We start from the raw sequence: 58,940 nt of genomic DNA on the forward strand, positions 1-58,940 counted from the left end.
GACTGGATTTCATTGAGTTATACTAATTTGTTTCTTCATGGCGAGACATCAAAGTTCGCCATGCTGCTGGGGTCACACCCTTTCGCGAAAACTCACAGTTTTCACTGTAACCCAAGACCAACTCCTTAAGGCTTTCCTGGAGAAATTTGAGGCTGCAGATGTCACCCATCACTATACTGTACCCCAAAGTGTAAAACATGACATTTCCTGTTTCCACTAGGTGGCGCTGTCCTTCATGTCAAATATGGCAGTTGAAATATGTTCAGGGGTGGAGCCTTATCATATGTGTTCACTTTGGTCAAGGTCAGAAAATGTATGACAAAATGAGAGGCAATACGATTTTCATGGCGAGTCATCGAAATTCGCCATGGCGCCACGGCGTCACCGTATTGTGAAAACTCAAAAGCTCCGCAATTTAACATGGCACAAGGGTGTAGTTGACACTGTCCAAATTTGAAGGTTATGAAATGAAACCCCAAGGAGGAGTTCGCAAAAGTTCGAGGCATGGAAATGGCAAAATTAGAGCCAAAATGTCACCTTCTCTTCCAAATGGCGGACTTCCTGTTGGGTTTGCGTCAATGGGCCCACAGACTGTTTTGTTCGTCTTGGCATGATACACATGTGTGCCAAATTTCATACATGTAGCTCAAACCATGTGGTCGTAGGGCTGCATTTAACAAGGCATAGGTGGCGCTGTAGAGCCATTTCCCAGTGCTCATATGTAAAACCATTAAAATACAAAATTTTTCACCAGACCTGGGATGTGTGCAAAATTTCATGACTTTTTGAGCATGTTTAGGCCCTCAAAAAGGCCCTTGTTTGGGGTGAATAATAATAATAATTAAAGCTGCAAGCAGCGTTATGAGGGCCCTCGCACCCCCGGCGCATCGAGCCACGCCCAACACCTAAAACCAGCACGTCCGATCTGATGTCACATTGATGGAATTCATGCATTTAACCACCAGCTAACATTTCAACTCATTCATTCATGATTAGTTAGTCGTTCCACTAGGTGGCGCTCTAACCATTATGTACAAATGGCATAACAAACACTTCCAAGCTCGAGTCTCATCACACCTGAGACGTTTGGGAGAGATTGGACATTGTGTTTTTGAGTGACAGCAGATTACTGCTTTTTGCGAGTGATTGAAACTCTACGTGCCGCCATGACCACCCCGTTTCCCTGAACGGAAAAAGCTTCGCAATTTAACATCACAAAGGTCTTTAGATTCTACACACTGAAGAATGCTTCAATATGATGAAATCCCTTGGAGGAGTTCGTCAAAGTATGAGGCCTGAAAAGGGGGGAAAATGTCATCAAAATTACACATTAATTTTAAAATGGCTGACTTCCTGTTGGATTTGGGATATTGCTCCAAGAGACTTTTTTGTACATCTTGATATCTTACACAAGCTTACCAAGTGTCAGACTCATAGATGAAACACAGAGCAGGGGCTGATGTTTTGAAATATTGTAGGGGGCGCTGTGGAGCCATTTCGCGCTATTCAATGAAAATGATCACATGCCAACAAAGCGTTCATCCATTTGGAGGTGTGTGCCAAATTTCAAGCCTCTATAAACTTTCCAAGCCCCTCAAAAGCCACTTCATCTTTCATGGTGAACCGCCTTACCACCAGGGTGCGCCGTTCAGTTTAAAGTCACAATTTTTGCACTGAAGCATCACGAGGGACTGATGTTGATATTCACCACTTTTGAGGTGGCCACGATGAACCTGTGAAAATTAGTACAACAAAATTAAAGCCATGACATTTCCTGTTGCCACTAGGTGGCGCTGTCCGTATTTCCGACAATGGGCACATCAATCTGTTCAGGGCGGGTCTGACATCATGCCTGTAAAGTCTGGTACTGATCAGACTGGATTTCATTGAGTTATACTAATTTGTTTCTTCATGGCGTGACATCAAAGTTCGCCATGCTGCTGGGGTCACACCCTTTCGTGAAAAGTCACAGTTTTCACTGTAACCCAAGACCAACTCCTTAAGGCTTTCCTGGAGAAATTTGAGGCTGCAGATGTCACCCATCACAATACTGTACCCCAAAGTGTAAAACATGACATTTCCTGTTCCCACTAGGTGGCGCTGTACCTGGTGTCAAATATGGCAGTTGAAATATGTTCAGGGGTGGAGCCTTATCATATGTGTTCACTTTGGTCAAGGTCAGAAAATGTATGACAAAATGAGAGGCAATAAGATTTTCATGGCGAGTCATCGAAATTCGCCATGGCGCCACGGCCTCATAGTATTGTGAAAACTCAAAAGCTCCGCAATTTAACATGGCACAAGGGTGTAGTTGACACTGACCAAATATGAAGGTTATGAAATCAAACCCCAAGGAGGAGTTCGCAAAAGTTCGAGGCATGGAAATGGCAAAATTAGAGCCAAAATGTCACCTTCTCTTCCAAATGGCGGACTTCCTGTTGGGTTTGCGTCAATGGGCCCACAGACTTTTTTGTTCGTCTTGGCATGATACATATGTATGCCAAATTTCATACATGTAGCTCAAACGATGTGGTCGTAGGGCTGCATTTAACAAGGCATAGGTGGCGCTCTAGAGCCATTTCCCAGTGCTCATATGTAAAACCATTAAAATACAAAATTTTTCACCAGACCTGGCATGTGTGCAAAATTTCATGAGTTTTTGAGCATGTTTAGGCCCTCAAAAAGGCCCTTGTTTCGCCTGAATAATAATAATAATAATAATAATAAGAAACGGAGCAGATACAATAGGGCCTTCGCACTCTCGGTGCTCGGGCCCTAATAATAATAATAATAATAATAATAATAATAATAATTAAAGCTGCAAGCAGCGTTATGAGGGCCCTCGCACCCCCGGCGCGTCGAGCCACGCCCAACACCTAAAACCAGCACGTCCGATCTGATGTCACATTGATGGAATTCATGCATTTAACCACCAGCTAACATTTCAACTCATTCATTCATGATTAGCTAGTCGTTCCACTAGGTGGCACTCTAACCATTATGTACAAATGGCATAACAAACATTTCCGAACTCGAGTCTCATTATGCCTGCGACCTTTGGGTGAGATTGGACATTGTGTTTTTGAGTGACAGCAGATTACTGCGTTTTGGCGAGTGATTGAGAGTCTACGTGCCGCCATAACCACCCCGTTTCCCTGAACGTAAAAAGCTTCGCAATTTAACAACACAAAGGTCTTTGGATTCCACACACTGAAGAATAGTGCAATATGATGAAATCCCTTGGAGGAGTTCGTCAAAGAACGATGCCTGAAAAGAGGGGAAAATGTTGCCAAAATTGCACATTAATTTTAAAATGGCTGACTTCCTGTTGGATTTGGGATATTGCTCCAAGAGACTTTTTTGTACATCTTGATATCTCCTATAAGCTTACCAGGTTTCAGAATCATACATAAAACACAGAGCAGGGGCTGTGATTTTGAAATTTTGTAGGGGGCGCTGAGGAGCCATTTTGGGATATTCAATGAAAATGATCACATAACAACAAAGCCTTAACCACATTGGAGGTGTGCGCCAAATTTCAAGACTTTTTAAACTTTCCAAGCCCCTCAAAAGCCACTTCATCTTTCATGGTGAACTGCGTTGCCACCAGGGTGCGGCGTTCAGTTTAAAGTCACAATTTTTGCACTGAAGCATCACAAGGGACTGATGGTGATATTCACCGCTTTTGAGGTGGCCACGATGAACCTGTGAAAATCAGTACAACAAAATTAAAGCCATGACATTTCCTGTTCCCACTAGGTGGCGCTGTCCGTATTCCCGACAATGGGCACATCAATCTGTTCAGGGCGGGTCTGACTTCATGCCTGTAAAGTCTGGTACTGATCAGACTGGATTTCATGGAGTTATACTAATTTGTTTCTTCATGGCGTGACATCAAAGTTCGCCATGCTGCTGGGGTCACACCCTTTTGCGAAAAGTCACAGTTTTCACTGTAACCCAAGACCAACTCCTTAAGGGTTTTCTGGAGAAATTTGAGGCTGCAGATGTCACCCATCACTATACTGTACCCCAAAGTGTAAAACATGACATTTCCTGTTCCCACTAGGTGGCGCTGTCCTTCATGTCAAATATGGCAGTTGAAATATGTTTAGGGGTGGAGCCTTATCATATGTGTTCACTTTGGTCAAGGTCAGAAAATGTATGACAAAATGAGAGGCAATAAGATTTTCATGGCGAGTCATCGAAATTCGCCATGGCGCCACGGCCTCATAGTATTGTGAAAACTCAAAAGCTCCGCAATTTAACATGGCACAAGGGTGTAGTTGACACTGTCCAAATTTGAAGGTTATGAAATGAAACCCCAAGGAGGAGTTCGCAAAAGTTCGAGGCATGGAAATGGCAAAATTAGAGCCAAAATGTCACCTTCTCTTCCAAATGGCGGACTTCCTGTTGGGTTTGCGTCAATGGGCCCACAGACTTTTTTGTTCGTCTTGGCATGATACACATGTGTGCCAAATTTCATACATGTAGCTCAAACCATGTGGTCGTAGGGCTGCATTTAACAAGGCATAGGTGGCGCTGTAGAGCCATTTCCCAGTGCTCATATGTAAAACCATTAAAATACAAAATTTTTCACCAGACCTGGCATGTGTGCAAAATTTCATGAGTTTTTGAGCATGTTTAGGCCCTCAAAAAGGCCCTTGTTTGGGGTGAATAATAATAATAATAATAATAATAATAATAATAATAATAATAATAATAATAAGAAACGGAGCAGATACAATAGGGCCTTCGCACTCTCGGTGCTCGGGCCCTAATAATAAGAAACGGAGCAGATACAATAGGGCCTTCGCACTCTCGGTGCTCGGGCCCTAATAATAAACAGAGCAATTACAATAGGGCCTTCGCACTATCAGTGCTCGGGCCCTAATAAACAGAGCAATTACAATAGGGCCTTCGCACTATCAGTGCTCGGGCCCTAATAAACAGAGCAATTACAATAGGGCCTTCGCACTATCAGTGCTCGGGCCCTAATAATAATAATAATAATAATAATAATAAACAGAGCAATTACAATAGGGCCTTCGCACTGTCAGTGCTCGGGCCCTAATAATAATAAGAAACGGAGCAGATACAATAGGGCCTTCGCACTCTCGGTGCTCGGGCCCTAATGAAGACGGGACACTAAACAGCAGTGACGTTTGTAGAGTTACTGAAGTTGGACTAGCTGGTATTTAATGATGTGCTACGTGATCGCTAGCTACACAGCTATGTTAGCATAACATAAACAGTGAAGCTGGAGGATGAACGCTAACTTTTTTCCACTCGATAAAAGTTAACGTGAGGGTTCCCGATGGTTAGGGACAAATGCAATCACATGGCAGGATGCTGTAAACCAAACTTCAGTCAGGAGAACAACTGAGATAATCCATCCACAATACGAGGTTAGTCATTAATAGGGCTGGGCGATATGACCCAAAATTCATATCTCGATATTTTTTAGCTGGATGGCGATATAAGATATATATCTCGATATTTTTTTTAAGCCATAAAGTAAGAACAAAAAGAGAGTTCTTAGTCAAAGCTGTGTCCCAGATGTCACACAGGCACTTTTATTAACATACAGCGCAGATGTACATGAAAAATTACTCAAAATTAAATTATGAGCATTCATTGAATAATAATGCTCCATAAATAAAAGAAAACAATGTTGTTTTTGTGCTAAACAAAGAGCTCACAATTGTGCAGTCAAAATGTAAACTAAAAGACGCTGAGCGTAATAACAAAGACAGACAGATTTCACAGCTGCTCTGTTCCCAAGTTTTACTGTGTGACTGACAGCCTGGAGTTTGAAATCCGCTTCATAACCACGTCTCTTAACAGGTGCTATTTATGGTCCTTATACACACACACAATACGGTAATATTACTTTGAAGCACAGTACGTATCACTCCGCGAAGCTCCTCGGTAGCCGTAATGCGCCGACAATCTATCAAGCGGTGCAGCTCCGTAACTTACCAAAGTCGAACTAAAACATTTTTTGACAGATTGCTGAGCGCCGTGTTCCACATAAAATCGGTTCGCGGCCATCAAGCACAACCAGAATTCATACATAAGGCGCGCTATCAACTTTTGAGAGAATGAAAGGATTTTAGGGTTAGCGCGATTAGCTCATTAGCGCGGTTAGCTCGTTAGCATGGTTAGCTCGTTAACACGTTGACGCCGTCCAGCCCCACGCACGGGGTGATGCGCAGTAACTCGTTAACGGAGATTTGCCGTGTCCATCTTGTCGCTGCCTGCACGTGAAGTGATGGGGGAGGAGGCGGAGTTGTGTTCAGTGAAGGAGAGAGGCGAGGCCGAGTAACGTTGCGTAGAGACAAAAGTGGACGAAAGAGAGGCAAACTTGCGGCTCCACAACTATAATTATAACGTAACATAGACTAAATCGATATAAAGGATATTGTCACATCTTATATCTCGTATAAAAATATATCGATATGTTTTAAAAACTCGATATATCGCCCAGCTCTAGTCATTAATATACTGCAACAACACGGGAATAGAGCAGCTGTGATAGAATTCAGCATTAATGAATCAATGGTACAGAAGTGGAGGAAGCAAGAAGAATGAGTTTAATAAAGTTTGACTTATCTGACTGTTTTGTTTGGCTTAATACACTTTATAATCCGGTGCGCTGACACATGAGTTTGACAGAGGAGTGGAGGAAAGGCAAGCGAGAGGGAGCTAGGGAACGAGGGAGAGAGAGGAGACATGACGGGCTGGGGAAACATGAACTGGAACACAAGAAGGGAAATGATGCGAGGGCTCATACAAGCACACAAACACAGACACACACAGAGAAACAGAGGGCAAAGACATAAGGGGAAACCAAATAATCCAAGAAATAAACAGGGACTATAAGAAACTCAAAATAGAATAACTGAGACTATAAATGAACCTGAATATAACTGAGAACCGTCACACTTATATTGCAAGATTATCTTTTGTTTTTGGACATATTCAGCCTACTTTACTTTTACTTTGTCAAACAGACTCTGTTTGAGTTACATTTTTTTCAACTGGCCTTACTTACAGTAATCAGTAAGTGAAGTGCCAGTCAGCAGATGGTTGCTGGTGTATTTTAAATTCGACTTTTGTATATTCAGCACTTGTATATTAACTGTCAGCATCTGAAACCGATTCAAAATTGTGAAACAACAAAAGTGAGCTTATTTTGTCCAGTGAGGTCCCTCCCTACTGTAATGTTAACTGGAAGAGGTTGTGGAAGTTCAATGAACTCCCAGGTAACTTCCTTTATTTTGTTTATGACTTGCAGTTTGTGTGTGTGTGTGTGTGTGTGTGTGTGTGTGTGTGTGTGTGTGTGTGTGTGTGTGTGTGCATAAGGTCATGACCCCATCACTGAACAGTTTCACTATGAGTTTTTTGTGTCATTCACTAGTTTCGGTTCTTATTCTTATTCTTTGTCCCTGTGTCAGAGTTAAAGAGAGTTTGACCTCAGTCATCCTGCAGTGACACTCTGTAACCCTGCTGCTGAAGCAGAAGTAGTGTTCATTCAGTCAGTGTCCACAATCCAATGAAAACCATTGATCAAGCGATTTCTCCGTTTGCACATATGAATGTACCTGCTTGTATTAGTAGAAACGGTGGTGACAAAAAATTAAACTTGTGTAACTACAAGCCTACTCTGGCCTGTCCACGTTGGAAAAGAAATGCCTTAAACAGGTATAATGCTGTGTAATTCAGTGACATCGTTGCCCTCATGCAAAATATTTTCCTTGCAGGAAGTGGATGGAAGTCAAATAAAAACACGTCATGCATGTTTGACTGATTACTGTTCAACATCTTGAACACAAAATTTGCATCACAGGGGTCACAAGTATGTAAAACTGTGTCCTCAGATTCCCAGAACACAGGGTGAAAGCAACTTTAACACTTTGACTGGAAAAACTGAAGAAATGTGTATAAACACTAAATAGATATCCTTAGAATACATTTATTCTGAGTGTATTTTGACTTTATTTTGTTTAGGTTGAAGTTTTTCTTTTATTGTGTTTTTCTTTTTTGCTAGTTTATATTCTTAGATGTCTCGTCACCTTTTGCAAATAACTGAGATGCTCAAAACTACAAAAGTCAACTGGAACAACTGCATTAGGCCAGATCTTAGGGATATTGACACTGATGCTAAAATCCTCAAAGATCTTTTTGAGGAAGTGAATCTCCCTGAAGTCTCACTACAAGCTAAAAGGCCAGAAGAGACAGCTGCTGCAAGTCGTGCAATACTAGGAATGGAGGAATGCAAAGCTAACACATTTGTTTGATAAGCTTAAAGAGTTTCCTTCCTGTTTTATGACAAAAATGAAAACTGGTATCAAAGGTCATCTATTGTGAAATAGAATAGAAAAGACTACTGTGAATGAGCTGCTCTTCGTCCCAAATTCATTAGTTGATAAATAATAATTTTTTAGTAAACATCATGGAGTATGAGATGGTGGGGATTTATTTTAGCAGATTTATGTTACACAATTCTTAAAACAGCAGTGAATCTAGTGTCAATGACTGCAGACGGAGAGGATGTTACATGTAAAACATAACCACACTGAAACAGAAAGCAGTCAAAATCTAGTGAAATAAAAAAAAAATCAATATAGTTCAGTATGTTTAAAGTTAAATAATTAGTTGGCAAGTTTCCAGAAGAAAAAAAATAGAGTTTACGTAGGCGTTCTCCATGATGCTCATTTTTCTCACGTCCACCATGTCGTTCAGCGTCTGCACATCCTGCATGTCGTCTACAGCAGCCAGGTCTGTGTATTTGTCCCTGCAGTAACTCAGCGCTTCAGTCCAGTTCTTCAGCTCATAAACAAACTGGTAGTGATTTGTTTTGTTTATGACTTGCAGTTTGTGTGTGTGTGTGTGTGTGTGTGTGTGTGTGTGTGTGTGTGTGTGTGTGTGTGTGTGTTTGTGCTTACCCCTGCACTCTTTGTTGGCGATTGTTGAAAACCACAAAAGTTTACATCAACGCAGAAAAACAATAAAAATCTTTTAAATACGCTTCAAACTTGTCGCTTGCTTTTATTCCTCTTGAATAAATTACACACAGATCATATGGATTTACTCATATGAGAGAATTGAAATGATTTTGTGTGTGTGTACCTAAAATGTGCAAATGCACACAGAACAGACAGAAAGAGGAAGTAAATGTTAAATTAAAGCAGCATCAGCTCCTGATTGATCAGACACAGGGACAAGCGACTGACAGGTTGAAGTTGTTCTCCTGAAGTATAACATATTTCCTCCATTTGGATCACTTTGACAATGAAGCTCCTGCATGCTGTGATCTTCTTCTTATCAGGTGAGATCTGATGACCTTTGTATTGCTGTAGCTGTGTGTAGTTTTTCAATTAATCTTTTTATAATATTGATGCTAGCTTCTACACAGGGCGCAGAGGTGCTTGGTTGTGTTCCGGATTTTTTTTGACTTGGCTGATATACTGTGGGATGCAAAAGTTTGGGCAACCTTGTTAATAGTCATTATTTTCCTGTATAAATCGTTGGTTGTTACAATAAAAAAGTCAGTTAAATATGTGATATAAGAGACACACACAGTGATATCTGAGAGGTGAAATGAAGTTTATTGGATTTACAGAAAGTGTGCAATAATTGTTTAAACAAAATCAGGCAGGTGCATAAATTTAGGCAACACAAATGGAATCAATATTTAGTAGATCCACCTTCTGCAGAAATGGCAGCCTCTAAACGCTTCCTGTAGGTTCCAATGAGAGTCTGGATTGTGGTTGAAGGTATTTTGGACCGTTCCTCTTTACAGAACATCTCTAGTTCATTCAGGTTTGATGGCGTCCGAGGATGGACAGCTCTCTTTAACTCACACCACAGATTTTCAATAATATGTCAGTCTGCCCCAGGGCAGCTGTGGCTACAACTGCAGCTTGCCTCCTCCAGTGTGTGAATGTGTGTGTGAATGGGTGGATGACTGGGTGTGTAAAGCGCTTTGGGGTCTCTAGGGGGGACTAGTAAAAGTGCTATACAAATACAGGCCATTTACCATTAAGGTCTGGGGACTGAGATGAGCGCTTTACTAGTCCCTAAGGACCCCAAAGCGCTTTTTACATTCAGTCATCCACCCATTCACACACACATCCACACACTGGTGATGGCAGCTACATTGTAGCCACAGCCACCCTGGGGCGCACTGACAGAGGCGAGGCTGCCGGACACTGGCGCCACCAGGCCCTCTGACCACCACCAGTAGGCAGTAGGTGAAGTGTCTTGCCCAAGGACACAACGACCGAGACTGTCCAAGCCGGGGCTCGAACCGGCAACCTTCCAATTACAAGGCGACTCTTGAGCCACAATCCAGCCCCGGCGCAGCTTCAGCTTTGTCACTGATTCCTGGACATTGGGCTCCAGAATCTGCTAATACTGAGCGAAATCCATGTGTCCCTCAACTTTGACAGGATTCTCAGTCCCTGCACTGGCCACACAGCCCCACAGCGTGATGGAACCACCACCATATTTCACTGTAGACAGCAGGTGTTTTTCTTGGAAGGCTGTGTTCTTTTTCCTCCGTGCATAACGCCCCTTGTTATGTCCAAATAACTCAGTTTTAGTTTCATCAGTCCACAGCAGCTTATTCCAGAATGAAGCTGGTTTGTCCAAATGTGCTTTAGCAAACCTCAAGCAGTTCTGTTTGTGCTGTGGGCGGAGAAAAGGCTTCCTCTGCATCACTCTCACATGCAGCATCTCCTTGTGTAAAGTGCGCCAAATGTTTGAACGATGCACAGCGACTCCATCTGCTGCAAGACGATGTTGTAGGTCTTTAGTGCTGGTCTGTGGGTCGACTCTGACTGTTCTCACCGTCGCTTCTGTCTATCTGAGATTTTTCTTGGTCTGCCACTTCGAGCCTTAACTTGAACTGAGCCTGTGGTCTTTCATTTTCTCAATATGTTCCTAACTGTGGAAACAGACGGCTTAAATCTCTGAGACAGCTTTCTGTATCCTTCCCCTAAACCATGATGGTCAACAATCTTTGTCTTCAGGTCATTTAAACAATGTCTTTTTATTAAGAGGTTTCCTTTTATACACATAAACATCAACATATATATTATACATATAAACAGAAAGAAAAGAGAAGGGTTACAGATGATCTGTACATTAAGGTTAAGTAGTACATTTAGGCTGTGAAATGAGTTCAGAATTGTATCTTCAGCTGTGAAATAAAAGGAAAAAAAAGAAAAATAAAAAAGGGAAAGAAAGAGAAAAAAGAAAGAAAAATATAAACATATGTATAATATATCCCAAATAACATAATCCCTGCCAAATAATCCCATTCATCCCCACCCAGGTCACTGCCCTAGACCTGCACACTGTATTTCCGCACCTGACTTAAGAGAGTTTGCTGAAAAATTCTTATAGATTTTGAAAGGCATCAAGGATGTTTTGAAATTTCCCAGTGGAGTTGTGAAGTGAGTGTCTTATCTTTTCCAGTTTTAGACAGGCCATGAGGTCATATAACCACTGCTTGTGAGTGGGAGGGGCAGCGTCCCACCACCTCAGTAGGATTGCCCTCCCGGCCAACAGGGAGCAGAATGATAGTGCCTGTTTTTTAGAGGCCGGTAGAAGCACCTCATTCCCACTGATGCCAACCACAGCAAGAAGGGGGGCAGGGGCCAGCGTCACACTGAGAATCCTGGACATGGTATGAAAAACCTCTGACCAGAACTGAATGGGCTCTATGCACCACTTTGAACTGGATTAAACAGTGGCGGGCACATAATGATGTTGTGTTGAGTGTTGTGTCTTGAGCTTGGATGAAGTTGTATGTGTCAAATTTAACATTTTATTGTAAAGCAAGGAAATCAGCCCTCTATTGGTTGGATTGAATTGTAGGATAGTTTCTAATAGTGTAGGCTCTGGTGGAGGCTTGAGCTCGAAGTCTGGGAAAAAATAAAGTGCCTGACTTGCAAGTATCTGAAAAAGTGTAATGATGGAAGAATATAACCTTCCAACTTAATCAGGTTTGTCACCGTGCACATAAAATTTGGATTTGTCATGTAAGAGTAAACGTTCAGTCGAGTACGTTGTGAGTAGGTCAAGTCTTGTTTTAAGTTCTACACGCTTTTTAAATATTTCATGACTCTGTTTGAGAGCATACTGTTCATCGGTCTCCTTAATTTGTTGCATGAACTTATTTCTTTCATGGGTGGACTGTTTTGTAATTCTTGCTGAATAAGCAATAATCTGGCCTCTGATATACGCCTTAAAGGCATCCCATACGACAAGGCTGGAAGTCTCTGGGGAAGAGTTGGTGGCAAAGTAAATGCGTATCTCATCCTGGATAAACTTTACAAAATTTTCATCCAACAGGAGGGTCGAATTGAAACGCCATTGTGCAGCTTTAACAGGAGGATGTGGAAGAGACAGAAACAGAGTAAGAGAGGCGTGATCTGAAATAACTATGCTATGGTAGGCACAGGAATGGACCTGCTGCAGACAATAGTGTCAATGATAAAGTAATCAATTCTTGAATATGTATGGTGCACATGTGAAAAATAGGAGTAATCTCTTTTATGAGGATTTAGAGTACGCCAAACATCACACATTCCATATTCTGATAGAAAGGCATGAATGACAGATGCAGATTTGCTTAAATCATTGCTCTTAGTGGATGAGTGATCCAGGGCTGGGTCTAACCAGCAGTTTAAATCACCCCCCAGAAAAAGAGAGTAGATATTTAAGTTGGGTAAAGAGGAGAATAGTTGTTTAAAGAAATTCTCGTCATCTGTATTAGGAGCATACACATTTACTAGAGCAACAAGACTGTTATACAGTTTCCCACTGACTATGACATATCTGCCATATTTGTCTGCTACGACATTGTGGGCCTCAAAGGGAGTGTTTTGCCTGACCAATATAGAGACCCCCCGTGCCCTAGCTTGCCCTCCCGACAACAAAAAATGGCTGCCAAAAAAAAGAACAAGAACAAGCAGCGAGCTCTTCAAACTTAACATACTTAGAGTGTTACTACTCCTGTCTATGATAGCAATAACCTAGGTGTTGAAGCAATCGAACCACTGCTCCAGTGGCCATAGCAAAGTAAGCTGAAACCCCTTATAATACTGTTAAGTTTTGAAACTGTACTGTAAGTCCAAATGTAATTGCTGGAGTGTTTCAAAGCAGAGTCCAAGTATGTAAACAAACAACCAAACACAAAAAAGATGATGTAGTTCAATAAGTACTACTGGTATAACTGAATTATTGAATGAGAACAGACAGAAGGCTACGAATAGATAACAAAACTCCCCGTCTCTGTGCAGCAGGTATTACATCATTAGCCAATGGGTAGAGGTCAATGAGGTTGCCTCCTTATTTATCAAAGAAAAAGAAAATTATTGTCATTTGAGAGTTGTTTTGAGACCCCCATGTTGCTACTCTTCAGAGAAAATTAAAACAGGAGGGAAACTTACAATTGACCCCCTTAAATACTCTTTCTCATTATTGGATTCACCTGTGTATGTAGGTCAGGGGTCACTGAGCTTACCGAGCCAATTTGAGTTCCAATAATTAGTTTTGAAGGTTTTTGAATCAATAAAATGACAACAGTGCCCAAATTTATGCATCTGCCTGATTTTGTTTAATCAATTATTGCACACTGTCTGTAAATCCAATAAATTTCATTTCACTTCTCAAATATCACTGTGTGTGTCTCCTGACATTTTTTTATTGGAACAACCAACGATTTATACAGGAAAATAATGACTATTAACAAGGTTGCCCAAACTTTTGCATCCCACTGTAGGTGCTTCAGACCTGCACTAGTTAGCATGCTGTTAGTTTCCCCTGTCAAACCTACGGTCACAGACAGAGGGAGGCAGAGCTGTCTGTTAGGGCTAATTCACCGTTTAGCTGTCACAAGAAACGCACAGCTCGTGACTAGGGATGGGTACCGGTGTCCGGTGCCATGATGGCACCGGTTCTGACATAAACGGTAGTAACCAGACCGAAAAGCAGCGCACATTTCGGTGCTTTATTTCGGTGCTTTTTTTTCCTGAGCTGTGATACACTTTTAGCCAATCGTTTTACGTTTCCGAGAATAGTAGGCGGGGCCAGGTACATACGTTCTGTTAGCGCAGAGCTACAGATTAAAAATGTCCAAGGCGAAGCGGTCAAAGTCCTGCTGTACTTCACAGCAAAATATGCAAACTCAGCAGCAACAAGTGCTTTAAGCTGATACTGTGATACTGTCAAAGGAGGTAACACCTCGAATCCGATGAAACACCTGGCGACGCATAGCGTTTTTTTTAAAAGCCGAGAAATGCGCCGTATTTGATAGCTTGCTGCCAGACCTCACACCGAGCACATCTACTGCGGGTGTGGTGCCTGTTATCGGACCCGGAATTAGCAACATCCCCCAAGAACCCGAAGAGGAGAGTCCTGGCCCCTAGCCCTGCCAGTGTAGCAGAAATGATGAGGATGATGATGCAGCAGCAGCCGTTCTTCTGTGCGTGAGTAGCTTAATGTTGTTCATGTGTGATTTACGTTGAGTAGGCTAACCACGTTATTACATTAATGCATGTAAGGTGAACTAGCAAACACCATCATAGCTACATGCTGCTGTCTTCTTGTTTGATGGCAGATACTCCCTTCACCCTGGCCAAAAAGGCTAAAATGACCAAAGAAAAAGAGGGAAACAGTTAAACATGAGAGGTTTTTGGACAAAGTTTGTGTTTTTTCCATTGTTTAAGCTTCCAGCCAAGAGTGATACCATATATGCCCCATAGCTGCAGAAAAGGCTAACATTGTTATCTTTTTACAAAAACCCAGCTGAACATGAGAGGTTTTTGGACCAATTTTGTGTTCTCCATTCTTTAAGCACCGGTTTGAGCACCGTTTAAGCACCGGCACCGTTTCAAAAGTACCGATTTGGCACCGGTATCGGATAAAACCTAAACGATACCCATCCCTAATCATGACCATGGCGCAGACAAACAGATCACATTTTGTACCTGTTTAACATCTTGTATTGACACTGAGCTGAATCACCTGTTTTCACTGTTTCTCTGTCCAACAGGTACAACTGGGTTTGTCAAAGCCAGCATTTGGGTTGCACCTGAAGGAGGGAATTTAACACTTCATAGTTACCTCACTGTGTCTGGAAACACAAAGTTCTTTTGTAAGGAAAAATGTGAGCGAGCAGAGAACATTCTCATTAAAACAGATGGAACCACAGCTCAGAGCGGCAGATGGAAGGTTGAATACAAAAATGCATCTTCAGGAAGAGGAATGCTGTCTTTCACCATCACACATATGATCAAGTCTGATTCAGGAATGTACCGGTTTGGTTTGGGTCAATCTTCAGCTCCAGATTCATACTTAGACATTGAGGTCAGAGTTTCCAACGGTGAGTTTCTATCAAACGTCATTGAATTCATAACTGTGGAACGCCAGGACTGCCAAAATGAATTAATTAAATACATCATTAACCTCTGAAGCCCCAAGCCTACCTGATCTCCTGCCTTTTGCCCCCGTATCGGGGGGGGTTGGGGCTTAAGAGGTTAAATAATTAATTAAATGTGTGAATAATTAATTAATTCAATGTGTCGTAAATATTTTTTTAAATTAATTATTTCCAATTTGAATTAATTATTGCCACATTTCATTAATTATTTAATGGTGTATTTAATTAATTCATTATGGGTCTCCTCCATAATCCACCTGCTCTCATACCTGCATAAACTCTCAGGCTAAATACAGACCTATTTTAACTCAGACATTTTAACTAGTTATTATCTAATTCATAGATTACACTGACTTGAATTCACTGAATACACTGTATTAAAATGAGTTCAACTGATTTTAATTACACTCAAAGCAGACTAGATTATAACACACTTTGGGTAATAACACACTGAAGCTCTGCGTAAGACTAGCACAGGAAATGTTGTCACTAGAGTGTAACAGCTGACAGGAAGTACAGACAGTACTTAATGAGTTTTCATCTATTTTATAGAATTTAATAAAAGCTCTGGATTCTTCCGTGCGCAGACTGAGGGAGAAGAAATCTCATTCCCATGTTCCAATGCTGTCCATGGGCAGAGGAAGTTCCTTTGCAAGAATCCGTGTAAAAAAGAAGGAAATATTTTCATTGACACAACTAACGACAAAGCCGAGAATGGCAGGTACAGCATCAAATACACAAAAGGCTCTGCCTTTGGACTGTATGCAGCCATCAGACAGCTGACCAAGTCTGACACGGGACAGTACTGGTGTGGTTACGGCGACCCTTTGTCTCCTGACTCATACGACACTGACGATATTTTTGTCGTGGAGGGTAAGTTTACCAAATCATGAAAAATTTCTTTGTGTATTTATAATTGAATGTGTTTCAAAATCTGTAATTAACCATTTTCACCAAAATCATTATGTTTCTAACACACACACACACACACACACACACACACACACACACACACACACCATCAATCCTTGAAGAAGTTTCCTAGTTGGATGTCTACAAATGATATTCATCAGAACATTTTGTGTTAGATTTTACCAATAGGATTATTTAATGATTATATTTTCTTATTGTCATATTGGGTATTGATTTTGTATCTGATTGACTGTTTTGTTTATTGTTCACAGCTTCAAAACCTTCTGCCTCCACACCTTCATCGGGTCAAACTGAATCTGCGAGCAGCAGCTGGGGTCGAGGTGGGTTGCAAAGCAGTTGCAGCTTCACAGCATCTGTCGGGAGGTTAAATGAAAATTACATCCTATTGATCTTTATGGCCGTTCGGAGCAGACATGCTCCGTTTTGCGTAACTATTTTTTAAAGCCTGGTAGAACTGCAACCACATAAGCTAGCGTATTATTATTTTTGCATATAAACAGGAGAAAGTGTACTTACATCTTATACATTCAGCTTGTGCTAGTTCACGGTTTCCTTCCACATAAAGCTTTGCAAAAATTGCATGAAAAGCATTTGCAGCAACAAAAACATAATATTCCAGAAACACGCTTTGCCGATCTGACCGTCAGCACGATCTAGCTGATGCCCAAAACCGGAAGTGATGTCATTTTCACGGAAAATGTTTTTTCCTATAGGGCATTTACAGAGATATGCTGGTGTTTTTAAAATTCATGTTTGAGTTTAAGCCTTTCTGTGTAGTTTCTGGGATGCTTAGAATTCAGATTACACTGTAGGAAATAGTTGATTTTGATGCACATGCTGTTTATTTTGCAAATTTGCATTATAACTTGGCTCTATCTTAAAGGTTTAAAAGACATTTTCCAGTTGGTGAAGGTATGTGTGCTGGCACTGAGGTCAGCTGCCCTTTCAGGTTGTGACCAACTTTGACTAAAGTAATTAAGATAAACTAATGAGATACTTGGCTTAATTGATTATAGTATTGATTCTGTATTTTGTTTCTATTCAGTACTGTTAGCACAATTAACTTGCTGAATCGTACCAGGATTTTCTTTAATTGATTAACTACTTTGCGTTGATTGTTTGCAGCTTCAAACCCTCCTGACTCGACACAACAGACAACAACACAGAGTCACACTTTCACTGCAGGACTCTCCAAACCGTCATCAGACTGTCCAGGCTTCTTCCTGCCTCTGGTTGTGTGTCTGTCCTTGGTTGGAGCTTTACTGTTGTGTGTTGGTCTCCTGCTCTACTACATTAGTAAATTGAAGAGGAAAGCTGTATTAAACATCAGAAACAATGACTACACGGTCATGAAGGTGAGTTTCCTTAAATCATTTTGCTTTTTTAAAAGATTTATTATGATAATAACCAAAGAAAATAAAAATCTGTTTACTGCTTAAATTTTCTGATTGACACGTTTCACCACGTTTTCACCAACATTGAGCAGTCTGAACAACATCAGCTTCAAAGTCTGATCAGTGTCTGAGAGAATAAACATAATCTGTGTGGAAGCACAAGGACACACGGTCATTTGGATCAAACTGATTCAAGAATTTGAAATATGTTGTCGGCTGAAACTTGTTCTTTTATTTTCAGTTGTCTTCTATCAACGATGATTAGACTCCTTCCTCTGCACATGAAGACTCCAAAATGACCAGGAACAGAACTACCCTGCATTTATAAAGATGAACATGTAAAAGTAATGCTAATGTTGTGTAGCTTAAGAAGTTTAGTCAAAATTTAATTTTCGTGAAAACAAAACAAAAAATCTAATTGAAGTGTGTGCAGCATCTTTGTTTGTCAGTCAGAGCCACCACACTAGTAAAACGTCAACGTGATGTTGGCAAAAATGCCATAAAATCTTAAGGATTCAGTACATTAAATGTCAGCTGTGTTTCCAGAACCACTAAAAACTGCTGTAATCAAACCTATACTGAAAATGGACGATCTTGACAAGACACAAATGAAAAACTACAGGCCGATCTCAAATCTCCCGTTTTTAAGTAAGATCATTGAAAAAGCAGTTTCTCAACAGCTCAGTTACTTCTTAAAACAGAATAACTGCTACGATGCCTTCCAGTCAGGTTTTAGACAGAACCACAGCACTGAAACCGCTCTGACCAAAGTGTTCAATGACATATGTCTGAATACAGACAGTGGAAAAATGTCAGTCTTAGTTTTACTGGATCTCAGTGCAGCATTCGATACAGTTGACCACAACATATTACTCAAACGACTGGAGAACTGGGCAGGTCTTTCAGGAACTGTACTAAACTGGTTCAAAACATACGTAGAAAACAGGAAATACTTTGTATCAATAGGTAACTTCACATCTGAGCAGACAAGTATCACATGTGGAGTTCCCCAAGGTTCCATCTTGGGACCCCTTCTGTTTAACATTTACATGCTCCCACTGGCACAGATTATAAAGAACAACAAAATAAACTACCACAGCTATGCAGATGACACACAAATATATATCACAATGTCACCAGGAGATCGAGGCCCTGTACAGGCTTGGAACAAACTCCCAGAAAGCCTCAGATCAGCTGAAACACTCAGTTTATTTAAATCCAGGTTGAAGACTCACCTGTTCTCAGCTGTATTTGAATAAAGCACCAAATCCACACTTTTAAGCTTAAATTTCAAAACTTATATTTTAACTACTGATTTTGGTTCTGATTTTATCTACTGTTCTGATTTTATCTACTTTTTAATCAATTTTAAATCATGCTTTTTATTGTTTTTGTTTTTTAATGTCTTTGTAAAGCACTTTGAATCACCTTGTTGTTAAATTGTGCTATACAAATAAACTTGCCTTGCCTTACATTACAAACCAGTGGCTGTTTACATTGTTGGTATGTTCATCTTTTACAAAGATCTGTGAGCACATCAACATATCATGGTTGAACTGCCTGTTGTGTATTTGTGATATTGACAAAAAAAGAAAATAGTCGGATTTCGAGCATTTAGTTCATAATTCACTCCTCAGCTACGGTCACCATGAGTGCAGAGCTAAAAGCTAAAAGGTGACCTTGAGGGTCACCTTACATTAGTAGAACAAAAGGTGCCTATAAATAAAATGTATTATTATTATTATTATTATTATTATTATTAGTATGTATTGAATTCAGTATATTTTACCTGTTCATTGTACCTGATTACAGTTTTGCATTGTTAAAATGTTAAAATGCTGTATTAAATACATATTAAAAAGTTCAATATTACGGTAAAATACTGGCAGCTGTGGTTACCAGAATTTCACGTGGAAAATATAGTGACAATGCAGAATGCGTATCGGTATACTGTGTTGAGAAATGTAAAATTCACAGTGAACTTTGGTTTCTGCACAATAATTACATTGAAATAAAAAACTAATATAATGTAAACCTGTTAAAATACAATTTTAAGAAGCTTGATTACCGTCTCCTATTGACAAAGCACAGAAGAGCTGTTGTCAAGAGATGTACTCTAAGACACGTCTTCAGCTGAGAATCAGAGAGGAGAAACACACAGCTTTTACTGGCAGCAAGGGCAGCCACAGAGCGCCCGCACGAGAGTGAGCGCTCAGGGACTTGCGCTCTGCCACTGCCCTGGTCTTTATTTATAGACATCAGTGGGCGTTTGTTCCTTACATTGGAATGTGGATGTTTATATGTGTGTGTGCGTGTGTGGGGTCAGAGTGTGACCCCATAAAGACTTCCCTAAACCTGCTGGTCTGGAAGTCCAGCAGTTCATCTAAACAAAAGGCACTTAGCCTAAAACAGACATAGATACGTTTATCCTGCCACAAAACAGTAAGAGAAGGTACGACCTCTCCCCTGCTCCCAGGATGTGGGTGTGAATGCCAGAGCACTCTGGAATGCACACAAAGTCTTGTAGTGAACAACAGCCTAAGTCAACATGCAGCATTCTACCATATGCAAACTTATATTATTAAAAGATTATACTGACTACTAAGTACAATTTTCCATTGACAGCTGTATAATACAAAACATGTCTTTTTATTCAAAAGTTCAAATTAACAGTAAATTGTTGGCAGCTGTTTTAGCCAGAATGTCGTCTAAAAAATTAAGCTCCAACAAATGAGGCCATAAACATAACAGGGCTGATTGGTGTAAAATTTACATTCTATGACGTTTTGTTCTAATTTGCTAGAAACATTAATGAAAAAACAGTAGAGACAATGATTAAATTAAACAGTTAATATTCATCCATCCATCCATTTGCTTCCACTTATCCTTTCCAGGGTCGCTGGAGCTGTCATAGGACGAGAGGTGGGGTACACCCTGACCAGTCTGTTGCAGGGCTAACACACAGGGACAGACAACCATTCACACTCACATTCACTCACAGAGTCACACCTATGGGCAATTTAGATTAATCAATTAACCTATCCCCACTAACTGCATGTTTTTGGACTGTGGGAGGAAGCCGGAGTACCCGGGGAGAACATGCAAAGTCCACACAGAGAGACTCTGGCTTGATGGTGGAATTGAACTCAGGACCTTCTTGCGGCAACAGTGCTAACCACTGTGCCACCGTGCTGCCCTAAACAGTTAATATTAAATAATCAAATTAATGACTAAAAAGGCACTGATCTAATTAATATCAAACTTAATCCAACCAAAACAAATAAGTACATAATAAACAGTCAAAATTTAAAACACTTGATACTTGCAGACCTGATAGTAGAGGGCTTTCAAAAAAGGCTCTGATGGTGTCTGAGGAACTGGAACAGGTTTTGAAAACTGCAATTGAAATGAAATGCAAGTAGGGCTGGGTACCAAAACACAATATCTTTTTAGTACTGACTGAAAACATTCAGTAGGTATCCATACAGGAAAAAAAAAATTGGTGCAAAATTTCTGTACTTTTCTAATTCAATCTCTGTTATTGAGCCTCACGGGTCCTTTTCTTCTGCTGCCTTAAAAAGTTCCAGTCTGCTTCTGCTGACTGTGACACATGTCATAAGTGCTGGTTTTGCTTGTATTGAAACAACACGTGTGTCATTTTTACTGAATATGATTTCAAATTTATTCATTTTAAAAGTGATAAAGTTCATGGAGCTGAATTTCTCTTTAGGGCCAGTGAAGGCTAATATAACGAAGAAAATAAGACAGTACACGAATCAAAACAAAAATAAAACATCATAACTTCCTAAACTAAATGAAAAAGGATAAGCATCCAAATTCCAAGAGACACAGTCAGAACCACAGACAGGAAACTGCACAGACTGAGGATGAATTCACAGCAGATTCATCCAGTCTGTGTACAAACTGTGTCTTTGATGCACTGAAACAAACCCAGGTGTGAATCCAGAGAGTCTCATGTGTGATGTGTGAGTGTAGAGTAGGTCTGGTCCTGGTCCCTGCCGGCTGGATCGAGGCTCTGGTAGGTCGAGTCTTCACGTGTAGAACCTGGAGTAAAGTTCTCGTAGTGGACGTCCTGAAACAGAGACAAACTGTCTTCTTCACATAAAAAGAAGAGACTCTGACTTGGTTAAATCATTTGTGCTAGAAAGAAAGTCACCTCCATGTTTGTGCCCTCTGAGTTTCCTCTGGTCCTCAAACCTGTGGAACAAACAAAGGATGTTCCTCTGTTAGAGGGAACAATCATTCAAAGTGCACGTGAGGCTGAAGATCACTGCTGCCCCTCCTGTTCTTTCATCCTGCTTAGTTGGACTTTATTAGGCTTCATTTTAGACTTTGCCTTCAGAATCAAAGACTCACATTTGCTCGAGTCTCCTCCTGTGTACTGAAGAAGTGATCCACAATAATTATACTATTTTACAGTTTTCATGGGTCGTGTAGTCAGTATATTTTTCCTGTTTTTACTTCACACGTCTGAAGCAGAGAACATCTGGATCTGATCCTGCTGACAGTGTCCAGAGTTCATGTGTGACACAGTTTAGGATTCAGTTACTTCCAGTGTTTAACATCATCTCTACAAGTCACTCCACTCTCCTCTTAGAGCCCAAAGTGGACAAGCAGGATGAAAAATTTTGATGTTTGACTGCAGCTGTTTGAACAGACTTCAAGTGAAGTGAAAAAAGAGTTTTTGGTTAGAAACGAGACGTTCTGTGTGTTTCTGTGTCTCTGTTGTCTTACCTCTGCTGCTCTTCCTCTTGATGCAGATTATTAGAACAGTCAGTGATGAGAGGATGATGATGATGAGAGCCAGAGTCAGACCCACAACCAGCAGCACATCTGCAGCAGATTGAGAAGAACAACAAGCTGAAGACATGCGTACAGTATATAGAGCTGTACAGTAAGAACTCATCACCTACAGACTGAAATAATATGAAATAGAGGTTGTGTTATTTTAGCATTTTACAGCTTCTAAAGAACATATTCACTTCAGATTGTTTGCTAATGTCACTTGTCAAACTAAATGAAAAGCATATAACAGGACACATTAAGGAGTAATTATGATAATAATTAAACCAGTTTTCACTCAGGTTATAAAAAATCTGTCAGTGTTTCTACTCTCAGACTCATAGATGGATGTACCTGCAGATGCTGCTCTTTCAGGCTGCTCAGTGCTTCCAGTCAAAGTTAATGAAGGTGTGCAGCTTCCTGTAGTCGTGGCTGATGGTCCAGCTGCTGAACAAGAGCAGAGAGGAAAGTTTGACTTATAAATGTTTGGAGCTGTGAAGAAGAAAAACACAAAGATTCAAAAATCAGCTGAGAAATCAAACGAGCCTTAAATGGATCCACTGACTGAGAAAAAAACAGTTTGGAAAATTTAGTGTTAGATTAAAAAAATGCACTAAAATAGTTTAACAATGAAATAAAATATGAATGTATGTTGAAATATCAGGTTCTTGGAAACAATAAAGACATTTAGGGACATTAATGGTCACCTGTTCATTTCCAGCTCCACACTCTGATTCCTGCTCTCCATCACAGTAACTTTACAAAGTTCACATTCTAAATAATCTTGTTTCTAAATAATTCTGTTTCTATGTTGAGATAAACTGAGTGCTGAGAGCAGCCTGAGCTGTTGGCTCACAGGGATCACTGTACAGACACTGAGCTCATTATTAGAAACTTTGCTCGTGTTCAACATGAACATCCACCACTGGAACAGCAGATATATGACAGGAAATAAGGAACAGCTGAACAGCTCCACTCTGACAACATTTGATTAATGTCAGTAAAAACTCACCGTCTGTGACAGTGACCTCAAACTCTCTGGATGAACCACCCAGGTAACATCTGTACCGTCCTGAGTCAGACTTGGTCAGCTGTGTGATGCTCACATACAGAACTCCTGAAGCATATTCAATTTTGTATCTGCCTCTCTGAGCTCTGTTATCAAGTGTAAGAACAAGAATGTTTTTTCCACACTCTCCTCTGCAGAACAACACTCTGTTTCCAGGTTGTTTAAAGGAACATCCGACTGTGAGAGAGCTTCCAGTTTCTTTATCAAAGTGTTTCAGCTGATCATCGTTTTCATCCAGCAGTGCTGTTAAAGAGACAAACGATCAATAGTTACTATCTGTGCTGAAGATGATGCAGTCTGATCAGAGTAACTCCAGTTTGATCCACAGTTACACTGGGAGCTGCCCAGTTCAACCAGTCTGACAGAGGAACTGTTGAACTAAGTGAGATTTAAACGGCTTCATCATCAGACTGATTGGATTCATGAAAAATCAGCTTTTATGACAAGTATAGACTCTAAACTGTGAACCCTTCATGGTTTTAAGTACATTTAAAGTCTGGATGGACGTTTGTGTTGTGAATGTGATTGTCACACATTCATTGAGGAAGAATCCATTTTACTGTGAGGGGAACTCTTGGAAAGATCAAACCGACGACACAGAAGCAAAAACTCATCAAAGAAAATCAAAGTTACATCAGAAAATCTTCTTTCATTCATCAGCGTCTGTTTCTGACATCAACATTTCATTCACATCATTATCAGCTGACACACTCACTAATATTCACACACACTCGTGTCCCAGCTGCAGTTCATCGGTTACTTAGAGGAGTCCAAATGTAACCAACAGTTTACAGAAGAACAAACTTCAGCTTCTTTAAACCGTCAGCAGCTGTCAGTGAAACTCAAACTTTGCTTCAGGAACAGAAACTAAACATTTCCACAGCTGAAACAGAAACTCACCTTCAGCAACAACGATCACAAACTGTCTGAGTGAAGCTGATGATGAAGATCCAGCCAAACCACAGCTGTACTGTCCAGAGTCAGACTCAGTCAGCTTTGAGATGCTCACATATAAAACATAAACTGATTTTATTTCATATTCAATGCTGTATCTGCCTGTTTGAGCTCTGACATCAGTTGTGTTAATGAGAATGTTTTCTCCTTCACATTCTTCTCTGCAGAACATCTTCCATGTTCCTGGAGAATTAAAGGAGAATCCAGCTTTCAAATCTCCTCCAATGACTCCATAGCGAAGAATCTGAGCATCGGTGACTTCAGGGTTTCCATCCTGCAGAGCTGTTGGAAACATGAACCATCAACAGTTACTGTTTGTACTTCCTGTAAGAAGCTGCAGTCTGATCACAACATTCACACACAGACACACTGAGACTAAAGTCTGAATAACAACAATGATTCATGTCAAATACATTTTATTGTCTAAAGTGGTGGAAAATCTTCTTCCAGTCGACTCAAAATATATCTGAACATGTTTCCTATGCATGTGTGGCACAATGTTAAAGACAGAGACATGAAAATATTAGCCCCCCCATTTTATTTGATGCTCAGAGACATTTTCTTTTAGTAAGGCCACTGCAATGTAAGTTTTACTGTTGTATAAGTTCCGCCAGCAGAGGGCGCTCGGTCCTGTACGCATCGGTAGCTGACGCTACACTAGAAGAAGTAGTGTCAGTGGTGAAGAGGCAGCGTACGGCCTGCGCGCCAAAGAGAACTGATTGTCTTATTTTTCTGTTTTTACAGGTAAGCTGGGTGGTTGATAATATAAACAGATGTTATAAAAGTGACAGACAGCAGTGGCGATTAATGGTAAATGTCTTGTTTGTGGCGAATGTTAAGCTAAAGAGCTAATTTCCAAGTTGGTCCAGTTGTTAGCCTGTGCCGATCCAAGTGTTAGACTGTACCGAAACTCTGTGAGCTCGGTGCAGGTATTTTTGGGTTAAAGCCACAAGATGTATATTTTGCACAATAAGAGAAAATGTGAATTGCTTTATGTTTAGTTCATGAAGAGTGAATGCTATAGAAATATGTTAAGAAAAACATTTATTTGAAAGAGATCTAGTTTATTAAATACAGTTAATGTCATGGTGAAATGGGATTAAAGGACTCAGGTGCGAGACTCCTTGCAGAATGACAGTGAATTTATTCACAGTGAAAAGGTGAGTCAATAGTTTGAGTCTGTAATCCAGAAAGAGCAGTGCAGTAATACGATGACCTCTCCCCGCAGTGACCGTGCTGTAATGATCCAAAACCGCTCCTTGTGCCGGCTCCTCCTCCGATCTCTGAATCCTGGGGGCAGATGAGAAAAGCACACGCACTGTAACACAACCGTTCTCTCTTTCACAAGCTGAGTATACTAGCCACGATTACGCTACCCGGTTTAGTTCAACGTTCCAGCGTTGGTTGTGACTCGACTGCACCGTTAAATAGGGCTGCTTCAGATTAGTTGTAGCCGGCGAAGTAATTACGCACAGGTGCGACGCTTCCAGCTCCGGACCCTCCCCTCGGGTCAGCTGCCATGCCGTGCCACGGCTTCCGGAGGTACATGTTTCCGCAGCAAAACACATGCACAAGATGGAGAGGAGAACACGACACAGTACACACAAACACCCCCAAAAAGTGGCAAGGTGATCGGTGGGGACCACCTAACCGTGACAGTGCCCCCCCATCAACGGGAGCCTCCCGGCGACCGACCAAACTTGTCAGGGTGCCGGCGGCGGAACTCTCTCACCATGGCGTCATCGAGAATCGCAGACCGCGGCACCCAGGAACGCTCTTCCGGACCATACCCGTCCCAATCCACCAAAAACTGAAAGCCCCTACCGCGGCGCCGGGCATCCATAATGCGGGTGATGGAATACGCCGGGGCGCCGTCGATAATCCGGGCGGGTGGCAGGGGCCCGGAAGGCGGGCACAAAGGGCTGGTCCGGACCGGTTTCACCTGGGAAACATGAAACACATTATGAATCCTCATGGCACGAGGAAGGGCCAAGCGAACAGTCACTGGGTTCAGAACAGCCTGGATCGAAAAGGGCCCAATGAAACGCGGGGCCAACTTCCTGGATTCAGTCCGCAAAGGAACATACCTGGAAGAGAGCCACACCTGCTGTCCAACACGATAGGCAGGGGCAGGGGTGCGGCGACGATCAGCCAGCCTCTTATTCTGTTCCGCCGTCCTCAACAGAGCCGCCCGGGTGGCGCGCCACGCTCGCTTGCAGCGTCTCATATGATGCTGAACGGAGGGGACAGCCAGCTCGCCTTCAGTGATGGTGAGTAGAGGCGGCTGGTACCCCAGTGACGCCTCAAACTGAGACACACCAGTGGCCGCCGACGTGCTGGAATTGTGAGCGTACTCGACCCAAGCCAATTGGCCACTCCAGGTGGATTGATTCGAGGAAACCACACAGCGCAACATAGACTCCAACTCCTGATTCGCCCGCTCCGCCTGACCGTTCGTCTGAGGATGAAAACCTGAAGACAAACTCACTCCGGCCCCCAGTTCCGAACAAAACGCCCTCCACACCCGAGAAGTAAACTGGGGACCCCGATCAGAAACAATGTCCTGTGGCAGTCCATGTAATCGAAAAACATGATCGGTGAGGAGCCGAGCAGTCTCCAAGGCCGTCGGGAGCTTAGGCAATGCCACAAAGTGCGCAGCCTTGGAAAAACGGTCTATAACAGTGAGTATGGTCGTGTTACCTGACGACGGCGGTAGACCGGTGACAAAATCCAATGCGACCAGGGGCGCTTGGGGACGGCCAGAGGGTGCAAGAGACCAGCCTGGGGAGCACTGGGGGTCTTATTCCGAGCACAGGTAGGGCAGGCCACCACATAGTCCCGAACATCCCTGAGGAGAGAGGGCCACCAAAACAAACGTCGCAAAAAACTAATGGTGCGGTTCTTACCAGGGTGGCAGGAGAACTTTGCGGTGTGGGCCCAGTGTATAACTCTGCTCCGGACCGTTGTGGGGACGAACAACCGTCCATCAGGGCCCGTCCCTGGGTCTGGCTCCTGTTGCTGGGCCTCTCTGACCGTCCTCTCAATCTCCCATGTGATAGCCCCCACGATGCATGAGGCGGGCAGAACGGGTCTCTGCCTCTCTTCGTCGTCCGTGTGGGGCGCAAATTGGCGTGACAGAGCATCGGGCTTCGTGTTGCGTGATCCCGGTCTGTAGGTTATAGTGATATTGAAACGTGTAAAGAACAGGGCCCACCTGGCTTGACGAGCGTTGAGACGCTTAGCTGCCTGGATATACGCCAAGTTCTTATGGTCTGTCCAAATCACAACGGGGTGTTCTCCTCCCTCCAACCAGTGCCGCCATTCCTCCAGGGCCAGTTTGATGGCGAGGAGCTCCCGATCGCCCACGTCGTAATTTTGTTCCGCTGGAGTCAGCCGTCAAGCGAAAAAGGCACATGGGTGCAGCCTGCCCTCCACCCGCTGGGAGAGAACGGCCCCCACCCCTGAATCCGATGCGTCCACCTCCACCACGAATGGGCGGGTGAGGTCAGCCTGGATCAAAATGGGAGCAGAGGAAAACAGACGTTTCAAATGAGCAAACGCCCGCTGTGCTGAACTAGACCAGAGAAAAGGCTGCTTGGGAGAGGTGAGCCGTGTGAGAGGAGCAACCACCACACTAAAGTTCCTGATGAACTTCCTGTAAAAGTTGGCGAACCCGAGAAACCTTTGTAGTTCCCGACGTGTCCTGGGCTCGGGCCACTCTACCACTGCCCTCACTTTGGCAGGATCGGCCCGCAACTGCCCCTTCTCCACAATAAACCCCAAAAACGGCACAGACTGAACATGAAACTGGCACTTCTCACCCTTGACGAAAAGCCAATTCTCCATGATTACGCTACCCGGTTTAGTTCAACGTTCCAGCGTTGGTTGTGACTCGACTGCACCGTTAAATAGGGCTGCTTCAGATTAGTTGTAGCCGGCGAAGTAATTACGCACAGGTGCGACGCTTCCAGCTCCGGACCCTCCCCTCGGGTCAGCTGCCGTGCCGTGCCACGGCTTCCGGAGGTACATGTTTCCGCAGCAAAACAAATGCACAAGATGGAGAGGAGAACACGACACAGTACACACAAACACCCCCAAAAAGTGGCAAGGTGATCGGTGGGGACCACCTAACCGTGACAGTTAAGAAGACAGGTTCATAAATAGATTAAAACAGTAGTAAAAACAAGATAAAACTGTAATGAGTTCACTATGTTATTCATGTGTATAGTAAAATGTATTTGTGTGATTTAACCAGTTTACAAAGGTGGTGCATGTGAAACTGTATAAGTTACTTGTATAAAGTAATGTCAACTATACTAGAAGAAGTAGTGTCAGTGGTGAAGAGGCAGCGTACGGCCTGCGCGCCAAAGAGAACTGATTTTCTTATTTTTCTGTTTTTACAGAGAGAGAGAGAGAGTTTTCTGTAAAAATAAATATGTTGCACGGGAGATGAGTTGGCCCATCATTTCAGCAGTGTAACATATTTTGGCGAGCCAGCCAGGAGGTGGCGCTAGTGAGTCAACACCATCACCAACCACCTTCTTTCCCAAGAGACGAACCTTCAACCAAAAGAAATGGAATCTCTGCAACCTCTGCGTGACGAAGTGAGTGCAGCCTTGTGGCAGTTGGAGAGAGAGCATCTTGTGGATGTCTGCAGGCGACTGAAATGTTCCGGCCTGGACAGCGCAGAGTCTCACAGCAAGACCAAGAGGACACTCATCAGGTTGGCAGAGGGCATGTTTGATGATGTGGAGAAAAGTGAGGAAGAGGATCAAGTGAAACAGTTTTATAATATATATATGCTGTATACATCCAGAGACTAAGCAAAGGGGAGAGTCAGTCAGAAAGGGAACCCCAAGGCATAGAGTCTATGCAAAAGAAAGATCTTGAGAACACCGCATGTGCTACTCCAGTACATATTGCAGATTGCTCACCCAGAGCCCGACCAGAGGCAATGTGAACTCTTCAAGAGGTAACACTGAAGAGGGAGTTTAAAATCTGTGGGCAGATTGGAGAGCATGGGCAGAAGGACAAGCTATCCTATCTCAGCTTGATTCGCCAGATTGAGAATGGGAGTGAAAAAGGGCACTCGGAGACTGAAATTGTGGAAGCGGTAATTAGGGCCATTAGTCCAGGAACGCCCCTAAGAGACATGTTGGAGATTAAACGTGGGTTAACACTTAGCAAACTGCTCACCATATTAAAGGGACACTATAGGGTAGACAGCCCCACTGAGCTTTACCATCAGCTCCTCAATATCTCCCAAGAGCCCAAAGAAACTGCTTTAAACTTTGTATTTCGTGCCATTGAACTTAAAGAGAAGTTGTTATGGAAAGCGGCAAATGAGGAGACAGATGAACTGTACAGCAGAGCCACCATCCAGCGCAAATTCCTCCGCTCCATTGAAACTGGGCTGCTCAGTGACTCTATCAAGTATCAGCTTCTGCCCCCCCTAAACGACATAACCATAACAGATGAAGAACTGATTGAGAAAGTCAATGAAGCTTCAAAGGTAGAAAATGAAAGATTTGAGAAACGGAAAAGGTCCACTGCAGCCAAGATTCCCAAGGTCCAAGAGCTCCAAACAGAATGCCAAACAGCCCTGACATCTGCTCAGAGCCCCTCCAAACCCAGAGAATCCCCCGCTACAGTGGCCATGGCAACAGTGAAAAATAAAGAGACTAAGTCAGACACGCAGCAGATTATAGAAGAACTACGTAAAGAGATGAAACAAATGTTTATGGCTGCTATGGAAACCAGTCCCCGCCCCATGGCACCAAAGCAACGAGAAAAAGGCTGTAAAAAGTGCAAAGAGGAGGGGAAAGGAGAGAACTGCCTGCATTGTTTCAAATGTGGGCGAGAGGGCCACTACTCCCGTGGATGCCGAGCACCGAGACTGCCATCGGGAAACGGGGAGGGACTACTGAGATGGGACCAACAGTAGTCCAAAGCCCACGGTCCCATAATGAACAGTCAAGCCCACCAACATCCTCCAAAGAAACTGCAGCTGGTGTCCCATCAGCGATAACTGAGGTTCACTATCTACCCCCTCAACGGAAGTCACGGTTAGTAAGCCTGGTGGGAAACAGATGTACTGTGAACTGTTTTATGGACAATCACCCAGCTAAGGTGTTGTGGGATTCAGGGGCACAGTCCAGCATAGTAAATGAAAACTGGCAGCAAAACCACCTCCCTCACACGGTCGTCAGACCTGTTTCAGAACTGTTAGACAATGAGACGCTCACAGTGTTTGCTGCGAATGACACACCCATTCCCTACATTGGTTGGATAGAAGTCAGCTTCAGACTAGGCAGTGATTTGTCTCCAACCAGTGAGCTGCAAGTTCCAATATTGGTATCCAGTGACCTGGCTGTGGCCAGTGATCCCATCATTGGCTACAATGTCATTGAAGCTATCGTGAACCAAGAAGAAGTAAAAACCAAAGGAGGAAGAAAACAGCTAGCACACTATGTGAGTAAAGCATTTGAAGTAACTGTACGCACTGCACATAATGTTGTCAAGCTTGTGCAGAACAGCAGTGAAGGCCCAGAGACAGGTGTGGTAAGGACCGGTGTAAGAAGAGTGCCTTTGTCAGCGAACCAAGTCACTACAGTTTATGTACGGGCACACGTTAGTTCACATGCCCGGGGCCAAGACATGCTCTTTCTACCTGATGGAGCTGACCCACCACCAGAGGGCATAATATTCAGTGATGTACTGGTGAAAATCCCAGACAGAAAAGTACCATATGTGCCCATCCCTGTGACTAACACTACAGACCACACCATTTATCTGGAGAGCCGTAAAGTGATTGGATACCTTGAACCAGTAAAGACTGTATACACAGCTGGCATCCAGACTAAAGTAAACGAGCTGACACAAGAGAACAAAAATGGTACAGAGCTAAAGTCACACAACCCAAGTAACACTCAGACACGAGAGAACCAACAGAGACCAAAGTCATGGGACCCACCAGTGGATCTCCAGCATCTGGATGAAAATCAGCGAGCGGCTGCGAGGAAGATGTTGCAAGAGGAATGTGAGGCATTTGCATATGACAGTGACGATGTTGGCTGCATACCATCTCTGAGGATGCATATAAGCCTCCATGACACAAATCCTGTGAAAAAGACTTACATGTCCATCCCAAAACCCCTGCACAACGAAGTGAAAGAGTATTTGCAAGACCTGCTTAACAAAGGCTGGATCACACCATCACGGTCCCCCTACTCATCACCTATGGTGTGTGTCCGCAAGAAAGACGGCACTCTCCGCCTTTGTTGTGACTTTAGGGAGCTCAACCGCAAGTCAGTTCCAGACCGCCATCCAATCCCAAGGATCCAAGACATGTTGGATGCTCTGGGCGGGAGCTCCTGGTTTTCTGTGTTAGACCAGGGTAAGGCGTACCACCAGGGTTTCTTGGATGAAGAAAGCCGCCCCTTAACCGCCTTCATCACACCCTGGGGGCTCTATCAGTGGGTACGCATTCCCTTTGGCCTGAGCTCCGCACCCGCTGAGTTCCAGAGAAGCATGGAGCACTGTATGGCAGGCCTCAGAGACACTATCTGCCTCCCATACCTGGACGACAACCTGGTGCACAGCAGCAGCTTTGATGAACACTTGGAACATATCCGCCTTGTCCTCCAGCGTTACAGAGAGCATGGTGTTAAGCTGACCCCAAAGAAATGTGAACTGTTCAGGCGAAGTGTCAAGTTTCTGGGAAAGCTGGTAACAGGTGAAGGCTACACAATGGACCTGGCAGAGTTGGCCCCGGTGATGGCATTAAAGGAAAAGACACCTGCAACCGTCGGAGAGGTACGTCAAATGCTTGGTTTCCTCTCTTATTACAGGCCTTTCATCCCCAACTTCTCCCGTGTAGCCCATCCACTCTACAGCCTGCTCAGCCCTCCATCTTCTGAGAACTCTGCTCCAGTCTCAGTCGACAAGTCCAAAAAGGAAGTGAAGAAAAGTAAAGGCCACTTACCATCACGGGCGCCCATTCAGTGGACGACCTCCCACCAAGAGACATTGAACCAGCTTGTAGATGCACTTACACGACCCCCCATTCTCGGGTACCCCGATTTCACAGAGCCTTTTGTGTTACATTGTGATGCATCACAGGTTGGGCTAGGTGCTGTTTTGTATCAGCGGCAGCAAGGCAAGATGAGAGTCATAGCATATGGCTCCCGCACCCTGAGTCCAGCAGAGAAAAAGTACCACCTGCACTCCGGCAAATTAGAGTTTTTGGCTATGAAGTGGGCGATTTGTGAACGTTTCCGGGATTATCTGTACCATGCCCCATCGTTCGTGGTGTACACTGATAATAACCCACTAACATATGTGCTCACTACTGCAAAGCTTAACGCCACAGGTCACAGATGGGTCGCAGAGCTGGCCAGCTACAACTTCAACATCCGCTACCGTCCAGGCAAGACCAACGCAGATGCTGATGGGTTGTCGCGAATGCCGCTGGACATTGACAGCTACATGAAGAGCTGTACAGCTGAAGTTGGACAGGAAGCCATAAGCGCATCAATGGAGTCTGTAACGGTGGAGGAGAGAGACCCTTGCCAAGGCGTTGGAGTTATCCAGGTGAGTGCTCTGAAATTAATCAACGATTCTGACACTACCCAGTCTTTTACACCAGACCAGATACGCAGAGTCCAGGAAGCAGATGAAGTTCTGGCAAGAGTGCTCTGGTATAAGTCGCTGGGTAGAAGACCAAGTAGAACTGAGGTGAAGTCAGAGCATCCTGCAGTAGCTGCACTACTCAAGCAGTGGTTGAAGCTTCACGTCGACCAGAATGGTGTCCTGCGTCGCCAAACATCACGCCGAGAGCAGCTACTGGTCCCTAAAGCCTATCGTCCCCTGGTTTTTAAAGAACTCCACCAAGACATGGGCCACTTAGGGGTGGAAAGAACGCTCGACCTGATTCGAGACAGGTTCTACTGGCCGCAGATGGCGAAAGAGGTTGAACACTTTGTTACAGAAGAATGTGAGTGTCTTAAGAAGAAGAAACCGAGTAAGCAGACCCGTGCACCTTTGTCCTCAATCCAGTCCACTTACCCATTCCAGCTGGTGTCCATAGACTTCCTTCACCTGGAAAGGTGTAAGCAGGGCTACGAGTATATACTTGTTATCATGGATCACTTCACGAGGTTTGCCCAAGCCTATGCAACGAAGAACAAAGCAGCTAAAACAGTCGCTGACAAGCTCTTCAATGACTTTGCACTCAAGTTTGGCTTCCCGACCAGACTACACCACGACATGGGCAAGGAGTTTGAAAACAAACTCATGGCAAGACTGAAAGAACTCTCTGGTATCCAGGGCTCCCACACGACACCCTATCACCCACAGGGTAATGGACAGGTGGAGAGATTCAACCGCACCCTGCTGTCCATGTTGCGGACCCTGGAGGACAAGGAGAAGGATGATTGGAAAGAGTCGCTAGCTAAAGTCGTCCACGCGTACAACTGTACGAAGAATGAGGCAACAGGCTACGCCCCATATTACCTCATCTTCGGACGTTCCCCACGCCTGCCCATCGACTTGCTCTTCAACCTGAAAAGGGATGAAGCTCATGTGGACTATGATGACTATGTTAGCTGCTGGAAAAAGAGAATGCAGGAGGCGTACACAGTGGCTTCTCAAACTGCTACCAAGGAAGCTGCTCGAGGCAAAGCGTACTACGACAAGAAAGTTAAAGGGAGAGATCTTCAGCCTGGGGATAGAGTGCTCCTCCGAAATCTCACTCCTCGAGGTGGACCCGCAAAGATCCAGTCCTTTTGGGAGAACCAAGTCTACAAAGTGAAGGAGAGGAAAGCAGATGACAGTCCAGTGTATGTGATCAGCCCTGCAAATGGCCAAGGCAGAGATAAAGTGGTGCACAGAAATCTCCTACTGCCCTGTGACTTCCTACCAAGTGAGAAGCCATCAACACAGACTGTTCAGCCCCAAAAAGACTCTCCGACTGTGACAAGGAAGAAGTTCAGACCTCCGCGTAGACAGCAGCAGCCAGGGAATGGCGACACATCGGATGATGACGACAGTGGCACCTTCCAGTGGTACCTCAGGCCGGTTCCAGGGAGACGACAGAGGCAGACTCCGCTTAACCCTTTGGCAGAGTCCTTCCAGCCTCATCTGAGTCTCCACTGTCAAGAAGAGGATTTGCCACTACAGAGCGAAGAGGATTTGCCACTACAAACTGAAGACACTGGGCCTGGGCAGATCCAAGGCCCTGACCCTGACAATGACAGGCCACTGAGTGGTGATGCTATGACTGACATTCTAGCTGCAACTGGTGGTGAGACTGACTCTGTGAGGCAGCGACCTCAAAGACAAAGACAGCAACCAACGGTACTGAGCTATGACACTTTAGGTCAGCCAACTTTGGTTCAGAGGAACTGTACAGTGACTATGGCTCAGGTTATTGACTGTAATGGCTTCTGGAGACCATGGGCTGTGGGAGTGTGTTAAAGCTATGGTTGAATAGATTATGCACACAGAAATGTCAGGTGACATTTAATTTTGTGGGGGAGAGTGTGGCACAATGTTAAAGACAGAGACATGAAAATATTAGCCCCCCCATTTTATTTGATGCTCAGAGACATTTTCTTTTAGTAAGGCCACTGCAATGTAAGTTTTACTGTTGTATAAGTTCCGCCAGCAGAGGGCGCTCGGTCCTGTACGCATCGGTAGCTGACGCTACACTAGAAGAAGTAGTGTCAGTGGTGAAGAGGCAGCGTACGGCCTGCGCGCCAAAGAGAACTGATTGTCTTATTTTTCTGTTTTTACAGGTAAGCTGGGTGGTTGATAATATAAACAGATGTTATAAAAGTGACAGACAGCAGTGGCGATTAATGGTAAATGTCTTGTTTGTGGCGAATGTTAAGCTAAAGAGCTAATTTCCAAGTTGGTCCAGTTGTTAGCCTGTGCCGATCCAAGTGTTAGACTGTACCGAAACTCTGTGAGCTCGGTGCAGGTATTTTTGGGTTAAAGCCACAAGATGTATATTTTGCACAATAAGAGAAAATGTGAATTGCTTTATGTTTAGTTCATGAAGAGTGAATGCTGTAGAAATATGTTAAGAAAAACATTTATTTGAAAGAGATCTAGTTTATTAAATACAGTTAAGAAGACAGGTTCATAAATAGATTAAAACAGTAGTAAAAACAAGATAAAACTGTAATGAGTTCACTATGTTATTCATGTGTATAGTAAAATGTATTTGTGTGATTTAACCAGTTTACAAAGGTGGTGCATGTGAAACTGTATAAGTTACTTGTATAAAGTAATGTCAACTATACTAGAAGAAGTAGTGTCAGTGGTGAAGAGGCAGCGTACGGCCTGCGCGCCAAAGAGAACTGATTGTCTTATTTTTCTGTTTTTACAGAGAGAGAGAGAGAGAGTTTTCTGTAAAAATAAATATGTTGCACGGGAGATGAGTTGGCCCATCATTTCAGCAGTGTAACACATGAATAAAATGACAATAAAAGATGAAGATAAACAAAACATGTAAATGACTCATAACTCCTCTGTGTGGTACTTGTAGTAATTATATGTTGAGAGATTGAAGCAACAGCTCAACATGCAAGTTTTTCATGTGTTTCATCCACAGGAAGTGATGTCATCATTTAGTTTAAATGTACTGCTGGTGTCAAAGTTCATGAAGCGACAACAAAACCAGTGATGAAGTTTTTATTTGTTGTAACTTTGTTTTACTGAGGGTGATCGTGGCTCAGGAGTTGGGAGTTCACCTTGTAATCTGAAGGTTGCCGGTTCGAGCCCCGGCTTGGACAGTCTCAGTCGTTGTGTCCTTGGGCAAGACACTTCGTTTTTTTTTTTTTTTTTTTTGAGGAAGTAACAAATACTTGCAATGAACGACATGTTATTGAGTAATTTATGACTCTATTTCAAAGCTCTGAAGCCAAACTCAGCAGCTGATGTGAGTCAGTTACTTTATGTGAATGATTTCAGTTCATTCCAGCATTTAAACTCTGTGCAGTCGTATTTCTGTTCAGCTCCAACAGGACAAACAGGAAGAATTAGCAAATAACTTTTCACACAACTCTGGGTTTGAAGATGCTGACAGATTTCACTCACGTCACTCACAGGTTTATATTTGTCTGCAGGAAGTGATGTCATTTTGTCAAATCTATATGCACTGTGGGAGTGAACTGTGAATAGTCACAGTGAAGAAACATGAACATGTAACAGTAAAAGCAACAAAATGTGTTTTTGTCTTTCAAAGAAAAATTCATTGACTTGATCAACAAGTTTGTATTTTCAAATAATAACTGAAAGTATCAGGTGGAGTTTTTACTTTGATATTACAGGTTATTTTGAGGACGTAACAAACACTTGTAAGAAACCATCTTTGAAAGGACGAATCCTAAAGCCAAAGTGAGCAGCAACATGTCCATGAATGTCTCACTGTGATGGTTTCTTCTGTCCATACTGGCCACAAACACATCCATGAAATCATGAATAAAAGCAGTTTGAATGGAAGAAGCGTCCATGAAAGTGACTCATAGCTGACTCTGATCATCATGTTTAACAACAGAAACATGTTGAAGAAGGAGAGTGACAGAAAGAACAAGTGAATGTACTCACAAAGGAAGAAGCAGCAGATCAGAGTGTGACGGACTTTCATGATGAGGCTCTGATGGTTCACTGCTGCCTCTCTTCTTCTTCACTGGAAACCAGGAACTTGTGACGCCTCACTTCTCTGACTGAAGGAGTCCCTCCTCCAAACACCACAGCACCTCTACACTCCTCCCCTCTGCATCCGTCTGTGAGTCTGCTGCAGGGCCTCAGGCTTCCTCCTTATATTTATAGTATTATGTGCAAAGTGGAAATACAATGATGACACTTGACTCTGTTAAATTCAGCACAGTGACCAAAACCTCCAACAATGATCATCATTCATCATGAAATCATTTCTCTTACTGTATCTGAAGACAATGAACTTTAGTTTGGGATCATTTAGAAAAACAGTTTGGGTCAAATGTTAGAAAAGAGTCAGACTTTCTTTCTTCTCACAGTTTGTTTAACATGAGTTTCAAATCTTTGAACATTTAAATATATCTATGAACAGAATATGAAAGAACAACAGTTCTGATATTATATCAAACATTTCAATCACCTTGTGGTTCAAAGTGGTATTACATGGCAGCCTCATGTAATACCACTTTGAACCACAAGGTGACGCACGAGTCAGTGTAGCATCCAGTATGTCCTCAGTCCGACATGAGACATCCCAACATTATTCCAGTTAGCTCAATATTCCAGTTCCAGGAATGCAGGAATGTTATTGTCACACTCAGCCAACTGATCCTCCTGAGACCCAGAAAAAAAATCTTTTGACAGAGTAAAGTTTAATATTAAACAAATTAAATAAATAAATCAGCTGTAATCTGATATTTGTGACCTACCGGAGACTGAGAGAGAGCAACTTATGTGTTTGGAAACATTTGAAGTGTTGCTGAATTCCAGTGTAAGGCTGAGGGTTTATCTGTTTATCTGTTTATCCTCGTCAGTGTTCGCATTATGTTCCACGGTTGATGTACCTGATGTTTGTTCCAGATCCACGCCCACTGTTACACACTCTGAATGAGGCAATAAAGGGAATCATCTTCCTATTGCTGCCTGGCTTCATTCTGTTAAAGACTTTATTCTTTCCCCCTGAAAGGAGACCTCACTGTGATGGTTACTTTGATGGATTTTCTAATCTTATTGTTTATTCTTGTCTCATTTCCCCTCATGCATTGGTTTGTATTAATCCATCCGCTATAATAAACACTTTCAGTTAATATTAATATGTCTCCATGCTTTTTTGTCTGCATTCGGGTCCTCTATTCTCCACTCCACACAGTCTGCATCTGCTGACTGTGACACATGTCATAAGTGCTGGTTTTGCTTGTATTGAAACAACACGTGTGTCATTTTTACTGAATATGATTTCAAATTTATTCATTTTAAAAGTGATAAAGTTCATGGAGCTGAATTTCTCTTTAGGGTCAGTGAAGGCTAACATAACAAAGAAAATAAGACAGTACACGAATCAAACCAAAAATAAAACATCATAACTTCCTAAACTAAATGAAAAAGGATAAGCATCCAAATTCCAAGAGACACAGTCAGCACCACAGACAGGAAACTGCACAGACTGAGGATGAATTCACAGCAGATTCATCCAGTCTGTGTACAAACTGTGTCTTTGATGCACTGAAACAAACCCAGGTGTGAATCCAGAGAGTCTCATGTGTGGTGTGTGAGTGTAGAGTAGGTCTGGTCCTGGTCCCTGCCGGCTGGATCGAGGCTTTGGTAGATCGAGTCTTCACGTGTAGAACCTGGAGTACAGTTCTCGTAGTGGACGTCCTGAAACAGAGATAAACTGTCTTCTTCACATAAAAAGAAAAGACTCTGACTTGGTTAAATCATTTGTGCTAGAAAGAAAGTCACCTCCATGTTTGTGCCCTCTGAGTTTCCTCTGGTCCTCAAACCTGTGGAACAAACAAAGGATGTTCCTCTGTTAGAGGGAACAATCATTCAGTGCACGTGACAAAGAAATACGAGAGATCATTCATAATTATTATTTTTTTGGTTATGAGCAGTCTGCCATCTGGATTTTTATAAATCTATCAATTTATTTATTGTTCACTCTATCAGCTCAGTAGTAAAAAGCATAGACTGTATGTTAAAGATGGAATAATCTGCTGTAATGTCAGCTGTTGCTTTGTGCACTCCTGTTTTAAAAGGCTCAGTTCAGCATGTTGGCTGCAGCAGGAAAGAGTTTACTGAGGTCACAGTGAGCAGTCAGCTCATAGATACAAGCAGATATAACCAGGTCACTGTTTCAATCGGAGGCTCATTTAGTCGTCTGTGGTGAACGCCTGTGTTTTGTTCAATGAGCCTGAACGTCAGATCCTGTTTGTCTTCCTGTTTTCTCCTGATGTTTCTTTGACCTTGAAGTTTCCCAGATATGTACTGATACTTCTGATCCACTTCTTCACATCTCTGCTTTACTAAGACCTGAGTCAATATCTTATTTTAAACTCATGAAATCTGTGCACAGTCTCCTCTTCTACAGGAAAAGACGAATACCTGATGCATTCTTAAAGGGATTTTTCATTTTTGTATTTTTTGTGCTTACTTCAAGACATACGTAGAAAACAGGAAATACTTTGTATCAATAGGTAACTTCACATCTGAGCAGACATGTGGAGTTCCCCAAGGTTCCATCTTGGGACCCCTTCTGTTTAACATCTACATGCTCCCACTGGCACAGATTATAAAGAACAACAAAATAAACTATCACAGCTATGCAGATGACACACAAATATATATCACAATGTCACCAGGAGACCGAGGCCCTGTACAGGCTCTTGGTAAATGCATCGAGGAAATTAATGACTGGTTGTGCCACAATTTTCTCCAGCTAAACAAAAACAAACTGAAGTAATAGTCTTTGGTGCCAAAGAAAAACGATTACAGGTCACCAGAGAACTTCAATCTATACATCTAAAAACCACAAACCAGGCAAGAAATTTGGGTGTAGTGATGGATGCAGACCTAAACTTAGAAAAACACATTAAGACAATAACAAAGTCAGCTTACTATCACCTCAAGAATATTTCAAGGATAAAAGATCTGATGTCTCAACAGGACCTGGAAAAACTAGTCCATGCATTCATCTTTAGTAGGCTTGATTACTGTAACAGCATCTTTACAGGTCTACCTAAAAAATCAGTCAGACAACTACAGCTCATTCAGAACTCTGCTGCTCGAGTCCTCACTAAGACCAAAAAAGTGGACCACATCAGTCCAGCTCTGAGGTCTTTACACTGGCTGCCTGTCCGTCAGAGGATAGACTTTAAAGTTCTGATGCTGGTCTATAAAGCTCTGAATGGTTTAGGACCAAAATACATCAGTGACCTCCTGACCCAGTATGAACCTTCCAGATCCCTCAGGTCATCTGGATCCGGTCTTTTATCAGTTCCCAGAGTCAGAACCAGACACGGAGAAGCTGCATTCAGCTTTTATGCTCCTTATATCTGGAACAAACTCCCAGAAAGCCTCAGATCAGCTGAAACACTCAGTTTATTTAAATCCAGGTTGAAGACTCACCTGTTCTCAGCTGCATTTGAATAAAGCACCAAATCCACACTTTAAGCTTAAATTTCAAAACTTACATTTTAACTACTGATTTTATCTACTTTTTAATCAATTTTAAATCATGCTTTGTGCTGTACATCAGTTCAGCAGATCTGCCTGAGAAATATTCTGCTCTCGTTTTTTCTCTCTCTTCCTCTGTCACCTGGGCGGAGTTCATCCTGGGCTCCCGCCGTTGACTCATATTACTGCTCTTGGCTGTACTGTTGCTTGACTTGTGCCAGTGAAGTCCTGGTGAGGAAACTACTAATCTAGTTGCCTTGGTTTTTGCTTCTTGTGTTAACGTCATTCCCCTGTGTACGGACACTCGGGGCCTGTCCTTGGTCCTTACAGAGATTCTGGTGTGAGTGAGAGTGTTCCCCTGCTTTTCCCTGTGGACTTCCTGGAGCCCTGATCCCCGCACTCTTGTATAGCACTTTGTCACTGTCGCACATTTCACCTGGTGTTGGTGATTCAAGCCTCTGTTCTTCCTTTGAGCAGAGGAGTCCTGCGTTTGAGTCCCTCCAGTTACCGTAACAATAAATATAAAAAAATAACAGAGTCAGTTACGCACTGAGTCAAAAGCCTGTTAATAAAAATGAGTTTTTAGCCTGGATTTAAAGACCAACACTGAAGCACACGGCATAGTAGCAGAGTACAGTTCAAAGCTTCGGGGCCACGATGGAGAACGCTCGGTCTCCTCTGAGAGCAACAGCTGAGCAGCTGACTGGAGCGAACGAGGAGAGAATGAGCAGATCTGACAAATATACAGGCACCAGACCATGTAAGGATTTAAAAACCAGTAAAGGGATTTAAAATTAGATCCTAAATTCAACTGGAAGCCAGTGTAAGGAGGCCAGAACCAGAGTAATATCCAGCTTAACTTTTACCAGATAAAAGCATACCACAGCATTTTGCACCAGTAAATGAAGGGCGGTCCCTTAATATTTCTTTGCATTTAAATCAATAATTTAACGAAGCAGTGAATCGTGTCCTTCCTCCTGAATGCTCCACCTCTCACTAAGCCAATCAGAGTACTGAGCAGTCAGAACGGAAACAGAGAAGGACTCAGTCCTCCTGAAATCGCCCTCAGTGCAGCCGAACGTCCATCAGTCTCTCCACTGTCCTCAAACCAAAGCGTGCAGACGAGTCACAAAGAACAAGTCAGGGAAAATATTTTTATGTTTCCCTGCAGCTTTGACAAGTGACGTAAAATTAGTTTCAGTGTTTGATCGTAAATGGAAAGTTCTGTTGTTGCTGTGTCTTTGTTGTCCTACCTCTGTCGCTCTTCCTCTTAATGCAGATTATTAGAACAGCCAGTGATGAGAGGACGACGACGACGATGATGAATGGAGTGATGATCACATGCAGCAGCACACCTGTGACAGCAGAAAAACGATGTTTCAGTCTGATTTGCTGATTGATGATTGGCTCCCTGTTTGCTTTGTGAATCACTGAATCATCCTAAACTAACAGACGAGTGTCTGCAACGAGCATCCAGCATTTCTCTGCATGTGGAAACATGAGTTCCAACTCGTGTTTACTGAAGGTAGAAAGAGGGGAAGTTGTTCCACTGATGACCATCAAAGGAAAAGCCTAGAATGTCACGAATAACCAGAAAAAAGAGCAGAAAAAAAAGGTTCTGCAGCAACAACAGTTCATAGAAAGTTAATGGAGTGAGTTCATCATATGTAAATATTTGACTACCAGAATAAATACTGTTCACTCTTTCTGGTCGTTACACCAGCTGTAGTTTGAGTTACTAAGTCTTTAGAGTAGATCATGTAAGATATTTTTGTAAAATATTTTGTAACAACATTTATGTTGTAATCTGCCTTTTCTTGTGTTTGTGATGGAGAACATCATGTGCATGTTTGACTGGATGGTGACATTCGTACAACAAACTCATAACTGTGCTCAGGGCCTAAAATATGAACTCTGATTATTCAAAAGTTCCATCTCTTGAACCAGTAGGCAGATGTACCTGCAGATGTTTCCTCAGACTGCTCAGTGGTGAGTGAAGGTGAGGAGGCTGATTGGACGACTGCTGAAGAAGGTCAGAGAGTGAAGTTTGATTTAGATGTGGTTGTGAAATGTTATTGTTTAAAACTTTGCTCATTTTCATACACAAGGTGTAAAATAATCCATAATCCACTGTGGCAAAGTAAGACATGTCTGAGTGGAATTAGAATATTTTGGAAAATTTTGAAAAAACCATCCTTCTGTTTCAAAACTGTATTTTCTTTTTCTTTTTTTCAGTGATCAATATCAAAATAACTATCAGTAGCTAAATATAACACGGCCTTTAGACAAAACATCATTGCTGTCAGTAAGAAATAGAAATCTTCGAGTCCACAAAGACATAAAAAATGGAGTCATGTCACTAAAAACTCACCATCTGTGACGTTGATCTCAAAGTCTCTGAATGAACCTTGACCAGCAGCTGGATTCAGAGAACATCTGTACCGTCCTGAGTCAGACTCAGTCAGCTGTGTGATCGTCACATACAGAATTCCTCCTCCTCTATATTTCTCCTCTGACGTTCCTCTAAATCCAATTCTGTATCTGTCTTTGAAATCATCTTCACCATCTGTTTGAAGAAGAACCTCATGCTCTCCACATTCTCCTCTGCAGAGGTACTTTTGTCTTCCAGCCTGATTAAAGGAACATCCGACTGTGAGAGAGCTTCCAGTTTCTTTATCAAAGTGTTTCAGCTGATCATCGTTTCCATCCAGCAGTGCTGTTAAAGAGACAAACGATCAGTAGTTACTATCTGTGCTGAAGATGATGCAGTCTGATCACAATAACTCCAGTTTGACCCACAGTTACACTGGGAGCTGCCCAGTTCAACCAGTCTGTGGCTGGAACAGTGAGTTCAACAGTGATTTGAAGTGAATTGTTCAGCTTCAGCCCGACCTCCTCGTGCCATCATCACAACATCATCATAAAACAGTGACACATGCAGACACTCTGCTAGTGTCACTCTGGAGGTTTTACTGTGTTTACTGTACAAAGCAGGATTTAATCTTGTCCACGTAACTTCAGGGTTAATCGTGTTTTTTAATATGAAGCTGGTTCACTTATTACCCGTTTACATCACTGTGCTAATATATATGCTAAGCTAATCTGCTCCAGAGCAGGTTATGTTCCAGATCACAGATCACCAGGAAACCACAACCTACTGTCCAATCAGATCTCTGGAACCGAGACCTCTGAGAGCAGATGGTGGTGTTTAATGTCTTTGCTTCTCCTTGTTGATGCCTGAAGGAATATTAATTATTAAATACAAATTTATTCCCTGATTCTTTTTTCTACTGCAGTTTTATTGTTTCATAATCAAAGTATCTGATCCTAAAACAAGCAGCTGTTCGATGACCTCACATCAGATTTGCACACAACTCTAACAAGAGGTGCATTTGAAAGAGTAAAAACTAAACCTTTCTTTTAAACATGACTTTAATGAAATGCTGATTATGATCCATCAGATTCTCTGTGTTTTAATGAGCTGAGACACTGATCACTTCAAAAACCTAAACTTTATTAATCCAGTAGCTCGTTCACAGTCTTACTGATGGCAGCGTTCATTCAGGCCTTTAACACAGTTTACTTTAGTCTGTATTACTGTGTGTGTTTAACCTCTTTATAGTTTTATCTTCCTTCTTAAAATCAGCTGCTCTGATGTCTCCATGTTTCTGATTGGTCAGATGTTGCTCCCGCCTCTTTCATGTGAACACACGGGCAACGAAGGGGTTAACTTAGCGAGCTGGTGAAAAGCTTCATGCTAATGCTGATGTCAGCTTCAGTGAGTCCACACAGGACTGTGGTTTAGGAAACTCAGGCTTTAACCCTGAATGCTTCAGTTCCTGTGCAGGTGATCAGAGGAATCAAAAACCCAACATCATCACTGGAACATGAACCAGGACTCACTGTGCCAACAGAGCAGAGCCTCAAATTTAATCCAGCAACATGAGAATAGTGTGAGGTTAAGAACGCCTCAGTGAATCCTGTGCAATACAAACATGGATCAAACAGATAAATTCTAATTTACACACAAACCTTTGATTTCCATTTTCAGACTCAGAAACTGAACACAGTTTAGTTCATGCTCATGACGTCCAGCTCAACCACAGAAAGCAGATCAGCTGATCACTTAGACGAGACCTCAGATATCATATTAGCCGATCTCATATAGAGCTGTTAGTGTCTCCTGCCCACAACCCTCCACCACAGCGTCTGATGAAATAAATGTGTCTGTCTGCTCTGTTCTGTGCAGCACGATTCACTCACATCATCCTGACATGATGGAGATTATGGCACGAATGTTCTTTTCCATAGTTTATATACATGACTAGAGTTAAAGAAACAGTTTAGTAAAGAGGAGTTTTGTTCAGAGAGTCACTGACTGTGAAAACTGATAAAAAGTTTAAGTAAAAAACTCAGTTTCACAAAACTTTTCTTCAGACTTTCAGAGACAAAGCAGAGAAATCAACATTTCCACAGTTTAGACTGAAACTCACCTTCAGCAACAACAACTTCAAACTGTTTGTATGAAACTGATGATGGAGATTCAGCCACAGCACAGCTGTACTGTCCAGCATCAGACATGATCAGCTGTGTGATGCTCACAGACAAAGCAGGAAAATATTCTACAATTATATATTCAGTGCTGTATCTGTGACGTTGATGCTTCTCATCTGTTGTATTAATAAGAATGTTTTCTCCTTCACATTCTCCTCTGCAGAACATTTTCCATGTTCCAGCATGAAAGTAGAATTCAGCTGTAAGATTTCCTCCAACGACTCCAAATGAAATGTTTTTGTTGATGTTGACTTCAGGGTTTCCCTCCTGCAGAGCTGTTGGAAACATGAACCATCAACAGTTACTGTTTGTACTTCCTGTAAGAAGCTGCAGTCTGATCACAGCATCCACACACAGACACACTGAGACTAGAGTCTGAATGTGAAACACTGAGAGCTCAGAGTTTAAACATCATCTTCTGTTTCACTTTTCTCTCCTCATTGATCAGAACAAAGATCCACATTCAGTCCTGTTAGAGCTCTGACACTAAACTGTTTGTGATCAAGAGGAAACTAAAAGTTTAACATCACTGAGTTATTCACACTTTGGTTTTAGGCGATGACTCACAGTTTATATTTGGCTGCAGGATGTGAGGCAGTTTATTCTGTTTCATCTGAGTTATCAGGAACAAAGTGTTTGCAGGCAGATTGTCTTAGTTTAGTCAAATTAAAGTTCAGCCAAGTCGATAAACTCTGAAGGCAGCAGGCTGAGTTTGTTCCCTTTATTTGACTGACTGTCCAGTTTATTCTGAGGAAGTAACAAACACTTGTAATGAGCTGTGTTTGAAACGATGGTTTCACATGTTATCAAGTCCTGAAGTGAGCAGCAACATGTCCATGAATGTCTCACTGTGATGGTTTCTTCTGTCCATACTGGCCACAAACACATCCATGGAATCATGAATAAAAGCAGTTTGAATGGAAGAAGCGTCCATGAAAGTGACTCATAGCTGACTCTGATCATCATGTTTAACAACAGAAACATGTTGAAGAAGGAGAGTGACAGAAAGAACAAGTGAATGTACTCACAAAGGAAGAAGCAGCAGATCAGAGTGTGACGGACTTTCATGATGAGGCTCTGATGGTTCACTGCTGCCTCTCTTCTTCTTCACTGGAAACCAGGAACTTGTGACGCCTCACTTCTCTGACTGAAGGAGTCCCTCCTCCAAACACCACAGCACCTCTACACTCCTCCCCTCTGCATCCGTCTGTGAGTCTGCTGCAGGGCTTCCTGCTCATTCATGCACCTTTACATTTACATTTATCCCTGAAACCAGAATTCACATCACTAATTTAAAATGTGATGATGTGTCCAGCTGATTCTTCCACCTCAGCTAAAATTCATTTAGTCTTCTTCTAATATTAAAACTCTTAAATGATCATAAGTGTCATTGTTATTTATACATATTGTTCTTGAGACTTCACAGCATTTCAGTACCTGCTGACTCTGAGGTTGTAAGTCTGTCCGACCTTCATTAAAGATCTTTGGAATCTTGTGTTCATATTTTTATTAGATAATTCCTTATTTAATTAACTTAGTTTCATTTTGACTGGACATAATAATGAGACTTAAATATTACATCATAACTAACATGACAGCCAGCACAAAGACCCAGGATAGAGGATCATTCTGGTCCATTTCAAAAAGTTGCATTGAGGCTGTTTTTTGTCTATAACAGCTGCAACAGCTCGACTTCCTGTTGATGCGTCTGAGGTCAGCTCGTGGCAGAAAAGGAAGCTGAACGTCAACACTGACCAAGTTTGACAAACTTATTGCTCCACAGCACTGAGGGGACAGTTAATATCTGTGCTGTTGTTACATGGAGAATTATTTTATTCTCACAATAACAAAGAGGAAACATCTCCACTGACCATGAACTGCTGAGACTTTGAAGACATTCAATTTTAGATTTTCAGGTTTCTTTGGTAAATATGAAGTTTAGTGTCTCGGGGTTGCTGTGGTTGCTCTCATTAATGCAGCTTTACTGTCCACTAATTTGCACCACGGGAAAAGAATTTGAATTTCTTTTAATACAACTTTGTCCTGTTAAATATTACTTTTAAACGGTGGAGTGACTCGTTTCACAATAAAATGAAGGAAACTTAACTTCGTAAACTGAGTTCTGCTAATTCACCCTGTGCAAAGCTGCGACGTCTGTAATGACGATGCATACTGAAAAGTTCCCCATTTTCTGTGCCTGTGCCACAAACTCTGAAGTTTAGGTAAGGTTTTTGGTAGTGTTTGCATATGTGCATGTCATTCTGTCTGTGAGCACGAGAGCTCACAAAGTTTTCAATGAATTCACATAAAAGTTTGTACAGTGGGGTCATGTTGAAAATCCATTGAAACTTCCACCGAGGTCTTCAAAGCCAACTTAATGATTTATCGGTTGAAAATTGACAAAACTTCTTATAAATGAGAAACCATGATGCTTCAAAGTGTGGTATGTAATGTCAGCATAATGCTCTATATGAAGGTCGCTGGTTTAGCTGAGCATGCGACCACATGCCGCACGGCTGAGGGCGGGGTTGGTTCAAATTGCCGCATGTCTCCTCTCTCTCCTGTGCTTTACTGTCACTTTTCACTGTAGCTTTTAAAATAAAGCTGTAAAGGGGCAAAAAAAAAGCTACATGAAGATTTAAAATATCATGTCACGTCTGACCTCTGACCTCTCCTTCAAGGTCAGGATTGGTATATTAATCTGAACGTCAGAATGACAGGAATGCTGTTTAAAAATAAGGTTCCTTAATGTCATTGGTTGCATTAACATGCAGTCATATAGTGAATGATATTAGGGGATTCCCAATATCACATTAGTTTTGACCTTTGACCTCTTTTTCAAGGTCAGACAAGTTTAAACTTTCATGAGATCAAAGTTTTATGAAACATCTTTTATCTTTAAACTGTTCTTTGAGATTTTCTGCTTTTTGTTTGTGTAAGCGAGTGAATATTGATAATAATGTTTCCCACTTTAGTAAAGCAAGCATCCATTTAAAGTGTGAAGAGAGTTTTTAAAAAGTTAGTTTGTTTGGATGTATGTTGAGTCATTTAATTGTATTGTCCGTGCATTTTCTTTTGTTATCTGCATGTTGTGTGCACTTGAAGACGTTCATTTTATTGGTTTGTGTAGTTGCACAATGTGGTCAGCAGGGGGCAGTGTTTAACAGTTAACTGCAGTTTTCCCCTTAAAAGCATTTTGGCTCTTCCTGTTTTTCTTTTTGCTTTGATGAGACTGTCACGAAGAGGTGATTGTTTTTTAAGCAGTGTTGGTCAAGTTACTTGAAAAAAGTAATTAGCAATTAATTACTGATTACTTCTTCAAAAAAGTAATCCCATTACTTTACTGAGTACTTATGTTCAAAGGTAATTAGTTACTTTTAAAAAACATGATACAACCTGAATACCTAATGAAGCAATAGACCTTTAGCCCAATTCTATTTTTTATACATAATCCATCATATAAAATGTCATCAATTAAAAAAAAGTCTCTTTTAAAAATTGTTTTAATCGTTTAATTTCATTTACACTGCATTAATCAAAAATTAAATTATATACAACAGTCTTTAATTTAAACCTATTTTCTGCACATTCCTGCACATAAAATAAAATAGTTGTTTGTGTTTAAACTCACTCTTTCAAATAGATGCAAGTAAAACAGCAGAAAATGAATAAAATCAAAGACTCAGTGAGTCCTGTCGCTCTTAAATCTACTGTCGCCTGTTTAGCAGGAGTGGGGTGGGTGGAGGTTTGTCCGGGACTCCGGGGTTTCTCTGTGAGTTTCACATTCCTGTGGTAGCGCGCTCGGTGCTTGCTCGGACGTTTGGGGTTTTTTTCGCTCTAAAAAGAAGTTTTCTTCCCACGCAGTGAACAGTGGACACTAATGTTTTTGTCACTTCTTATGGAATCAAAGTCAAAGTAAGGTCAGTACTTCCACGCTTTAAACGCTGCACGCTCATACTCTCTCCGCACTCGATATATGATCCACTGTTGATCTGCACACAGCTGTTGTCACTCGCGTACGTGATTGTGATGACACACTCTCGCAAACAAAATCACGGTTTAGTAACGGAGTAACGCAGCGTGCTTACGGGAAAGTAACAGTAATCTAATTATCTTTTTTGCAATAGTAATCCCTTACTTTACTTGAAAAAAGTAATCTGATTACACTGTTGGTAAGAAATCTGTAAATATGCACATAACTTGTTGAAACACGTTGGTGTATTGCAGTGGTAAAAAGTATTTTAACCAGATGATGTAAAGGACCTGCATGTGCAGCACAGAGTGGACATTTTCTGCGTGTAAGCTGCAACATCATCTGTCTGCTCCAATATCCTGAGTGAGATACTGCTGTGGAAAGTACGTGTTTATAAAATAATACATGTAACACTTGCGCACCTTTTAAACGAGGCTTGTGTAATTTAGCTCTTTGTATTTTGTTCTGTACAGTCAGAGGCCACTGACGTATTTTGTACTTGTATTTTTTTTATTTCTTTACTCCCTCCTATTGCTCTGGTGCTTTTTTTCCATTATCCTTTATTCTGTTAATTTGCCACATTTCCTCTCATGCTGTTAAAGTTCAGCATAAGTCCGTATGGTTGCTGTTGGGCAAAAGTAAAGAGGAAAAAAAGACATTTTTGTTCAGTCTGTCTTCACCAACAATAAGAGATGCACATTAAGAAGCCCAGTAATTCTGTCCTGTGCGGCTACATTTGATTTGACAACATTTATTAAACGATACTGTTACACATGGATTCCAACTATCACATCATAGTTTTCAAATATCATGTTTGAGCTCTGATCTCACTCAAAATTCATTAAACATGTAAAGCAATGTTGTCAGTTTTTATTTAATGCAAATGAACAGTTGTTATGCTGCCCTTATTTTTGACAAAGAACAAAGAAATGCAAATGAATATATAGAAAAATAAAACACTGTTCCCTGAAAAGGAAATGCTTCCCTGAGCGTGAGCAGCCTTCCTGGAAGTTTAATCCAAAAGTTCAATGTTGCAGTGAAACAAGGATAAAAACGGATCAATAACCAAACTGGATACAGGCTGTTGGAAAGACAGGTAACATCATTTTGACTTGCTGTCACTTGGATCTGCAGCTGTGCTGTAAACAAACACTGACGCCCAGTTTCACCAGAATAAAATAATAAAGTACATCAGCTCCTGGGCTGGACGCTCGTGATGTCCCAGCAGACTCGTGGATCAGAAGGTTACAATGTTGTTGACGCTATTTAGAGAACAAATAAAAATAAGCAGACACTTTATAAGTCACATGATGTTCCTGCATCATCAGGACAGTCTGAACTGTATCTGAGTTAAATTGTGTTTTAAATGTGCATCACTGATGCATCTTCTTTCTGCTGCAGCAGTGAAAGTCTTACTGAGACTATTAATGACAAACAGCCTCTGTGTGAGACGCTGTGACATCATCAACACTGGACATAAACCTGTTTTTGTTCTGTCCTGTACTGTTGTCAATAGAAAGTTAGGAAATTGTACCATTTGAAAATTATTTCAGAAAATAACTCTACTAATAATAATATAGTTATTTTTAAGGGTTCTCTTGTGAAATTTGGGGGCGCTTGGTCTTCCCCAAAAAAGAACTCGCCTATAAAGAGACGCCAGAATAACACAAGCCAAACCGAGATTAACTCTAAACAAGAAACAGACACATGACATGAATATGAACGGCTCTGACATGTTTCCCTTCATTTATTTCAATTGATCATTTAATTTTCATTCATATGGCACAAACAACAGCAGTTTTTTATTGTAAGAAAAGCTCTATTGTAACAGGAAGGAGCATCAGGCAGACCCAACCCCTGATGGAATTTACCGGATCAAACATAAAAACTTCTAAACTTTTGATATGATGAGAGTCAGTCGAGGACCTGACATGTTAAACCGTCTTTGAATTAGCATTTAATAAACAATGTTGAAGGCAGCAGTGAGAAGCTCTAAAACTGAGACTCTCTGTGGTCACTGTGGATCTTCAGGTCACTGATGTCTTTAGTAAGAGCTGTTTCTGTGCTGTGATTGGTTTTGATCATTATTGCATTTACATAAAGAAGCAAATTCATTATGATAGAAATTATGTAATTCAGTAATTTTGAAAGGATTCTGTATTTTATCGATTCTCAGTTTTCAGCGTCTGTGAACAAACTTCAGCCTGAGGCTGGAAAATGATCAAATCCAGAGTCTCCTGTGATGTGAGTGCAGAGCAGGTTTGGTCCAAGTCTCTGCTGATTGGATCCATGTCCTGGTGGGTTGAGCCTTTACATTGCACATGTTGGAGTCCAGTTCTCATAGTGGACTTCCTGGAAAAAAGAGAAAAGAGTTCTCCACTGAAGGAGTACATCTTTCAGAAACAACACATCCCTACAATCCTTCCTCACCATCAGCCTTTGCGTCTGCCTCATGTTACCTGCTCAGGTACATAAAGTGTCTATTCATGCTGCTGACTGAAGCTACTTTTTCCCACCAGTTGCCCTTCCTGAAATTGGCGAGTAAGGCCTCAGTCACAAAGGCCTTACAGGAAGGAACGTGTCTGTAACAAAAACAATGGAGCCACTTTGCTGTGTTTTGTTGTCATTTATGGTTCTTTGTGTCTGTGTTCAGCTTCCTGTGTCGTAGAGTCACTCACAGGCCAGAGTGTTCATTAAAGATACACTATAGTACTCTGACTATAATCGGCTCTGACGCTCAGACTTTAATGTTCACCGTCACAACTACAGTCCATCAGATGTAGAGAGGCGGACTTTGCAAAGTGGAGTGAGAGTTAGACTTATTTAGAATCATTTAAAAATCACCCAATGAGATTTTTGTTTCCATCCATCCAGTGAAAATTAACAATAGACTTGACAAACTTAGAAACAGAGTGTTGAGAGCAGTGTGAGCTGTTGGCTCACAGGGATCACTGTACAGACACTGAGCTCAAACTTTGCTTCAGGAACAGAAACTAAACATTTCCACAGCTGAAACAGAAACTCACCTTCAGCAACAACGATCACGAACTGTGTGAATGAAGGTGATGATGAAGATCCAGCCAAACCACAGCTGTACTGTCCAGAGTCAGACTCAGTCAGCTTTGAGATGCTCACAGATAAAACATGAGAACCAGTCCGTTCATATTCAATGCTGTATCTGCCTGTTTGAGCTCTGACATCAGTTGTATTAATGAGAATGTTTTCTCCTTCACATTCTTCTCTGCAGAACATCTTCCATGTTCCTGGAGACTCAAAGGAGAATCCAGCTTCCAAATCTCCTCCAATGACTCCATAGTGAAGAAACTGAGCTTTGGTGACTTCAGGGTTTCCATCCTGCAGAGCTGTTGGAAACATGAACCATCAACAGTTACTGTTTGTGCTTCCTGTAAGAAGCTGCAGTCTGATTGTTTGCAGACGAACCAAAAGTTACGAAAAATGTTTTTGTTTCATTTCAACAATTTACTGAAAATAGAAAACATAGAGGCGACTCTGATGAAGACTTTGCCTCGATACACATTGGCCCGCTTTGCTCGTTTAACTGCTTTAACCTTTGACAGAGTGCCTCAACAGTTTCACTTTTTCTTTAACGTTTTACACACACACACATCTATCTGCTCTCAGTAGAACTGATGTTAGTCAGTGTGTAGTTTCTGTAGCTACTGACTGAATATGAATGAGTTAACTGACCTCCCCACATCTTATGTGCTGCACAACAATGTTTAATATTTAGTATTTACTGTCATATTCCCATATATCATCGTGATGTTGTTTATTCTATTACTCTCGTTCTCTTCTGCTTGTTTTCTTTTTTCTTTCTCAACAGGTGATCCAGGTGATCGATAGATGTATTTGTTTTTTGTTTGTTTTTTGTCTGCTTATTTAGTTGGTTTTTGGGTTTTTTTTTGCCATTTATCCCCGTCCCTCTTCTCCACTGTTTTTTCCCCTCTTCCTTTCTCCCTTTTCTTTTCCTCATTCAAGTCTGTCCCGTATCTAGCAAGTGAAAATAAATAAATAAAATAAACAATAAAAGGTGAATCAAATAGACCATTAAGGCAAGGCTGGGATGGTCAATTTGGTAAAGTAAATCCGTTGGGCATCTTTCTTTGCCTTTAGACAACAATTCTGATGCAAAAGAGCCAAAAAAAAAAAAAAACTGACCTCCCCACAGACACACACACACACATTCAGCCTCGTCCGTCACTGGTCGAGTGAGCCCTCAACTAGGAAGTTGTGGTTAAACCAGCAGCAGCTTGAATTTTGTTATTCCTCTATTGTTGGTATTATGGGATGGATGCTTAGCTATGAAAAATGCATTGGAAGAAATTTTACTGAAAAAAAATTAGAAGATGAAACCATTACTTTATTTACTCATAACACTTTGTTTTACGTATGACATAAGTAGTAAATCTCCACACTTCTCTACACGTTGTTAGAAAAATCTGACGTAAGGGCGATCAAATTAAAGAGAGAGAAACAGAGGAAGATTATAATGAAAAGTCCTAAATCTTCAAGGCTAAAGGCAATCACAAAACAGGCCAGTTTAAAAGCAGCGGTGCCTCCTGACGAGCACATAGAAACCATCATGTAGCTGATGAATACGACTTTAGTTTTTTCAGTTTTTTTGTCAGGGATCAGTTAAAGTCCCATGAGATGTCGGCATCTGCCCAGCTAAAGTTTCCCACTAAAATATTTTAGCTGTCGACTTAAGAAAGCAGACTAAATTTGGACCTGAACGAAGAAGAAAACAAACTAGAACTGGGAGGCTAAGCTTTAGTCTACAGGTCAATAAAAATCTAAACACAGGCAAGAACTCAAATAATTAAAAAATAACTGAAAACACTCAAAAATACTAGAATGAAGCTCAACCAAAAAAACCATAATAACCAAACAATAATTAAAAACAGTAGAATAACAATAAAAACCTAAATAGAAATCCAAATTCACACATTGAATAAAAATTAAACCTCAAACTTAACAAACTCTGAGGATTGGAGTAAAAGAAAGAAAAACAGTTTCTTTGTTGTTGGCAGCAGGAGGAGGTTTGTGTCCGTGTCACGGCGAGTGAGATGAGCCGTGTGGAAAATAAAGGAGGATCCAAACGCAGGCACTTGTAAAGGTGTGATGGTGGTTTATTAAACAAAATAAAAATGGACAAAAGGCGAACCGAACAAGGACTAAACTAGACTGGGAACAACTGACTACAGAACACGAACCCGAACATGAATGAAAGCGAGCAGAACCACTTGGCGGTTGACAGCAGGGAAACACACAGATGAAGCCGGGTGGAAGACACAGACGGACCAGCAACTACAAACACAGAAGACACGACTTAAATACACTCAGAGAATCACAGGGAGATTACACACAGGTGGGAGACACAGATGGGTGACGAGAGGTAAAACTGAACACACTCACATGAGACGCAGACCTTCACAATAAAACAGGAACAAGAAACCATCACACTAAGACGCAGACTCGACATTGAGAGACAGACAGAAAATGACACATGGAACTAGACATATACTAAGCAGACACAACCGAAGAACAAATCCTAAACACAAACAGAAACATGAAACTCTAATAATAAACATCATAATCATCATCATTAACACAACAAGAGAACAAGAAAACAATCCCTGATGTAAAATTAAACCAAAACATAATAAACTCAAAATACTGGGTGGAAACTGACCCAGAACCGTGACAGTCCGAGCAGTTTGCAACCAGAGTCAGAATGGAAGCGTCCATGAAAGTGACTCATAGTGACTCTGATCATCATGTTTAACAACAGAAACATGTTGAAGAAGGAGAGTGACAGAAAGAACAAGTGAATGTACTCACAAAGGAAGAAGCAGCAGATCAGAGTGTGACGGACTTTCATGATGAGGCTCTGATGGTTCACTGCTGCCTCTCTTCTTCTTCACTGGAAACCAGGAACTTGTGACGCCTCACTTCTCTGACTGAAGGAGTCCCTCCTCCAAACACCACAGCACCTCTACACTCCTCCCCTCTGCATCACTCTTTTTTCTTTTCTTCCAGAGTACAATGTAACAAAGCACTTTATCAAGCAGCTTCGACTCCTCTCTCCTCATGTGTCTCCCTCACCTTATGGCTGATAGGAGGAAATAAGACCCAAAAGGAGGATGTGATTAAAAGTATCAACCATGTTGAAACTGAGAAATGAGAAAGCGGTTTGAGCAGCAGGACCTGAGGTCTAATGTAAATCCTGGTTTTCACAAAGTATCCTGTGTTTGGTAAAAACTCTGGGGAATTGTTTCTTTTGAGGTTTTTTTTTGTTTGTTTGTTTGTTTTGCAGAATAAGTCATTTTTTCATATGTCATAATGAATTTACCAACAGTGAGTGCGAGTTTAAGGAGGTATTCCATACCTCCTTAAAAGTCGTCGGCAGCTGCTGGTTGCCTTTGAGTGAAATTAGCTTCTTTTTTCTCAGTAAGGTTTTTCTTTGCAGTTTTTTCTGACCTGTAAGATTCACATTGTGTTACTTTGTTACTTTAAAAAAATTCTTACAGCTTTTAAACAGTCAGCAACAACATGCACAACTACACAAAAACCAACTACACACTGACAGTAGAAATGAACAGTAAACACACACACACACTCACACACACACACACACACACACACACACACACACACACACACACACACACACACACACAGCCCGTGTGTAAAGTATTAGCACACAGTTTCATGCTTTCAGGTGTTTGTTGTGTTCATCAGGGCTGCACAATTAATCAGATTTGATGCTCAGTGATTATCTTTCCACGATTAAATGAGCACGACTGAACGATACTGCAGCCTCCACCAATAAAAAAAAGAGCAAAACAAAATCAAGCGCTCCCCGACGTCATTGTCAACCAATGACATGCCTGCATGAGCCAGCTGTTCCTGGGCCAGTCTCCATGAGTGACACTATGTTAAAGATGTAACATACAACAAAGAAGAGCGAGCACTGCTGAGCAGCAGACTAAATGGTAAATGGACTGATTCTCATATGCAACATGCAGTGTAAAAAAGAAAATCCTAAAACAACAGTAATATTCTAGCTGGGGCGCCAAAATAATCCCATAAAATAACAGAAAAGAACTTTCTCGTAAAAATACAGTTATTTTCAGTAATGCCAATACAGTTTGTTGCCCTAATTTTACATGGGATTTTGCCTTTTCCAAGAGTTTTTAAACATTAAATTGGGAACATTTTAATGTGATTAAACAATGAAATTACCTGTAAACAAGGTCAATGAATGCGGCAATATGAATAATAATACTTAAATGTACAGAAATATAATATACAGTTAACAGTTGGTTTAAATAATAATGGATTGCATTCATATAGCACTTTTTGTGACCCTCAAAGCGCTTTACATCTCCACTATTCATTCACACACTGGTGGAGGCAGCTACAGTTGTAGCCACAGCTGCCCCGGGACAGACTGACAGAGGCGAGGCTGCCATATCGCACCATCCGCCCCTCTGGCCATCACCAGTAGGTGAAGTGTGTTGCCCAAGGACACAACAACCGAGACTGTCCGAGCCGGGGCTCGAACCGGCAACCTTCCGATTACAAGACGAACTGCCAACTCTTGAGCCACGATCGCCCTAAATAACAATAATTATTATTATTATTTGGTGTAAAAAAAGTTTATAAGAATCATTTTATATTTTTTTCCATAGCATTACATTTGAATTTAACAGTTCAATCTTTCAAATAACGGACAAATATTTGTGAAATTGTGATACATTTGTGAAAGTATGTGAACAATCTAAATATGCTCATGTACAGACAGATATATTTAAAAAACGAGAAAATTATGTTTTATTACATTTACAGCGAGTTTACATTAATTTACATTTGAAATATAAAATCACAGCCTATTTATGTAAATTTAATAATATTCTAGAAAAACAGTACAAAACTATAAAATACACAGTAAAATACTTTTATATTACAATTTTTTTTACAGTGTGCCACATTCACCTCACAAGCACCGTCTCTAAACTGAGTGCTTTTCTAATGACATTCACACTCTGATGCATCGGAGAGCAACTTGGGGTTTGCATCTTGTTCAAAGAAGAGGAGACGCTGCTCAGCGAGGAACACGGCCTGCGTCTGCCATCAAATTCAAAATGAGCTTAGTTTTCTTAAAATGGTTCATTTTCTCAGCGTGAACATTTTATGTTTTCTGTTCTATTCAGAATAAAAATACAGAACCAAATAAATAAAATAGAATTATTGGATATAATGAATAAAATATGTGTTTATGACATTTGCAAATCATTAAATTCTGTTTTAATTCAGACTTTATAAATAAGACCGTCACCGCTCAATGGATCAGGATACTTTATTAATGCCTGAGGATTCTGTAAATATAACATGCTTACTATATGAAAGACAAAAGAAAAATGCAGACTCACATGGAAGCTGAAGGCTGGTTTCTCTTGTGTAACTACAATTTACACAACACTGTGGTTAAGAATCCCACGGTATTGAAGCCGAGTGTGGGTTTCAGATGAAATGAAAATAGCAGAACATCAAAGTTCCTTTTATACGATTATGAGGAAAAAACTGTTTCAGAGTTGCCCTCAGAGCAGGGAGCTCAAACACACAGATATTGACCTGATGAAATATAACACAGTTTGTCCCCTGAAGTGACTTTTTTGTTTGTTTTTGAGTGAAATGTTAAAATAAGTTCTATAAAAAGCCAAAAATGATTTAATATGAGCAGAGAGCACCAACACGCTGAGGGATCGGCTGTGTTAGTTCAGTGAGAGTCACAAACTCATGTGTACACTTTTTTACTTTGTTACATACGAACAAAATGACAGCAGAAGTGCAGCCACGTGTCTGGACAGACAGAGAGGAGCGATGTGTTTGTTTGGTAAGTGAAAGATTTCAGTTAAGAGTGAGAAACAAATGTGAAGTTTGCAGTTTTGTCTTGTTAAACAATATTTGCAATAAAAAAATAAATAAAACACCAAATTTTCTGAAATATTTACGAGTGTTTTCTTCTTTGTCTGTTTTGTCCTACTTGAACTCTAACGTGGCCCTGCAATGAGAAGGGAGTGCCAGCAGTGACCAACAGCTCGTTTGAGGCCCCTCCCTCAGCAGCATCAGTCCCATCACAGCAACAGGGAAGCTCCACATGAAAATATTAGTGCTCTAGAAACAGGCAGATTAGTAACATAAAGCAGAATACAGATCTACAGACATGATTTCATTGTTGTATCATCATAATTATCATGTTGTGGCTAAACAACCTGGATAACATGAATTCTTTATTTGTCATGTTAACGTGTCTCATTCAGACTAAAATCTCTTTGGCCAACAAATAAAAAAACAAGTGAAGAAACAAATTCAGCGACAAATGAACACAACGTCCAGATTCTACACAATAACATGTCAAGAACGACAGCAAAAGCAGCCATGTTTCATGTTCCTGCTGTTAAACTCCTTCAGATGAAACTGTTCCCACAGTGTCGGCTCCTTCTGGACATTATTCCAGGAAAGAGGGGGGAGCATATTCACAAGCCTTCATACTTCTGTTCCGACTCTGGAGACGAGTATTTGTAAATGACAGTTTATTGTTTT

General features: G+C 41.6%; 4 protein-coding genes across 4 annotated transcripts; 1 reads left to right on the forward strand and 3 right to left on the reverse strand.

Annotated features, from left to right (window-relative positions):
• The first annotated feature begins 15,208 nt into the window (after positions 1–15,208).
• Positions 15,209–19,256, forward strand: LOC146685247 (uncharacterized). Its single transcript, XM_085443953.1, has 5 exons — positions 15,209–15,397; positions 16,007–16,327; positions 16,639–16,707; positions 17,513–17,742; positions 18,023–19,256. The coding sequence occupies exons 1-5, from the start codon at positions 15,280–15,282 to the stop codon at positions 18,044–18,046; spliced, it is 762 nt and encodes a 253-aa protein (XP_085300079.1). The 5' UTR covers positions 15,209–15,279; the 3' UTR covers positions 18,047–19,256.
• A 725-nt stretch (positions 19,257–19,981) lies between these two features.
• LOC146685248 (polymeric immunoglobulin receptor-like) lies at positions 19,982–37,320 on the reverse strand. Its single transcript, XM_085443720.1, has 6 exons — positions 37,220–37,320; positions 24,554–24,889; positions 23,597–23,896; positions 22,537–22,689; positions 21,959–21,999; positions 19,982–21,874 (listed from the first exon to the last, which is right to left on the reverse strand). The coding sequence occupies exons 1-6, from the start codon at positions 37,257–37,259 to the stop codon at positions 21,755–21,757; spliced, it is 990 nt and encodes a 329-aa protein (XP_085299846.1). The 5' UTR covers positions 37,260–37,320; the 3' UTR covers positions 19,982–21,754.
• Positions 37,321–38,517: 1,197 nt separating this feature from the next.
• On the reverse strand, positions 38,518–46,435 carry LOC146685249 (polymeric immunoglobulin receptor-like). The gene is made up of 7 exons (XM_085444420.1): positions 46,366–46,435; positions 45,277–45,612; positions 43,155–43,499; positions 42,744–42,806; positions 42,037–42,138; positions 39,071–39,111; positions 38,518–38,986 (listed from the first exon to the last, which is right to left on the reverse strand). Exons 1-7 carry the CDS (start codon positions 46,403–46,405, stop codon positions 38,867–38,869), a joined length of 1,047 nt encoding a protein of 348 aa, XP_085300546.1. The 5' UTR covers positions 46,406–46,435; the 3' UTR covers positions 38,518–38,866.
• A 4,596-nt stretch (positions 46,436–51,031) lies between these two features.
• Positions 51,032–55,295, reverse strand: LOC146685250 (uncharacterized). Its single transcript, XM_085444421.1, has 3 exons — positions 55,173–55,295; positions 52,337–52,672; positions 51,032–51,662 (listed from the first exon to the last, which is right to left on the reverse strand). Exons 1-3 carry the CDS (start codon positions 55,210–55,212, stop codon positions 51,649–51,651), a joined length of 390 nt encoding a protein of 129 aa, XP_085300547.1. The 5' UTR covers positions 55,213–55,295; the 3' UTR covers positions 51,032–51,648.
• Between the last annotated feature and the right edge of the window lie 3,645 nt (positions 55,296–58,940).

Source organism: Copadichromis virginalis, linkage group LG20, assembly GCF_057382275.1.
Source record: "Copadichromis virginalis isolate Kocher_CV1m ecotype Utaka linkage group LG20, C_Virginalis_male_GT1.1, whole genome shotgun sequence".
Lineage (NCBI taxonomy): Eukaryota > Metazoa > Chordata > Actinopteri > Cichliformes > Cichlidae > Copadichromis > Copadichromis virginalis.

What these genes read in the sequence shown, in the direction of transcription:
- LOC146685248 (XM_085443720.1), bottom strand. Translation starts at nt 37,259, where the DNA reads ATGAAAGTCCGTCACACTCTGATCTGCTGCTTCTTCCTTT. An exon ending in TGAGGTCACTGTCACAGACG is followed by an intron (nt 22,690 to 23,596) that starts GTGAGTTTTTAC and finishes CTTACTGTACAG; the next exon opens with CTCTATATACTGTACGCATG. An exon ending in CAAGAGGAAGAGCAGCAGAG is followed by an intron (nt 22,000 to 22,536) that starts GTAAGACAACAG and finishes TTTGTTCCACAG; the next exon opens with GTTTGAGGACCAGAGGAAAC.
- LOC146685247 (XM_085443953.1), top strand. Translation starts at nt 15,280, where the DNA reads ATGCTGTCTTTCACCATCACACATATGATCAAGTCTGATTCAGGAATG. An exon ending in CGATATTTTTGTCGTGGAGG is followed by an intron (nt 16,328 to 16,638) that starts GTAAGTTTACCA and finishes TATTGTTCACAG; the next exon opens with CTTCAAAACCTTCTGCCTCC. An exon ending in ATGACTACACGGTCATGAAG is followed by an intron (nt 17,743 to 18,022) that starts GTGAGTTTCCTT and finishes TTTTATTTTCAG; the next exon opens with TTGTCTTCTATCAACGATGA.
- LOC146685250 (XM_085444421.1), bottom strand. Translation starts at nt 55,212, where the DNA reads ATGAAAGTCCGTCACACTCTGATCTGCTGCTTCTTCCTTT. An exon ending in GATCTGCTGCTTCTTCCTTT is followed by an intron (nt 52,673 to 55,172) that starts GTGAGTACATTC and finishes TGTTTCCAACAG; the next exon opens with CTCTGCAGGATGGAAACCCT.
- LOC146685249 (XM_085444420.1), bottom strand. Translation starts at nt 46,405, where the DNA reads ATGAAAGTCCGTCACACTCTGATCTGCTGCTTCTTCCTTT. An exon ending in GTCTGAGGAAACATCTGCAG is followed by an intron (nt 42,139 to 42,743) that starts GTACATCTGCCT and finishes CTGCTGTCACAG; the next exon opens with GTGTGCTGCTGCATGTGATC. An exon ending in TAAGAGGAAGAGCGACAGAG is followed by an intron (nt 39,112 to 42,036) that starts GTAGGACAACAA and finishes TTTGTTCCACAG; the next exon opens with GTTTGAGGACCAGAGGAAAC.